The sequence below is a fragment of the Microtus oregoni genome, unplaced genomic scaffold, assembly GCF_018167655.1.
Source record: "Microtus oregoni isolate MIOR12 unplaced genomic scaffold, Mior012 000002F_ref0000024, whole genome shotgun sequence".
Lineage (NCBI taxonomy): Eukaryota > Metazoa > Chordata > Mammalia > Rodentia > Cricetidae > Microtus > Microtus oregoni.
The window spans coordinates 16,450,460-16,522,548 of NW_024543061.1; the positions used below are offsets into that span (position 1 = coordinate 16,450,460).

The 72,089-nt window shown below is 36.4% G+C and overlaps 1 pseudogene; it reads left to right on the forward strand.

Annotated features, from left to right (window-relative positions):
- The first annotated feature begins 16,662 nt into the window (after positions 1–16,662).
- LOC121433718 lies at positions 16,663–42,503 on the forward strand (annotated as a pseudogene).
- The last annotated feature ends 29,586 nt before the right edge of the window (positions 42,504–72,089 follow it).

Below are 72,089 nucleotides of genomic sequence, written 5' to 3' on the forward strand. Positions count from 1 at the left end.
GATGGAGAGGGTCATTTTATACTCATAACCGGAACAATTCATGAGGATGAAGTCTCAATCCTGAATATCTATGCCCCTAATATAAAAGCGCCCACGTATGTAAAAGAAACATTACTAAAACTCAAGGCAGCCATCAAACCACACACACTAATAGTAGGAGACTTCAACACTCCTCTCTCACCAATGAACAGGTCAATCAAACAGAAACCTAACAGAGAAATTAGAGAATTAATGGAGGTAATGAAGCAAATGGACTTAACAGACATCTATAGATTATTCCACCCGAAGAGGAAAGAATATACCTTCTTCTCTGCAGCTCATGGAACCTTCTCGAAAATTGACCACATACTCGGTAGCAAAGCTAACTTACACAGTTACAAAAAAATATTAGTAACGACCTGCGTCTTATCAGATCATCATGGATTAAAGTTAGAATTCAACAACAATGCTACCCCCAGAAAGCCTACAAACTCATGGAAACTGAACAGTCAACTACTGAACCATACCTGGATTAAGGAAGAAATAAAGAAAGAAATTAAAGTCTTCCTTGAATTCAATGAAAATAAAGAAACAACATACTCGAACTTATGGGACACTATGAAAGCAGTGCTAAGAGGAAAGTTCATAGCACTAAGTGCCAACTTAAAGAAAACAGAGAAAGCTCATATTGAAGACTTAACAGCCCACCTGAAAGCTCTAGAAAAAAAAGAAGCAGACTCACCTAGGAGGAGTAGAAGACTGGAAATAATCAAATTGAGGGCTGAAATCAACAAAATAGAAACACAGAAAACAATCCAAAGAATCAATGAAACAAAAAGCTGGTTCCTGGAGAAAATCAACAAGATTGATAAACCCCTATACAAACTAATCAAATGGCAGAGAGAGAATACGCAAATTAATAAGATCAGAAATGAAAAGGGGGACATAAGCACAGACACAGAGGAAATTCAGAGATTCATCAGATCTTATTACAAAAGCCTGTATAACACAAAACTGGAAAATGTAAAAGAAATGGACACTTTCTTAGATAAATACCATATACCAAACTTACACCAGGACCAGGTGAACAATCTAAACAGACCTGTTGGTCGCGAAGAATTAGAAGCTGTTATCAAAAACTTCCCTACCAAAAATAGCCCAGGACCAGATGATTTCAATGCGGAATTCTACCAGAACTTCCAAGAAGAGCTAATACCTATACTCCTTAATGTATTTCACAATATAGAAACAGAAGGGTCATTACCTAATTCCTTTTATGAAGCTACAGTTACTCTGATACCAAAACCACACAAAGACTCAACCAGGAAAGAGAACTACAGGCCAATCTCACTCATGAACATCGACGCAAAAATCCTCAACAAAATACTGGCAAACCGAATCCAAGAACACATTAGGAAAATTATCCAATATGATCAAGTAGGCTTCATCCCAGAGATGCAGGGCTAGTTCAACATACGAAAATCTATCAATGTAATCCAGCATATAAATAAACTGAAAGAAAAAAACCATATGATCATCTCATTAGATGCTGAAAAAGCATTCGACAAAATTCAACATCCATTTATGTTAAAAGTCTTGGAGAGATTAGGGATACAAGGGTCATACCTAAATATAATAAAAGCTATATACAGCAAGCCGACAGCTAACATCAAATTAAACGGAGAGAAACTCAAAGCCATCCCGCTTAACTCAGGAACACGACAAGGATGTCCACTCTCGCCATACCTCTTCAATATAGTACTTGAAGTTCTAGCAATAGCAATAAGACAACATAATGGGATCAAGGGGATTCAAATTGGAAAGGAAGAAGTTAAACTTTCGTTATTCGCAGATGATTTGATAGTGTACTTAAGCGACCCCCAAAACTCCACCAAAGAACTTTTACAGCTGATAAACAGCTTTAGTAATGTGGCAGGATACAAGATCAACTCCAAAACATCAGTCGCCCTCTTATACACAAAGGATAGGAAAGCAGAGAGGGAAATCAGAGAAGCTTCACCATTCACAATAGCCACAAACAGCATAAAATATCTTGGGGTAAATCTAACCAAGGAAGTGAAAGATCTATTTGACAAGAACTTTAAGGCATTGAAGAAAGAAATTGAAGAGGATACCAAAAAATGGATGGATCTACCTTGCTCTTGAATTGGGAGGATCAACATAGTAAAAATGGCAATTCTACCTAAGGCAATTCATAGATTCAATGCAATCCCCATCAAGATCCCATCAAAATTCTTCACAGATCTGGAGAGGACAATAATCAACTTTATATGGAAAAACAAAAAATCCAGGATAGCCAAAACAATCCTATACAATAAAGGATCTTCTGGAGGCATTACCATCCCTGACTTCAAACTCTATTACAGAGCTACAGTAATGAAAACAGTGTGGTGCTGGCATAAAAACAGAGAAGTCGACCAATGGAATCGTATAGAAGACCCGGATTTTTACCCACAAACCTATGAAAACTTCATTTTTGATAAAGGATCTAAAGGTATACAATGGAAGAAAGAAAGCATCTTCAACAAATGGTGCTGGCACAACTGGATGTCAACCTGTAGAAGAATGAAAATAGACCCACATCTTTCACCGTGCACAAAACTCAAGTCCAAATGGATTAAAGACCTCAATATCAGCCCGAACACACTGAACCTGATAGAAGAGAAAGTGGGAAATACACTACAACAGATGGGCACAGGAGATCGCTTCCTATGTATAACCCCAGAAGCACAGACATTAAGGACAACATTGAATAAATGGGACCTCCTGAGACTGAGAAGCTTCTGTAAAGCAAAGGACACTGTCACTAAGACACAAAGGCAACCTACTGACTGGGAGAAGATCTTCACCAACCCCACAAAAGACAATGGTCTGATCTCCAAAATATATAGAGAACTCAAGAAACTAGACTTTAAAATGCTAATTAACCCAATTAAAAATTGGGGCACTGATCTGAACAGAGAATTCTCAGCAGAAGAAGTTCAAATGGCCGAAAGACACTTAAGGTCATGCTCAACTTCCTTAGCAATCAGGGAAATGCAAATCAAAACAACTTTGAGATATCATCTCAAATGATATCTCAGAATGGCTAAAGTCAAAAACACCAACGATAACCTTTGCTGGAGAGGCTGTGGAGGAAGGGGTACCCTCATCCATTGCTGGTGGGAATGTAATCTTGTGCAACCACTATGGAAGTCAGTGTTTCGGTTTCTCAGGAAATTCGGGATCAACCTACCCCTGGACCCAGCAATACCACTCTTGGGAATATACCCAAGAGATGCCCTATCATATGACAAAAGCATTTGTTCAACTATGTTCATAGCAGTATTATTTGTAATAGCCAGAACCTGGAAACAACCTAGATGCCCTTCAATGGAAGAATGGATGAAGAAAGTATGGAATATCTACACATAAGAGTACTACTCAGCGGTAAAAAACAATGACTTCTCGAATTTTGCATGCAAATGGATGGAAATAGAAAACACTATCCTGAGTGAGGTATCCCAGACCCAAAAAGATGAACATGGGATATACTCACTCATAATTGGTTTCTAGCCATAAATAAGGGTCACGGAGTCTACAATAAGTGAATTTAAAGAAGCTAAGTAAGAAGGGGAACCCAAGGAAAAACATATAGTTATCCTCTTGGCTAAGGGAAGTAGACAAAATTGCCAGGGAGAAAATTGGGATCTTGGGGGTGCGGTGGGATGGGGGTAAGTGGAGATGGGGAGAGAAAAGTTAGAAGGGAAGGAGGTCAGGCCTTGGGAAAACAGGAGGATTGGGATAAAGGAAGGTTGGAGAGGGGAGCACGGAACCACAATTCTTAGTTAAGGGAACCACTGTAGGGTTGGCAAGAGACCTGACCCTAGAGGGGCTCCCAGGTGCCCAAGCTGAGGTCCCCAGTTAGATCCTTGGGCAGTTGAGGATAGGGAACCTGAAATGACCCTATCCTAGAGCAATACTGACGAATACCTTGCATATCATCATAGAACCTTCATCTGGTGATGGATGGAGATAGAGACAGAGACCCACACTGGAGCACTGGATTGAGCTCCCAAGGTCCCAATGAGGAGCAGAAGGAGGGAGAACATGAGCAAAGAAGTCGGGACCATGAGGGATGCACCCACCCACTGAGACAGTGGAGCTGCTCTATTGAGAGCTCACCAAGACCAGCTGGACTGTGACTGAAAAAGCATGGGATAAAACTGGACTCTCTGAACATGGCGAACAATGAGGGCTGATGAGACGCAAAGGACAATGGCATGGGGGTTTGATCCTACGTAATGTGATGGCTTTGTGGGAGCCTAGCCAGTTTGGATGTTCACCTTCCTAAATATAGACGGAGGTGGGAGGTCCTAAGTCTTAGCACAGGGCAGAAAACCCTGACTGCTCTTTGGACTGGAGAGGGAGGGGGAAAGGACTAGGGGGAGGGGGAGAAGGGTGGGAGGTAGGGGCGTAGGGTGGGAGGAGGGGGAGGGAAATGGGAGGCTGGGAGGAGGTGGAAACTTGTTTTTTTTTTTTTCTCCTTTTCTCAATAAAAAAAGAAAAAAAAAAAGAAATGGTGCCAGACCCACACTGGAGTACTGGACTGAGCTCCCAAGGTCCAAATGAGGAGCAGAAGGAGGGAGAACGTGAGCAATGAAGTCAGGACCCCGAGAAGTGCAACCACCCACTGAGACAGTGGGGCTGATCTAATGGAAGCTTATCAAGGCCAGCTGAACTGGATCTGATGGAGCATGTGAGCAAACTGGACTCTCTGAATGAGGCTGACAATGAGGGCTGACTGAGAAGCCAAGGACAATGGCACTGGGTTTTGATCCTACTGCATGTACTGGCTTTTAGGAGCCTAGTCTGTTTGGATGCTCACCTTCCTAGACCTGGATGGAGTGTGGGGCGTTGGACTTCCCACAGGGCAGGGAACCCTGACTGCTCTTTGGACTGGAAAGGGAGGGGAAGGGGGTTGGGTGGGGAGGGAAATGGGAGGAGGTGTAAATTTTTAATAATAATAATAATAAAAGAAAAAAGAAATGAAAAAAAAAAAGAAAAGAAGAAGTCAAACTGTCTTTATTTGAAAATTGTATAAGTAAATGATCCTGAAAATTCCACCAGAAAACTCTTATACTTGATAAAGCTTTCAGCAAACTAGCTGGATACAAAATTAGCACACAAAAATTAGTAATTTCCTAAATTGACAGGCTAAAAGAGTGAGAAAGAAATGACAGAAACAATACGTTTAACATATAGCCTCAGGAAAAAAAATGTCTTGGGGTAATTCTAACTGAACAAGAAAAAGAAATATTTATGATAAAAATATTTTTAAGGTTAGTAAGAAAAAAATGTAGGGTGGAAATATCTCTCATGGTCATAAATCATCAGTATGATCAATGTAGGAAAATGGTCATGTCTATCAAAAGCTATCTATAGAGTAAAGAAAAACCCCATGAGCATTCCAGCAAAATGCTTCACAAATCTTGAAAAGACAATCAATGTGTTTAATTAAATAAAATTAACCTGCATGCAAGTAGCTAACAGGAAGTGGTGAGCAGGAACCGTGTGTTGCATGGGTTTTGTAAGTGGAAGCAGAGAGATGGATGTTGGGTTGCTTGCACAATGCAGGCAAAGAGAGAAGAGAGAAGGTTAGCCATTTAGAGAACTTTTCAGCCTCTTTAAGTGAGCAGAATTCCATCTCAAATCTTGACTTCTGAGTTCATTGGATTTGGATAAAAGTTTCCCAACGTAGCTTCGGCAGAGTTGGTGCTTGAGGGAACAGACTCCCCTTAGGCTCTGACTCTTATAGTAAAAGCTGTTGCTTAGGAGGAAGTCAGTGTAGATAATAAAATACTTACAACTACAATTTTGTGACATCTTCCTAAACAAACTCGAATGGCCATGATCAGTAAAACGTATGATAACTCATAATAACAAGGATTTGGTCATGGGGAACACTCATCAGGTATTGCTGATAATACAAATTTGTATAGCCACTATGGAAATCAGTGTGTGGTGGTTCTTTAAGATGTTGAAAATGTATCTACCTCATAAACCAGCTATGCCACTCTTAGGCATATACCCAAAGGACTCTATAGATATCTAAAAGTTCTAAAGAGACACTTGTACATACCTGTTTGTTGCTGCTATAATCATATTAGCCGGACTAGTCTCAACTAGACATCTTACATGACCAGACAAAACCTCAAGTATATGAAATGGGTTAAAACTAATTGAATTGTGTCCAAAAGAGTCCTTTGAAAGCTCCCAAACAACCAAGTTTATTGCCAAAATTATTGGATGTTCTCCACTAACTGATAGCAAAGCTACATTGCTAAAGACATCACCTTCATGACTGTTTAATCATAGAGAAGTTGAGCTGGTACATACTCTACATGCCACTTGAAGAGAAAGGTAACACTAAGCAAGTAATAACCGCTTTGATCTACAATGATAACCTGGCTACAAGATATGTTGGTTCAATACTGGCACAAAACGTGGAGTAACCAACCACCAACTGATTTGATTTAAGGCTGTTAAGGAGACAGAGACCATTAATGACACTGCTTGGGTGAGCAAGAACCCGAGACTCGATAGATCATGGACCTAGGTGAAAACTAAATATCATTGTTCTATAGTACAAAATGACTCCTAGAGGCTTTCTGGTGTAGTCTTAGATCAGTGTCTCTTTTAGCCATAATTAGAGATATTTCCTACATAGTGTCTGGGACCAAATACAAAAATCTGTAATGACAATGTGTAGAGAATGAAAGACCTTAGAACACTCACTGCTAAATGGAATGTCTCTATCAAACCCTCCTCTCAAGGTTAAGAGAACACTGCAGAGAAGAAGGCAGAATGAGTGTAAGAGCCAGTAGGGAAGGAGGACACCAATAAAACAAGAAAATCTAAATCCCCAAATTTTAACATACATATGAACTCATAGAGACTATGGTAGCATGTACAAGACTTATAGAACTCAGGAAGATGTGTCTTCTGTGATAAAAAGAAGTAGACACAAGTTCTCATTCCTAACTCAAGAAGCTATCTTCAACTGATTAGTTTTCATAAAGGGAAATTTTATTTTTTAATGGCATCCCTTTGGCACATAAATAACAATTAAGTAAGGGCATGAACTATGCCCAGCAGTAGATGGTCAACAAGAAAATTATCTCAATTATATTTTTGATGTTTTCTTTATATAATATTTTGTCTGGAAATTTGTGTTTTTTTTTTAATTTTACAGGTCTTATGTCTGTATGTTTCACTTCCAATTGTGCATTTTATGGGATATCTGTTTGTATCTATGTGTCTGTAAATGTTTCTTGTGCTTTGTCTCATTTTTACTGTTTGTTATTTTGCCTATTCTAGTTTGTTTTATCTCATATAATTTTATTTACTTATTTTATATTTCTGTTTGTTTTTAATTAAAGATTTAAGAAAGGCTGTTAATTTGTGTGGGGGGGAACTGAGAGGGATTTGAGGGTAGCTGTATGTAGAAATTCATAATCAGAATATATTGTATAGAAAAAATCTATTTTCAATAAGAAAAACTTTAATAATAAGTCTCAGTGTTTTCCAGTGATTTTAGACAAAACAGTTTTTGTCAATAGTTTTTCTATTACCATATTTTTTGTTTTTTGTTTAGTTATGTTACTTTTTGCCATTGTTATTCTTACCACATTTTTAATGTTTTTGCATATTTTCAAGAACATAGCAATGATACTGTGCATTCCAATTTTATGTCAACAAAGCTACAGTCATTTTGGAAAAGGCAACCCCTACGGATAAAATGTTCCCGCAAATTGGCCTGTAGCAAATCTATGGAGCCATTTTTTAATTTATGATTGATGTAGGAGGAATAAGTCAATTCACATGGATGTCCATCTCTGGGCTGATGGTCATGGGTGTTATAAGAATTCAACTGAGAAAGCCACTCTGAACAGGCCAGTAAACATCATGCATCTATGACCTCTGCATCAACTCCTCATTCTAGATTCTTAACCTATCCAAGTTTCTTCCTTGGCCTCCTTGATGTATTGTGGCCCAGGATATATAAGTCAAATAAATAATATTTTCTCCTAACTTACTCTTAGTCGTGGTATTTCATCATAGCAATAAAACTCAAGCTAATTCAGACACATTTTCCTGTCAGTTTCTGGGAAAATGATCATGTGACTTCTATTGTTACTGAAGATGGCTAAGTTTTAATACTTGAGGATTCTTGTGACAACTTCAACATATACAATAATGATCATTTCACATTTATCAAATAATGGCGTATTACTCCAGAACCTATCATTTGTTAGCATTACAGAGATAGCTTGTCTTTAAAATATTTTCATACATTATGATTTATGAATTTTTAAGTACATTTTAACCTTTAATTGACTAAATATTTTCTATTGTTGAAATGCTGAATACTTTAGTAACAACAAAATATTATATACTTGGAAACAAGAAGGTAGGCAGTGGTAGCAAGTGACTTTAATACCAGAATTTGAGAGGGAGAGAAATGAAGATCTCTGTGAACTGGAGGCCATACTGGTTTTCAGAGCATATAATAGGATGGCCAGGGCTCTACACAGAAACCATATAAAAAGTTTATAAAATCTTTATGAAAAAGAATATTGAAAATACATATTATTTTTGTACCTCTGTCTTATAATAGTTGTATAAAATATATGAAGAAAAGAAAGTTGTAATAAAATAAACAGGCATTTTGAGTTATCTTTTATTTTCTACCTTTTTTTTTTCTTCACTAGCTGTGTTGCAAAGGCCTAATGAGATTTAAAACACTTGAGCCAAATTTTCTTAGAAAACTAACCAGGCACCTTTCATCTTAGCTTGAGTTATCACTGTAAAATTCTTGCAGATTTTGTGTAGTGATCTTTGTCTGTTGGAAAGAGAAGTTTGCTTACTTCACAGGGAGTCAGAAATATACTTATCTATGAGTATAAGCGCATATATTTAAAATGAAGTAATGGATTGTGCTAGTTTAGTAAATTAATAACTCTAGATTCTCTTCCAAGGTCTATGATTTCACTAGTGAGGTGGTTAAGTTTCTCGTACCAGACATGATCTTCCTCTTGTTGACTATGTGTTAAGTCCAATTAAGAGAGCTGTTACTTATTCAGGGACCAATGGCTATCCAAATGATAAGTTCTAAAAACATGCCGACAAGATATATTATATAGACTGAACAAATTGTATTTAGGAATATATATATATATATATATATATCAAAAAACACAAATACATATATGTACATGTGTGTATATACATTTATGTAAGCATTTAACAACAATCAAAGAAGAGGTAATGAATTTGAGAGTAAGCAGAGGCATATAGATTTGGAGACAGGAAAGAGAAGTAAAAAAAAAATGAAGTATATAAAAGAAGTAATTTAAAAATTATTGCAGGATACCACATTGCCCAAGCTAAGTAAAGTGCATTTTCTCACAACTAAACATTTGTTAAAGAGGCAATCTTGTGTTTATGTGTGTCTATCTCAGCAGGTTGTATGTTTCAGTAAAAATAGAGAAAAAGCTATTTACCATGAGTTTCTTCAGGATTCTCTCTAAAGAAATATAATATAGAAGGCTTCATGTGCCAAGTAATAAGAAATATATATACACAAATATACAATAAACATGTCTTAGGGGTAAGAAGTACTTGTTGTTCATGCAAAGGACCAGGACTCAGTTTCCAGCATCCACGTGGTGTTTTACTACCATCTGTAATTCCAATACCAAGGTATCCAAAGCTATCTTCTGACCTCCGTGGTCACCAATGAAGTTCATGCACATACATGCATGCAGATAAAACAGTTGTATATATAAAAAATACTCATGAATAAAATTTTTTACAAATGACTGATAAAAATAGATATTATATGCATCACATGAGTAAAACTGTTGTAGTATAATAAATTATATAATATATTTCCCTTAATAGTGCACGTTTAAAGTGGATCATTAAGATAATAGGTCTTTAACTTAATTATTCTCATTTTTGAAATAGTGAGCACTCTTGCATATATATGAACTTCAGGGAGAACAGGGGTTCGAGGAAGGAAAGGGAAGGATGAATGTGATATAATAATGTAATTGTAAAATTTAAAAATCATTATAAAATTATTTATATGTTAAAGAAAAAAGATAAAATAATGGTTAGGGGTTGGAGAGATGGCACAGTGGTTCAGAGCACTGGCTGCTCTTGCTCAGACTCAAGATTCAGTTTCCAGAACCCACATGGTGTCTGACAATCACCTGTAGCATCATTTTCACAGGATCTGCTCCTCTCTTTTGAGCTCTGTTGGTATCAAATGGGTACCTGTTACACATAAATACATGCAGACAAAATACTCATCTACACACACACACACACACACACACACACACACACACATTACCCAAGATGTTCACTTTCATAAAATAAAAGTTGTTTTAAAATGGATATTAGTGCACTAAAAATTCTGTAATATCTTTTGCACAATATTTTGGCAAATTTTATTAAGTGTAAATCAAAGTTTATTTGAGACATTATTGTAGTTAAGTCATTAGCAGAAGTGTATGATAAGACAAAAATGCCCACTTTGTTCCTGGAAAAGATTGAGCTGTCATATTGAGTTTACCATGATGAGTAGAATGTCATGATTTGACAAAAATGTATCCTTGTAATGCCAACTGAACAAATTTCTACAATTTCCCCTTTCTCTAATATTCAGAGTAAGACATAAGACCAATACTTTTTGTAGCATAACAACTTGGAGATATATTGATATTTTCATTTTCTATATAAGAAACTAAATAAGAGCCAGACAGTGGTGGAACATGCCTTTTATCCCAGCACTCGGGAGGCAGAGTCAGGCAGATCTCTGTGAGTTGGAGGCCATCCTAGTCTACAAGAATTAGTTCTAGGACAGCTAAGACTGTTACACAGATAAACCCTCTATCAAAAAACAAAGTAAAAACTAAAGGTGCAAAAATGGTTAAATTGCCCATGTAAGGTTATTCTTTTATATGTGTGAGACACAGAGCTTATGCAGCAGTCCAGACTTTTATATTCCATTTTTCATACAAATGGTATTAACAATCATTAACAATTTATCATGTGGATTGTAAAATTTAACTGTTTGAATTTACTGAGAGATAGCAAATATATATTCAATGAGCATATAGTGAAAAAGCTTCCATAATTAAGGAGAAAGTAGCTTCTGAATAGTAAAGATGAAATCTAATTGAGTTTGATTATATTGATAAAAGTACAACAAAAATGGGTTCTATATAACTTAGTATTCTATTTTGTTCAACAATAGTATTAAGTAATAAAATTATGATACAATTGTATACAATGAATACAATAGCAAAATGTAAATAATCATAATTAGTATAGTTCAGAGTCTTACCTGGTTTTGGCATCTGATTATAATTTAAATTCACAAATTCAACTACTAGTTTAAATATATTACAGAGATATTAGCTATAAATAACTATTGCTTTGCCATAGTATTTTATATATAAAATTATTGTGGTCATAGATTCGTATACTTATGTCTGAATAAAACAAAAATGCACCATTGCTCAGATACTGCTACTTTGTATAAAATTTTATGTTCTATGAAGTTTTAAACACAGCTTTTCAAACAGAACATGGCAGTCTGAAATATGACATGCACAGAGGATTAAAATGGCAAAAAGCAAGACTGATTAGAATCATGAATCAATGGCAGAACAATGGAGAAGAAGAACAACCTTTACAATATTATGCTAAGCTGACAGGAGATGAAAATTACCTCCCAGTTTAGAGCGGAGGGGTTTACACATTTTAAAAATCATTTCTTACTTATTGGAGATTTCATATATGAGTGTTGAATTTATATCATTTCCTCTCCCCTTATTGCCTTTTAATTCCTCCCATGTCACCCTCTCTCCCTCTAAATCCACTGGCCCTTATTTTGCAGACAGGCACACATTTGCACAGATACACTCTCACTTTTTACTCTCTCTTTCTTTTTCACACACACACACACACACACACACACACACACACACACACACACCAAGACAGGATGGTTGCAACCAAGATGTGGTGCTAGGATCTGAACCTGGGTCATCTGCAGGAGCAGAAAGTCTTCTTCACTGCTGCACTATCTCTCAAGTCACAACTTGTTGGCAGAGGGTGTTAGTTAGCTTCCCAACAGCCATGACTCGAAATAATCACAGAGGAACTATATATTTTGCAATACTGTTTGGCCAATAGCTTAAGCGTATTTCTGTCTAACTCTTATATCTTAAATTAACCCATTTCTATTAATCTGTGTATTGCCAAGTAGCTGTGGCTTACTGGCATGGTTTCAGTGTATCTGTCTCCTGTGAGCAGCTGCATGGCTTCTCACTGACCCCACCTACTCACTCTATATATCATTTCCAGCCTGGCTATATTCTGTTAAGCCATTTGCCAAAAACAGTTTTTTTTTATTAACCAATGACAATAAAACATATTCATAGCATACTGAGGGGAATCCCACATCAACAAATCTGAGAAAATAAATTCTTTTGTGAAAAAAGGAAAATATTGGCTAATAGATTAATACTAAATAACTATTATAATTTGGATATTTGAAAGATAGCCAAAACTCAGCGTGGCTTAAAATGGTGGCAAAATTAATATTCTAAATGGAGAGTGTCTTCCATGAAATTCCACTAGGCACTAGTATTCATGATTTGTGAAACATCGTGCAGGTGTGGGCACATTCAGATTCCTTGAACTGAAATGTTATGCTATGTGCAAAGAAAAGTCTTACTTACAAACTTCTTTCAGATAGGAGAATAATGTTCACTACTTTTCCAAGAGAAAACATCATTTAATATCTTTTCTGTGTTTATTATGTCTTTTAGTGCTTTGTTTTCACATATGTTTATGAAGTACATGGATTTCTGGTTCTCACAGACACCAGATAAGAGATTGGATCCCTTGGAAATTGAATTGTTAATGATTGCGAACCACCATGTATGTGCTGCAAATCAAATCTGAAACCTCCAATATATCAAAATCTGCTCTTAACCAAGGAGTCATCTCTCTAAGCTAAATATCATATCTTTAATCAATCAATCGTGGTAAGAGATAACTAATTTAAATGGGAAAAGTAAAGGGTGATTCAGCAATATTAGAAATGTAAGTGTCTTAATACAATCATTTGTGGAGTTAAAGAGGTGGCTCGCTGGTTAAGAGCACTTGCTATTCTTTTAGGGGAGCTGAGTTAGACTCTGAGCATCCATACTGGGCAGCTCACAAGCATTTGGAACTCCAGACACAAGAAATCTGATACTGTCTCCTGACATTTGTGAGAACCTGCACTTGTATTCACAAAGACACACATAGGCACGCACACATACCCATAATTGAAATTAAAACCATAACTTTTTAATAAGAAGTGCTGGCTTTGAAAGTTTAAAGAACTATTAAACCGTATAGCAATGCAAAATAAAATGAAATGTTAGTATTTACTATTTAGAACACTTTTCCTAATGGATTTTTAAATTTTGTGTTTTTATGTATGATTATCAATGAATGAATCCCATTAGATTTTGTTTTAAATTTTTGTGAATTTCTTTTTCTTTTTTTATTGTTTTTCTTGAGATGTGTTTTTCTCCGCTCCTCTCCCTTCCTCTTCCCTCCCCTTCTACCCTTTCCCATAATCCCCATGTTCCCAATTTACTCAGGTGATCTTGTCTTTGTGAATTTCTTTAAATGCCATTGTTTAAATAATTGCCTTGTCAGTGTTTGGAAAAAAATGTGGAAATAATGACAAAACAAACTTTATATAGGCTCTCCAGGCTCAAGACACATAGAGGGCAACAACAAGATCTTGTTAGGAATATCAATTAGACAACCATATATTATTGCTTTTGAGATGTCTGTCTTTTTAAATTTACTTGGCTTCTTTCTTGCTGGATTTCTTTTACTAAGATTACATAAACTGGATATCTAATACTAAATGGTCAGCCTTGACAGTATACACAAGTAGCATGATACAGTCTGTGTACATTGTACTCACATGTATATTCAGGCATATCTCATACACACAGACACACATAAGAAGGTCAAGAGAACTTGGAAGTTATCTTCATTTATGTGCACATTTGTCATGTGCATATAACCAGAATTGGTGGTTGTCATTTGTATTTCCTGAAACTGGATTTTCTTCTAAAAGTTTCTTTTGTCTTTAGTTCCAAACACAGACAAGTTAGTTAGTTTTACTAATAAAAATTAAACAAATACACAAATAAATTATACATACATACATACATATATATGTGTGTGTGTGTTAAAACTGTTAATGGAAAAGAGGCTATTGGTTTGCAAGAAAAGAGCAGAGAGCAAGGAGGAGTATATGGAAAGTTTGGAGCAAGGTAAAATAATTGGGGATGATATAATTATCTCAAAAAATAAAAGAAATTATTTTTAAAAATAGTCAGCATTTAATGGTCTGGTGGGTGTATTACAAACATTATATTTCTGCATGTGTGTCTTCTCTCTGTAAGCATGAATGAGCTTTGAATATCTTCTTAATCTATTTCGGTGAAAGAAATTTTGCAAATATGTAAACAGTGTTCCCAAAGTAATGTAATAATGAAAAACATATTAGATACAAACTGCTTAAAATTTTTTCAAAATGAAAAACTGCTTACTTATGAAAAATCTTTATTGTAAGAGATTAAATGAACAATGTGCACAAAAAGCATAAAGATGAATAATAAGTTCCCGAGTCTCCATCCAGGATTACAGAATTGTTTACTCCTCTGGGCCATCATTGAATCTTTTCTTTTATAAAGACTTTTATAAGAGAGGGCTTGGGTTGCTCTTCTAGAGGACCAATCTTAGTTCCTGTAACCCACTTCAGGCAGCTCACAACCACATGTAACTCCAGCTCTAGTGGACACTGTCTTCTTTTCTAGCCTTTCCAGATGTGTGTTAACTTCACTGACTAAGATAAACATATGAATAACAATATTTTAAAAGGGTATAATAAGCGGAGAGTATGCTATTTTACTCCTCCACTTCCATAATCCCAGTATTCTGAAGCTTAGATAAGATTTTTTTGAGTACATGACTATTCTAGGTTACATGAAGGGACTCTGTCTGAAAAAAAAAAAAGGAAAGGTATTTGTTCCTTTTGTTTACTGTTTGTTTAAAAACTCTCTTTGTTTGTTAGCTTCTTTAATGCTAGAAAGTACATGATGCCTAAGGAGAAAAGGAATCAGCAGTATTAACCAATGTCAGATATTACTTGCTACAATGTTGGCCTGTTAGGTATGATGCCATCTGGTGCAATAATAGCAAGACTGTTTATTATGATAACCATGATTCTTTTGATCAGATGTGAAACCTGCTCCTAATTAATGGCTCATACTTCATGCCTGGTGAAAATCCATGATTAAAAATCATGGCTTCTAGGAGGAATCTTACTGATTTTGCTTTTCTAAATGGCCAAGTTGTCAAACCATGATCTTAATATTTATTCAGTTTATTTCTATAGATTTGTGTTGCTTTCAACTTGGTAAGTAACTTTTTTTCAATAAGGAGTTGTCAATGTAGAGACAGATTACTGTTCATGACGGTGAAAATCGGCAGTTTCACATGCTCATATGCATATGGAGTATCATATGAATCCCTATAGACTCACCAAAGTCCAGTGAGCATCACAGGTGAAGGGGTGGAAAGGATGCAAGAACTGGAATACAAGAAGAAAAGCAGAGAAATCCTGACTTGTGGGTATGATTAGCCTGTTTCACACAGGACAGACAGCTGTGATTACCTGCCCGCAATGGCAGAAGATCAAAACAATCATAAATTCAGTTATGGAGATGAGAGAAGTTCCTTAGAGCACACTCCTAGCTAAAGCAGTAGAGAAAACTGGTGGCAGTTGAGACAATAAGTCACTGTTTCATGAATATGACAACTGGTAGGCGTTTTCTGTCTATTTAAAGACTTCGTACCCATGTGCTTAAAGGCAGCAGAAACTGGTGAAAGTGGATGAAAGAAATAATGACAAAATCAAAAGTATAGGATGGCTTTGATAAGTCACCACTGTTCAGAACTACTCTAGCAAATTTTAAATTAAATCTATATTATTGTTTTTTTTATTTCTACTTATGTTTTTTTCTCTAACAAAATATGTTTTCTAAAAACTGTGGCTCCATCTTAATCATTGATAATTTGCCATATGGCATTCAGAAAACTAAACTGTAGTAAACACTGTGAGTTTGGGATCTTTGGCTTAATCTGATTGAAACACTACAAGTGCCTGAAATGATTGATTGTACCAATTGAAGTAAAATCATTAACATTATATATGGTGGAGGTTCATGAATGCGAGCCTATTTCCACATTGACCAATGGTCAGAGAGTGGGAACGTACCTCTAGTTATTTCAAGGTTACTGTGCTTCTACTGCCAATAAGGGTTCCACCTACGTGTTTTATTATTTTCATTTGTTTCTACATATTCTTTACTAATATTTTCTATATCCCCATGCCTCTATCCTGGCAAGAAGTACTTTTGTCGAAGCTGGTCCCCAACATTATATTAGTGACTTAAGACTTCAGTAAAGATTTTAGGAATATCATGCTTGATCTCTAGTGTCAAGTTGACTGAATTTAGAATAACCATGGAAGCAGAGCTCCAGGTATGTCTGTGAGACTATTTCTAGAAGGCTTTATGACACAAAGGAAATCAATTAGGAATGTGAGTGACACCAACTCCTGGGGTACAGTCACTGATTAAGTAAAAGGATAAAGCTATCTGAATATCAGTTTTAACTTTCCTCTGTTTCCCAATTTAGGATTAATGTGACAGTTGCCTCAAGTTCTGTGCATTATGAAGGAAGTTTATGCTCAAACTATGAGACATAACTATCCCTATTGATTACTGTGAGGCATACCTATCTCCACATCATTATATTGATTACTATGAGACATACCTATTTTTATAATTTTTTAAAAAATGCTGCAAGATCCCCGGCGGCAGTAGGAAGCAAAAATGCTGTAGGTCCCAAATGGTGGTGGCTGCAGGCCACGTGGTGGCAGACAGCGGGCCCTGGGAGCAGCCAGTCCCAGGCAGAGAAGGCTGCCAGTCCCTGAGCAGTGGCTGGTCCCAGGCAGTGAGGTTGAATATTTATTCAGGAAGTTATGGAGGGGGAAGGGGGAAAGGGAGGCAGAGAGAGAGGGGGGAAGAGACAGAGAAGGGGGAAGCAGAGGAGTGGGGAGAGAGGCAGAAACAAAGCTGCCTCTTTGAGAGGAAGATGGAAAAAGAGAGCTAGCTCAGGCTGGAAGCTGAAGATCAGCCTGCCTCAGCGGATGGGAGAGGCAGTCAGAGAGGTTTGTCCCTTAAAGAGACAGAACATCCATTACACCTATCCCTATCACCTTATTGTGAGTTTTTTTTTTGTTTGTTTGTTTTTTTTTTTTTGTTATTTTTTTGTATCACAGTGCAAGTTAAGAGAATTGTAATAATGAAGCTAAGAGTAAAAGAGTGAGCTGGCTGATGCTTTTTCTTCACAGATATTCTACTAAATATTTTCTTCCTTTTTGCATAGCAGTTGGAGTCCACTCTTATTTCTCCCCATTAACCAGTTCACTGAATTGTGTGTATTCTCTAAAACCATGTTAATATTTAAATGACAGACAGAAACATTTAAATCCACTTGTGGTGTCTCCATAAACAAGACTTATGCCTCCTATCTGTATGTCAAAGATTCGTAGATAGTAAGCTAAAATCTCTAATATTTTGAAATTTTGAAGGGTATATAGATCAGTAATATATATCAATTTTTAATTTTCATATGTGTCTGTGTCCAAGAGAGACCAGAAAAAGTGTTAAAACCATGGAATTGGAGTCACAGGTGGTTGTGAGCTGGATGACATAAGTACTGGGAACTGAACTTGAGTTCTCTGAAAAGCAGCAATTTTTTTTTAAATGATGAGCCATTTCCCCTGTCTCTAATCATGGTTAATATATATATATATATGTTCAAATATATTTAAATATCTTGAAATATTCAGAAATAAAGGTGTTTTGTTTTGTTTTTAATGAAATTCTCATATCAACACATATAATTCAATTGCTACAAATTTTTAACATTATGCATTTAAAAATGGATTTATATTTATCTTTTAATTGTTTTCAATGAGGTATTCATTTTTCTCCTGTCTCCTCCCTTCCTCTACTCTCTGCTTCTGCTCTGACCTGTGAACCCCCTCCCCACATGCTCCCAATTTACTCAGGAGGTCTTTTTCTCCCTTCTGTGTAGATTTATGTATGCCTCTCTTAGGGTCCTCTTTGTTCTCTGAGTTTGCTGGAGTTGTGGACTGTATGCTGTTTTTCCTTAGCTTTAGCTCTGAGTGCCACTTATGAGTTATTACATATTATATTTTTCTTTCTGGGTCTGCATTACCTTACTTATCAGAGTTTTTGCTAGATCAATCCATTTGTCTGCAAATTTCAAGATGCCATTATTTTTTTACGGATATGTAGTACTCCACTGTGTAAATGTACCACTTTTCTTTATCCATTTTCTGTTGTTTCCAGGTTTTACCTATTATGGATAATGCTGTTATGAACATAACAGAGCACAGGTCTGTGTAGTATGATTGAGCTACACACACTAGTGCTTGAACTGGGGTTTTGGAGCCTATTCTATTTGGAAAGATACCTTATCCATCCTAGATATAGGGGGCAGCACCTTGGTCTGCTTCAAAGTGATGTGCTAGACTTTGTTGACAATCCATGGGACATCTTACCATCTCTAAGGAGTGGATAGGTAGTAGGGTGGTTGGTAGGTGGGGGGAAGCAGGAGGAATGGAGTGAGAAGCAACTCAGATTGGTATGTAAAATGAGATGAAATTGTTACAAAAAATAAATAAATAATACCAGAAAAAAGAACTCAGTGATCACATTCCCAAGAAATAAAGTAGGTGGTCAGTTTGATGGGTTTTGATGTTTTGACTGTTTGGTGGGTAAGTTGCAATTTGTTATTGGTCATTGTAAGGGAGAAAACTCAATGAAGAGGTTTAGATTAAAGAATTTCTTTTTCTCATTTCTTTACTCTTTCTTCTAGGCTTCTGTCTCTGCTGTTTAGGGATAAATAAGAATGGAGGGTATAGAAATGATAGAATTAAGCATAGATTTGAATTTATTTTTTGAATCTATTGAATCTATTTTTAAAATAAAATGTAACTACTAGTAACAAATATTTTCCAATGGTATGGATCTTATATAGTGATAAAAATTTAAGGTTATTTTTCCTCATTATAATATTATATATGTAATATTGTATTATATAATAAAACATGTTAATATATTAATTATATATTTTATTGACATATGCAGCACAAATCTTCAAAGAAGTTGATAGACATCAAAAAATCTTCATAAACAATTTATTTCAATGTGACAAAATAAGGCAATGGAAAGAAACTTTGCCTCAAAAGTTGACAGTATGACATCTAGACTACTGAACAAGCATAACAAAAAGGAAGTTAACTTCTGTACTTTTCCAAGAGAAGGTAGGCCAGTCCTTCAAAGTTCCTGCTTCACGGAAAATTCTGTCACAAATTCTAGCACTAAAATACAAAGATGGATGCTCCAACTTTGCAGAGGATCCTCACAGAACTGTCCTGGCTTCCAGATGATTATCTTACCATAGATGTGCCAGTTGCTTGCTCCCTACTTCTTTTGGGTAATATTTCATCCTTCTCAGGTCTCTGAAGGGGTTAAAGAATATAGATACAGTTTTACAGTTTTCTTTGTTATCTAATTCAAAATTGAACCTCACAAAAGAAATACAAAGTTTATAAAGTTTGAAAAACATCAAAGGCTTAAGTTGTTTATCTAAGTATGTATTTTCAGATAAAAAAGATATCTTTCAGGTTGGTAATACAAGTTATAATAAAAAAAAGTCTAGGTATAAAAATTTGCACTCACCAAGATAGGAAAGATAGTAGAATACTTTCTCTGAATTTTTCAAATACAAATGGAGTGAACATTGTGTATGTATTTCTTACCTGAAAATTTTTTTTCTTATTGCATATAATTTTCCTATGTTAGCGATAGAAAGTTTCTTTTTTATTTAGGCAAAAAGGAGGAATGTTTTGGGATATTTGATGAAATGGTATAAAATCATGACTTTATTCTTATTTGCCTACCTAAGGCATCTTCTGACTGGATTAATGATGAGCTGAATTGTCAATAACATGGAAGGAGAAGGTAGGCAAGACCCCATGGCAGAGATAGGAGCTCTGGGAAAGAATCGGGGAGGCAGGAATTCATCAGCAAGAAGCAGAAAATTCAAACCTATTATATGGAGGAGAGCAGAATGTAGATTTATGTAATTTTGTTAATTTTTGTTGTAAGAGATAATTGGGAAATACTAAGCTAAGACCAAGTTTTCATAATCAATAATGAATCTCCATGTCATTATTTGGGAGCGGGCAGTTTAAAAATGTCCTGCTACACAGTTTTCTGTTAATTTGTAACACATTTTAAAAAGATATAATATATTGTAAAACATTATTAAAGATTGACAAATAAAATAACTATAAATTCCCTGTGTTGTATTCATGGGATGAGATAATATATGATTTTCTCCTAAGTAATGTTTAGGTCAATTTGACATAAGTTAGAATTATCTGAGAGGAGGGAACATCAATTTAGTAAACACCTCTATAAGATTAGGCTATAAGTAAACCCGAAAGGGTGATTTCATAATTAGTGATTAATTGGGGAGAGACCAGCTCACTGTGGGTGGTGTCATCCTTGAGCTGGTGATCCTGTGTTCTATAAGAAAGCAGGATGAGCTGGGCAGTCATGGAGCACACCTTTAATCCCAGCACTCAGGTGGCAGAGACAGGAGGATATCTGTGAGTTTGAGGCCAGCCTGGACTATAAACGCTTCTTTTAGGAGAACTAGGACTGCAACACAGAGAAATCCTGTCTCAGAAAGAAGAAAAAAAAATGGATGAGAAAGCCAGAGAGAGCAAGCTATTAAGCAGTATTTCTTCAGAGCCCCTACATCAGTTCCTGCCTCCAGGTTTGAGTTCCTATCCTGATTTCTTTCAGCGATCTCATGTCATTTAATCCAAATAAACTTTTCCATAACCATTCTGCCTCTGGGCATCATGTTTCATCACAGTAGTAGTAACTCTAAGACAATTATCTTTGGTACATTTCTACAAAAGCAAGAAAATGTGTCATCAGTTGTATTATAATGCAAATTTCACACCTGTCATTTCCAGAAAGGAATGAGTTTTTATGACATCACACAAAATAAAATACTATCAAACAAAGGTGTTTAATAGTTTATTTTTATTTTACTTGAAAAGAATAGCATCCTCAATTATGTGGTCTCAGTCAAAGAATATTTCAGGTAAGTTAGCCTTATAATCACTGATTCAGTCAAGGATACATTAACTTACATAAATTTCACAATATTTAAAATAAAGTTTCTAATGGTTTTATTAGCTTGCATTAGTTATATACCATAGTGAGTTATATTATGATACTTTCATACATTTATATAATTTGATCATATTAACCCCCTTCACTATTTACATCTCCCTTTTACTCCTCCTGACCCTTTTCTTCTTCACAATGAACAACGTTTTTCTTTCAGGTCATGGTCATGTTCTCTGTAGATGTTTGACTCAGTATGCATTGGGGAATTGTTCACTAGAAAACAAACACCTAATTAGCTGATTTAAAAAGTCTCTCTTCCTAGAGATCATTAACTGTGTGTAGATCTTGAGGGAGGGTGAAATCTTATGGATTTCCCTAACAAGTTTCAAGGTAGTCTTTCAGTGTGGGCTTTTTAGATGTATGTATAAAAATTGGATTTGATTTGTAGATATGTTGGTTTTGCAAATAAGACAAAGAAATTTGAGAACACTTACACACACACACACACACACACACACACACACACACAAAGCTTTTGAACTAAAGTTTCTCCTCCTAATCATCTTCCCAGAGGAAACATCAGGGCAGAGAGGAAAGTAAATATAATTTACCTACATTCTCAACTTCTTTAGCACTGAATTGTAATCAGATGTTGGCGTCTACTGTTTAGTACCACTTGTAAGATTGCAAACCTTTGAAAAGCATATGCTTATTAGCCCAAATAGCATATTTGGCAGAAGAATGTCATTTAATATTAACTACAGTAATAATTTTAATGAGGATTTAACTGAGATTTTATATGTTATTTCTGAAGTTACTTCACATCTTGTAAGGAGGGGGCTTATTTGTTTCCCTGCTGCACAGACTCCTGAAATAAAAACACAGAAACTATATTATTTAAATCACTGCTTGGCCCATTAGCTCTACCTTCTAGTTGGCTAACTCTTACATATTAATTTAACCGATCTCTAGTAATCTGTGTATTACCATGGGGCTGTGGCTTACCTGGTAAAGTTCCAACTGGCTCCAGCGGAGGCTATGACTTCTCTCTGACTCTGCTTTCTTTTTCCCCAGCATTCAGTCTAGCTTTCCCTGCCTAGCTAAGTTCTTCCCTGCTATAGGTCCAAAGCAGTTTCTTTATTTATTAATAATAATCACAGCATGCAGAGGGAACTCCCACATCATTCAAATACTGAAGACATTATGATATTCACAACATTTAAAGGAGGGTCCTTGAGTAGAAGAATTAATATCTTAACATAGGGGAAAAAAAAGCTCTTCTCTGGTATATTACAATAGCATTTTATTCCTATATGAGTGCTTTCCTCAGTCCTGATGTCCTGATACTTGATATTCATGCTTTTGTTTAGTTTTGCCTCTTTTTCTTATACATAAGCCCAAAGACTCTATAAATCTTAAAATGGCTATTTGCAAATGTAATTTTCAATAAATCATCTTCCCTGAACTAAAGTTAAATGGACCAACTCTTTTGATATTGAAAACTATACCTGATAGGCTACACTCTATGATGCAGGGATAAGGACCCAAATAAGAATGGGAATAGTTTAGACTTAATGACACATGGCAACAAAGTTCCTACAATAAAGCTGGCTTTTCCGTTAAATACCTGTGATTTCAGTTCTGGGATTGACTTTCGTTGACCAGAGCTTAGTGAGGTATTGCCACTCTTAGATATTTTTCATGTTCTTTGGTCACCAAGCAAGTTGCTTCATATTTGCTGTCATAAAAATGGCTTTAGGTTTCAAATGCCTGATGAATCAAAGAATATATGTACCCTACTCTCGGGCTTTACAAAGAGACTTTAGATAATCTGCATAGATATAGATATTTAAGAATCTCAAAAAGTAGAAAATATCAGAAATGCTAGCATTCTACCTCTTCTCTCTCTCTCTCTCTCTCTCTCTCTCACTTTCTCTCTCTCTCTCTTTCTCTCGTGTGTGTATATGCACGCTTATAGTGTGTGTGTGTATGTTTGTGTGTGTGCAAGTGCACACCACACATGTGCCTATGAATCTCTAGAGGCCAGAAGTCAATGTTGAGTGTCTTACTTCACTTTCAATTTTATTTTTTTGACACAGGATATCTCCTTGAAACTTGATCTCATTAATTCAGGTAGACTGGCTAGCCTCAGGGACCTGCCTATCCATCTCTATCTCCCCAACACTAGGATTATGCTTATGTTCTCTATGCCGTGAATTTCTTTTTACATCTGAGGGTTTACCAGCTCCACAGCCACTAAATATTCTAATTTGTTTTCTTGAAATCACTAAGTTTTCTGTCATGATAAACCTATTTTAAAGCCTGAACTTAACGATTACTGAAAATGTTCAGTCTATTGACACAACAGAGGAGCTAAGGAGTATTCTTTTGATCTAATGGTACACTTTTAAAAAGAAAAAAAAACAGATATGATTATCAAATTGATGTGATTCACACAGATGCCAACGGATCCTCTGGTAAGGAGAATCACTAAGATCAGGCTCTAAAAAAGCTTTTAGGACATTTTCTTAATTGGAGTTTGACGTGGCAGAGACCAGTTGATTGTGGGTTGCACTATCTCTGGGCTGAATGTCCTGGGTTCAATAAGAAAGCAAGGCTTAGCAAATCAGTAAGAAGCAGTCGTCCATGGTCTATAAGTCAGCTCCTGCATCCAGATTCCTACCCTATTTGAGTTTCTGGATTTGTTTTAGACTTAACACGTTAAAGGTGAATTAAAAATTAAAGCACTATAGGGAATATCAACCTAGCGAAGAACCGTGGAGTAGACAAGATCTTTTCCCACTCTCTTCACTCTGGTCCTGTAATACAGGAAAGTAGAGACCCGAGAAGCACAAGTTTCCTCAGATTTCCAGGAAATGGAGCACCACACCATTTCATTTAAAAATGTAATGTATAATTAAGAAATATAGGTTAATAAAGAATCATCTATAATAGTCAGGTTTGTAGTCAAGTTAATTAGGTTTTCTATAAATAGAGAGAAATATTACAGTTAGATAAACATTCTTTAAATCTTTCAAAGACCTTCAAAATATGGCATTTAAAATGTTTTAATAACTTAGGACTTTTCATGACAATGAGACATATCTGCTCCTGGCAGCACCAATTACTTCAAGAGAAATATGGGCATTGAAGAGGCTCCTTATGGAGTTGGTTAGCCATTTGGACAAACACTGCTCTTGCCTGGACTGACTGCTTGATGAAATATATATATATATATATATATATATATATATATATATATACAGGACCCACAGAGAAATGACTGCTGAATTTGCCTAAAGATGAGATGATCCTTTGGGATTCCTGCTTCATGAAAGTGTCTACTAGACATTCTGTAGGACACAGAAGAAAGTGTGGCAAACTGCCAATATAGGTGGAACTGTCTTTGAAATTTCTTGCTTCATAGAAAAGCTTTTATTCCAATATGTTGGATATTCAGAAAGACTGAGTTTGCAAAATTGTATAAAATAAAGGCTCTTTGCTTTTAGAATAGAACTAGGTGGGGAAAACTAAGCTGAAAACTAAGGAGTCAGAATCAGGGAGAAGCCATGAAGCTGCAGCAGCAGACAGGCACACCAGAACTTTGCCGCTAGGCCACGAGCTTGTGGTAAAATATTAAATAATGGAAATGAGTTAAATTAAGGTGTAAAAGATAGCCAATAATACGTTCGAACTAATAGACCAAGCAGTGATTTAATTAATACAGTTTCTGTGTGACAATTTTGGGAGTCTGGGTGGCTGGGAAACAAAGAAGCGGATTCTACTACAAAATTCGTTGTGATTCTTAAAGTCATTGCTGTCTTCATTCCAGACAGGCTTCCATTTCCTTCCTTTTCTGTATGATACTTGGTTCTGTCTTTTATTGTCCAGACAACATTCTGTCTTGTCACCATGCTTCAGAGTATTTGAAGATTGTTTTCTATAAATTCTTGTTGTTTTACTGAATAATTGGTTCATTTAAGAAGATTTTTGAGTAAGTGGTATTTCATTAAGTAAAACTCCATTTAAAGCAAAAGTTTACCCAAGAAGAATAGCATAATTTTGTATTCCATTTACTAGAGAGAGTCTGCAGTGGTGCCCTTTAGATGTTTATCTAGCTCACTATTCCACTGCATAAAAGGAAGCTTCAAGTTCTTAATTACTGTTCATCTTATGGTAAAGAGGGAACTAGCACACTACCATACAAGTTGACTTTTAGGCCTTTGATATCTCTTAGCTGCTTCCAAACAGATAAAGTGAATTATTTCCACTAAAATTTAGACAAATAAGTATTATTCTCTGCAAAGATATTTTCATATAGTCACAATATTAACTTTGATACTACTTGACATTACTCCCCACCTATAGTTATGGATGAATTCTTATGAATCATCCCAGCCTATTTGGGTCTATCCTTCAATCTGACACAAGGTGTGGAATCTATAGGCAGTTACTTGACCTTTCCACTGTAGGGTCCTTCACTGAAGAGTGTTAAAGACATAATACCAAAAATAGAGGAATAAATTCCTTTCAACAGGAACTTGCTAAATATTTGGTCCATTATTTTTCATTACAGGACAGGGAAATATGCCCTCCACAGATCATTACCCCTTAATATTGTTTCTTTCTCCCTTATTCCGAGCACCATCAAAAATCTTTATTTATTCATATATACTAACGATTAGTTTGCATGTGAGCCTTTTTACCACAGTGTCATTCCACTATCATAGACATGAAAGAAATTTCAAGAATTCTGAATATTCTTTGTACCAGGCCAAAAGGATGTTCATCTCCATCTCTCTCTTGCTTCTTCACTAGTCTCTCTCTATATGCTATAGCAATGCATTCAAACTTTAACATATGGCACCTTGTAAAATATCCATAGAGTATTTCAAAAACTAACCACAGATTAAGCAGAACTTCTTGAAACTAAAATTCTGTCAGAACTGTAAGGATTTCCCAAGGATTTCAAATTCTTTTTACAGAAAATCATTTTCAAAGAAATACCTTCACAGACAGCTCTTTCACTGACCAGTTGTTACCTTCTTACCATGACGGGTATTGCTAGAATAGGATACATATTCTTCATAGTATCTAAACTTTAATAAACAGTGTAATCAGTTCTTTTCTCTCAAAACTAAGAGTGACTGTAGAGTTCTTTCATATACTTTAAGCTTTATTTACTACTGAGTTCTATATCTTTAGTAAAAACATCAGAAAAGTATCAGAATATATGTAAAGAAGTACCATTAGTTCATACTCTCATATAATTCTCAGGTATAAGATTGCATTGATTTTGTTGAACTCACGTAGGACCGCCCAAAGAAGTTCTTTATTGCCAACCATTATCTCCTGCTAGAACAGGACTAATTCATCAATAACTTTATTGGAGAACTGAGTCTCACTAGTTTACCTTGTAGCAATATCTGGTTTCAGGAAGAGCCACAAACTGAGCTTACCTGAGCACCATCAAGATCAGACCACCCAAGGGGAATGCTTAACATCCCAACTGTTGTAGATAAGATCACCTGCCAGCACACTCAGCAGGACACCTACCCCTAGACAAATGTCAGCCAATATAGGGTTCTGAGCCTTAGAAATCCCTCCCTCCCACCTTTACTACTATAAAAACCCAATTCTAAATAAGCTTCGGGCTATCTGAGTATTCCAACACGGTTATTCAGAGACAGAGTTTGCAAACTTGTATAAAATAAAGGTTCCTTGCTCCCATATCCACCCTTCCTTTATCCCAAGGGAGCCATTTTAGGCTTGGCAAGAGTCTTGACTCTAGAGGGGTTCCCAGGGGTCTAGAGAGATGTCCCCAGCTAGGTCCTGGAGCAGCTGAGAGAGAACCTAAAATGGCCTGATCCTAAAGCCATACTAATGAATATTTTGCATATCACCATAGAACCTTCATGGCGATCAATGGAGATAGAGACAGAGACCTACTTTGTAGCAATAGACTGAGCTCCCAAGGTCCAAATGAGGAGCAGAAGGAGGGAGAACAAGAACAAGGAAGTCAGGACCACAAGGGGTGCGCCCACCCACTGAGATGGTGGGGCTGATCTAATGGGAGATCACCAAGGCCAACTGGACAGGGACTGAAAAAGCATGGGATAAAACTGGACTCTCTGAACCTGGTGGACAATGAGGGCTGCTGAGAAGCCAAGGACAATGGCACTGGGTTTTGATCCTACTGCATGTACTGGCTTTGTTGGAGCCTAGTCTGTTTGAATGCTCACCTTCCTAGACCTGGATGGAGCTGGGAGGACCTTGGACTGCCTGCAGGGCAGGGAACCCTGACTGTTCTTTGGACTGGAGATGGAAGGGGAGGGGAGTGGGGTGTGGGGAGTGGAGAGAGGGAAAAAATAAATAAAGGTTCCTTGCTTTTACATATGGGATTTGGACTCCTGTTTTGTAGGGATAGGAGCAGTGGGGTTGCGTCCCCAGCACCCGGCTGCCCCCACCGGCTAGCTTATGCCTGAAATAACAATACACAAACTGTATTCTTTTAAACACTGCTTGGCCCATTTCTATCTAGCCTCTTCTAGGCTAATTGTCGCACCTGGACTAGCCCATATCTAATATCATTTGTAGCACCCCAAGGTGCGCTTACTGGGAAGATTCTAGCCTACGTCCATCCTGGGTTGGAGCTTCATCACATGTGTCTGCCCAGGAGCAGGGAGCATGGCGTCTCTGTCTGAGGCATCTTACCTCACTTCCTCTTCCTCCCAGCATTCTGTTCTCTTTACTCCACCCACCTATGTTCTAAGCTATGAGCCCAAGCAGTTTGTTTATTACTTAACCAATGAAATCAACAGATTGATATATGACACTCCCACATCACTCTTTGGTTTTAGGGGACTTCATGGATCTGGGCATAACAAGGACCACATAACTTATTTTAGTTATTTTGTGACACATATTGAGTTATACAACTGTGGAATATACCCAATCATTAGTAGTGGAAACACCACAGGGCTTTCTATTTGTCTCCATGGCTTTATCCATGGCGCTGTTCTCACCATCTGCTCTATTGGTATGCAATAATAACAGACATGGTTGATTTGCAAACCTACAATAGGCAAGAAAAATAAATTCTTTGTTTTACAGGTATTTGAGACACTTGACTATACTTCCTTGAAGCAATCTTATCCTGTCCCACCTGATACAATCTGGACTTTTCCTTTTCATTTGAACCAATCTTGGCAAGCTGTATTAAGACAGTCAAGACATCAGACTTCCACTTGACTTATTATCTGACAGCATCATCTCCATGCAGCATGTTTTATTTAACCTTTTCAGCATCTTAAAACAATCTCTTTATTTTGGAGGTAAACTTTGATTTTCTTTTAAAGATTCATATCAACTAAATTGTCTGCAGACTGTCATGGAACTTTGTAATATTACTTCTCCAAGACACTGAAGAAATCTATATTATTTTACTAAGCAATATAAAATATATTCTCCAACTTGTTGAAACGTGCACAGACTTTTATGTGCCTCTAAAATAATTTTACACAAACTATGATGTTTGTGACCATTGACATTTTAAAGCATTTACAAAATACTTAAGCACTGGCTTTCATGCATTTCACTTTGTTTTCCCTACACTTGTTGGATCATGTTTCAAATTAGTCTTGTCAAAGAAGTAACAATATATCATGTATAATGGTCAATGACTTTGCAATGATGATTCTGATATTAAGACCTGAAATTTGGTTATATTAAAGATTCTGAGACATTTGATTCAAATCCTGATCAATCCAAAGGTTGTGATAATTTTGGAGTCATAAACTAAGGGACATAGATATAACCCAAATCACATTGAGTTGAAAAATTAAAAATAAGCTATTTTTTTTCTTAAATTTTTTTTAATAAAAAATTTTCTGCCCCCTCCCCGCCTCCCTTTTCCCTCCCTCCACTCCCCACACCCCACTCCCCTCCCCTTCCATCTCCAGTCCAAAGAACAGTCAGGGTTCCCTGCCCTGCAGGCAGTCCAAGGTCCTCCCCACTCCATACAGGTCTAGGAAGGTAAGCATCCAGACAGTCTAGTCTTCCACAAAGCCAGTACATGCAGTAGGGTCAAAACTCAGTGCTATTGTCCTTGGCTTCTCAGCAGCCCTTATTGTCCACAATATTCAGAGAGTCCGGTTTTATCCCATGCATTTTCAGTCCCAGTCCAGCTGGCCTTGGTGATGTCCCAATAGATCAGCCCCACCATCTCAGTGGGTAGGTGCTCCCCTCGCGGTCTTGACTTTTTTGCTCATGTTCTCCCTCCTTTTGTTCCTCATTGAGACCTTGGGAGCTCATTCCATTGCTCCAATGTAGGTCTCTGTCTCTATCTCCATTGTTCGCCAGATGAAGGTTATATGGTGATATGCAAAATATTCATTAGTATGGCTATAGGATTGGGCCATTTCAGGTTCTCTCTCCTTGGCTGCCCAAGGACCTAGTTGGGTACATCTCTCTGGACCCCTGGGAACCCCTCTAGAGTCAAGATTCTTGCCAACCCTAAAATGGCTCCCTTAATTAAGATGTATACTTCCCTGCTCCCATATCCATCCTTCCATTATCCCAACCATCCCATTCCCCCAAGCTCTCCCTATCCTCCCCTTCTCACTTGTCTCTCCCCACCTCCCCTTTCCCCCATCCCACCCCCCCCCACAGTTCCCAATTTTTGCCCAGCATTCTTGTCTACTTCCAATATCCAGGAGGATAACTGTAGGTTTTTCTTTGGGTTTACCTTCAAAAATAAGCTATTTTTAGAGGCTGATTGGTGTTAAGAGTGTGAAGAAGTGACCAATTGCACTGGAAAGGGTACATCAAATTGCTTGACTAGAGGTGAGTCCGACAAAGGTAACTGTGAGATAACCCACTGCATCCCGTTTCCCCTCATTACCCTTCATATTTCAAGGAATTATTTCTTTAAGACAAGGTTTTACTGTCTAGCCCTGGCTGACCATGAACTTCCTACTAGAGAAGGCTGACCTCAAACTCTCAGAAATCCTTCTGCCTTTTATATTCTGAGTTTAAAGGCCTATGTCATCATGCCCAAAATATACAAAGTTCTACATTATATTAAATATAGAATGCAGTCATCTTACAATAAAAGGAATTTGTGTGAGAGAGAGTAAATGTGTGCATGTTGTTAAGAGAGAGCTTGTTTTTATATATGATTAGGCATTATCAATATGAGGAATATAGACAGAATAATAAAAATATTAGGTAGAATTATGGAAAGTGTCACATTAATATGAAAATTCATGTGATAATAAAGAGAATAAGGATGATTATTCTTTGTATCTATAGGTCTAGAATATAAAACTATGACATTACAAATAAATTTGTGATTTATTTTCAACCCAGTTTTAGAAAAAGCCTTTTTTATGGTATCTCAAACATGCCAAAATAGTCTACCTGTACCTCTCTTCAAATAGGTCAGCTACTTTAGTCTTAAAAGTTCAATGTCATCTGGGCAATGGCAGCACATGCCTTTAAACCCAGCACTTGGGTGGCAGAGGAAGGTGTATCTCAGTCAATTTGAGGCTAGCCTTGTCTAGTTCCAGGATATCCAGGACTGTTACACAGAGAAACCCTGTTTCAAGTAAAAAAGAAAGAAAGAAAGAAAGAAAGAGAAGTAAAAGAAAAAAAGTTAAATGTCAGTAATTCGTTGCACTTCCTGTTCTTCATTTCGGGAATTTGTTTATTCATTTTGAAACCATGAAATGTATACCAAATGACTCTGTGTGTGTGTGTGTGTGTGTGTGTGTGTGTGTAACATATATTACACACACACACACACACACACACACACATATATATATATATATATATATATATATATATGGAGAGAGAGACAAAGAGAGAGAGAGAGAGAGCTTTCCTTCTGTTGACTTGATCATGATACTCTATGACCCAGTGTTTAGGATCAAGGGTTGATCTTCCATCACTTAGAGTTTTCATGTTTTGGAAAAGACTAAATTATTAATTTATGATCTGAAAATTCAGGTGAATAAAGTGTTATAATTTATATTTCACACAAGCAAAAACAACATCAAAATTCAAATAACTATACATGCTATATTTCTGTTGACTTCCTTAGGTTTCCTTTGTTATAATTGTTATGCCCAGTTGGCGGAGACCCCAAAAGATCACCAGGGACCGACTCACCAAAATACAAAAGCAAGGTTTATTATCATGCACATAATTACAAACAGGCAGGGACCTTGTCAGCACAGCATTGAGAGGAGGTACCCTACCTTCTAGAGGTCATCATTTAAAGGCAAAAATCAGGAAAATTATATTAGTAGGGCTTGGGGTGATGGGTTCAATCCTCATTGCCTTATGTCTGGGGACTTTTCACAAAGTTTTATTTTCGAACCCTTTGCTTTTCAAGTTTTCTTATCAGTTGATTTCTGGGTGGAGATATTCTATGGTTATCTGTACTTTGCAAATGGGTACCATGCTACTTTTGCTCCCAGCCATTTCTGAGGACTAGAATGTTTTATGGGAAATAGCTTACACAAGATATAAGATGGAGGCAGAGCGCAAAGTGGAGGAACATTGGTTCTTCAGTAATTAAACATCATGACCAAGGCAATTTAGGGAGAAAAGGATTTATTTCTATCTAGATTTCCAAATAACAGTCCATCACAAAGGGAACTCAAGGCAAGAATTTAAGCAGGGCACAAACCTGGAGAAGAGAAATGAAGCACCAGCTACGGAAGGGTACTAATTAATTGCTTGTTCCCCGTGACTTTCTCAGCCTCTTGTATTATAGAACCCATGACTGCCAGCTAAGTAATGGCATCACCCATATTGGACTGGTCTCTTTCCTATCAGTTGCTAATTATGACAATGCCCTACAGATTTGCATAGAGCCCATTCTTATAGAGGCATTTGCTTAGTTTAGGTTTCTTCCCCCCAGATGGCCTCAACCTGTGTCAAGTTGTTGTAAAACTCTTCAGCAATCTGTCATAACCCAAACCATTATACAATAATCACAAACTCTGAATAATTAAAGTTTCTTTTTCCCCTCTTATTAAAAATGTTTTTTATTTTCTCATTTTGTATGTCTTTGTGTTCTTGTGTGATGATTGTGCAAATGAGTATAGGTTCCTTTGGGCTTCAGAAGAGGGAGTAGGATTTCTTACAGGTAAGTCAAAGATAATTGGCAGCTGTATGTCATGTGTGCTTAAAATTAGACTCCGGTCCTTTGCAAGAGCAGTTAGTGATCCTGAGTATTGAGGTGCCTTATGTACACTGATTATTTGCTAAAACAAACAAACTAAAAGTGCTATGTCTAATACACATAACTTGGAACATCTTTCTGTGTATTCCCAATTGCATTGTTCAATCAGGGAATGCTGTGGGACAATGGTCTTGTACCCTGTCACTTATATGGTTTTAATAAAACAGTGATTGGCCAGTATCCCAGGCAAGTATTTGTGAGGTGATCAGGCAAGAAGTAGAGGCCAGGTGACAAGAACAGGGGAATTCTGAAAAGTGGAAAGACTCAGTCTGCAGTCATCACCCAGACACAGAGGAAGCAAGATAAGACTGTCCTGCTGATAAAAGGTACCAAACCATGTGGCTAACATAGAAAAGAATTATGTTTTAAGATGTAAGAATTAATTAATAAAAAGGCTACACTAATAGCCCAACCATTTTACAATTAATGTAGGCCTCTGTGTGTTTCTTTGGGGCTGAAGAACTGTAAGACCAGGCAGGACAGAAATCTCAGTCAACAAGGAAGTGAAACTCTTCCTTGCTACAAAGGTTTCTCATGGAAACATCACAGATTTTTCTAGTGTTTTATGTGTTTCCAAAGCCAAAGGAAATATTAATTTATGATTTTTCTCCTGCCATATCTATAAGCAGATTCATTAGCTTCATTGCCAAGTTAAAATCAGTAAGACACTGCAGATATGTAAAATGTAGTTGTGGCTAGTGCTTGACTATATGTTAATAATTCTCATATTACAAACTTATAGATTTATTAGCCATTCTCTAAAAATTTTGACATTAGTTAAAATATCATGTTAGCGATTAAGTCATGAGTGTCAGTTTACGTCTATACTGTGTTTGATACACAGTGATTAAAGATCATATTGTCTAAGGAGTTGAGTATAGATCGCTCTGTCTCATTTTACTTGGTCCTCAGTCTTTTTTCAGACATGTCACAGTAGATGGGTGTGTGTGTGTGGGTGTGTGTGTGTGTGTGTGTGTGTGTGTGCTGTGTATGTTCCCAGTCACATACCTGTACTTGGATTGTCTTCATCTTCTGGGTGCTGCTGTCTTCCTTTCGAGAATACAGGAAAGAAATTCATGCACTAACTCAGGCTTTGAAGCTGAACTTATCTCTTTTTTTCTTATCACTTGATATGGGGAGTTAATTAATTGAGAAGAGGCATCTTAGCATGTTTCTTTTATAGTATCTCCTTGGCAGCTTACCAGTGATGAATGGCAGTATCGGTGAGCCTATGTTAGTGTCTTCAGTTTTCCTTTCTCCCTTTCCTTCTCTCCATTTTCTCCCTTCACAAAATTGATACTCACTACACAAAATAAAATAAAAAAGCATGTTGATGAATCAAAAGTGGGCTTATCTTTAATAATTTACTATGTAATTTCATGGCAAGCCTTTTAACGATGCTTAATTTTCCTAATGCTTTTAATCCTCTATAAGAAAAATGTTGATAATGCTACACATTATTGTGTTTGAGGGAGGGATATGCTCTTGCAAGTAATTGCTTAATTACTTTAGTGGATTGTGCACTGCTGGCCTGATGCACTGCTCCATCTGTTTCCTTTAATTTATTGAATCAATGCCATTTGACAAAAGAGCAAATGGAAGTCACAGGAGAGAGAGAGGATGACAGGTCATAGGCCTGAGGCTCTAGAGACAAAGATAGGTCACAGGCCTGAGGCATTTGGGGAAACCTAAGTCAGAAGCCTGATGTGTAAATTTCTAATCTTCAATGCTGTGTTCTGATGTTTTAATTCTTCCTCAGTTATTCTCAAGAGTGTTTAGAAAGCCATAGCCTTCTCAATTATAAAGTGAAACTTACATAGACTGGACATTTGCAGTTACAACATAGTATTCATTAGGTAGGGAATTGGAAATGAAAGAGATCGTGAATTAAAATAATTAATTAAACATGATTTTAAAGGTTGATTATTAGTGTTTATATGTGTTCATCTGTGCATGTCACATGTGTGGGGGTGCACTTAGAGCCAGAAGATCTTGTTAAATGTCTGGGAGCTGTGGTTAGAAGGGTTGTGGCACGCTCAAAGTGGGTATTGAAAACTAACCTTAGGTTCCTTGAATGAACATTAAAAACTCTTAACATCTTATTAGTTACTGAAAAAGTCTTTGACAAAATCCAGCACCACTTCATCATAAAAGTTCTGGAGAGAATAGAGATACAAGGAACAAACCTAATCATAATAAAAGCAATATACAGCAAGCTAATAGCCAACATCACATTAAATGAGTAGAAACTCAAAGTGATTCCACTAATATCAGGGAGAAGGCAAGGCTGTCCACTTTTTACATATCTATTCAATATGGTGCTTGAAGTTCTAGCTAGAGCAATATAAAGCAACAAAAGGAAAGCAAGGTGATACAAATTGGAAAGAAAGGAATAAAACCTTCACTATTTGCAGATGATATGATTGTATATCATATTCTACCAAGGAACTACTACAACTGATAAACACCTTCATTAACTTGACTAGATACAAAATTAACTAAAAAAAAGTAGCCAACCTATATGCAAATGACAAATGGGCTGAGAAAAAAAAAAAGCAGAGAAACAATACCCTTTACAGTAGCCACAAATAATATAAGCTATCTTGAAATAATTCTAACCACACAAGTGAAAATCTCATATAATAAGGATTTTAAGACTTTGCAGAAAGAAATTGGGGGAAGATATCAGAAAATGGAAAGATCTCCTGTTCATGAATCAGTATGACTAACATTAAAAATGGCCATCTTATCAAAAGCAATCTACAGATTCAATGCAATCTCCATACAATTCATAAAACATTCTTCACAGACCTTGAAAGAACAACAATCAACTTCATATGGAAAAACAAAAAACCCAGGATAGCTAAAAAAAAAAACTGTACAATAAAAGAACTTCTGGAGGAATTACCACGCCTGATTTCAAGCACAACTATAGATCTATAGTAATAAATAAAGTTTATTGGCATAAAAACAAACACATCAATGAAATCAAATTGAAGACCCTGACATAAATCCATACACCTACGAAAACCTGATATTTGACAAAGAAAGCAAGATTATACAATTGAAAAAGAGAAAGCATCATCAACAAATGCAGTTGGCATAACTAGATGACATCATGTAGAAGAATGCAAACAGATCCATATCCATCCCCACACATAAAACTTAAGGCCAAGTGGATCATAGACCTCAACATAAATCCAGTTACATTGAAGCTGACAGAAGAGAAAGTGGGAAGTATACTTGAATGTACATTCACAGGCGCCTATTTCTTGAATATAACACCAATAACACAGACTCTGATATCGGCAATTAATAAATGGGACCTCCTGAAACTGAAAATCTTCTGTAAGGGAAAGGACACTGTCAGTATGACAAAATGTCTGCCTTCAAAGATCTTCACCAGTCCCACATCTGACAGAGGACTGATATCCAAAAAATAAGAAATCAAGAAATAAAGAAAATCAAAAAATAAAGAAATCAAGAAAATAAACATCTAAATACCAAATAATCACAATAAAAATGGGGTACATATTTAAACAAAGAATTTTAATAGAATAATCTCAAATGGTCAAGATACATATAAAGAAATGTTCAACATTATTAACCATCAGGGAAATGAAAATAAAAATGATTCTGAAATTTCATCTTAGATCTATCAGAATGGCCAAAATCAAAAGTGTTGTTCACAGCTTATGTTGGGGAAGATATGGAGTAAGGGGAACACTCCTCCAGTGCTAGTGGGAATGCAAACTTGCATGACCACTTTGAAAATCAGTTTGGCAGTTTCTTAGAAAGTTGGGAATCCATCTTCCTTAAGACCCATTGATACCATTCTTGTGCATATACCCAAAGGATTCTCAATCACACTCCAAGGGCACTTGCTCAATTATGTTCATAGCACCATTATTTGTAAAGAATCTTGAAATAACCTAGATGCCCCTGAACCACAGAATGGATCAATAAAGTGTGGTATATATACATAATGGAGTATTACACAGTAAGACAAAAGAGTGATATGAAATTTGTAGGCAAGTAGAGGGAACTAGAAATTAATTATTCTGAGTGAGGTAATCAAAATCCAGAAAGACCAGTATATACACACTGATAAGTGAATATTAGATGTAAAGCATTGGATTGCCTGACTATAATTTTCAGTCCTAGAGAAACTAGGTAACAAGGAGGACCTTAAGAGAGAAGCATAGATCTCCCTGGAAAGAAGAAATAGATGCAATAGATTCAGGGTAAACTGAGGACAGGAGGGGCAGTAGAGGGGAGAAGATAGGGGAGATGGAGGATCAGTACATGAGGTATCAGGGGGGTTGATTAGGGGGTAGAACAGAGCAGAAGAGAAGAGAGAGAGAGAGAGAGAGAGAGAGAGAGAGAGAGAGAGAGATCTTGATAGAGTGATCCACTATGGGGTTAGGGGAAAACCTGGTACCAGGGAAACTCTTAGAAACCCACAAAAATAATCTCAGCTAAGACTCCTAGAAATAGTGGAGAAGATCTCTAAACTAGCCTTCCCCTAAAATCAGATTGGTGACTACCCTAATTGTCATCATAGAGCCTTCATGCAGAATCTGATGGAAACATATGCAGAGACTCACAGCCAGGCACTGGGCCGAGCTTTGGAAGTCCAGTTTCGGAGATATTGTAGGGATTATCTGAGCAGGGGAGAGGATACATGGGGTCAAGTTCATGACAGAAAAACCCAATTAATGAAAGTTCATGGACTCTGACTCTGGACAGACAACCAGGAAGCCAGCATGGGACTGACTCATACCCTCTGCTTCTGGATGACAGTTGTGTAGCTTGGTCTTTTGGAGGGTACCTAGCAATGAGACCAGAACCTGTCCTGATACATAAGGTGCCTTTTAGGAATGAACCTATTTCCTATTGAGGAAGGCCTTGTTCAGCCTCGATGCAGGGAAGAGGAGCTTGGTCCTGCCTCAACTTGATTATCTTTTCATTATTGATTCCTAAAGGAGGCCTTACTACATTTGAATGGAGAAGAGAGGGGAATTCATGGGGGATGCACACGGGAGATGTGAGGAGGTAACGGGAGGATAGGAGGGAGGGGATTGGTATGTAAAATAAAATAAAGAAAAACTAAAGACTTCCAGTACCATGAAAATGCTAGCCAGTATTCACGGAGAGTCTAATTGGGAACCAGCTTAATTTCTCCATGTCCAATACTCAAGTAGACAGTATCTTCAACAATAAGGATTTGCCTTCAAGTTGTTGAGGGTAACCAATGGTCTTAATAATAGCTTCTGAAATCTGGTGAGTAGGAGGTTACAAAACCATTTATCTAACAATCTAACTGGATGTGAATCTTTCTTTGCATTGGAGGTTTTATTTGGTTCCATAAAATGTCTCATTGATGAATTTTTACCATTGTAAAGTGCTTCCATTTATGGTCCTTTCATGAATACATACATTTAGGAAGCTTCTAAATCAAAAGACATTCATCAGTATTAAATGTGCCTTTCCATATTCTCTTCTTCACCCTGCTTTTACATCCCTCTATTAATAAAAGTACTTCTAATGACATGTTGTTATACCCATAGATTAATGCAACATGTGAAATTTATCTGGGAAGTTTCTTATTGTAGTGGATGGCAATTAACATAGGACACCACAACTGAGAAAGTTTGTAGAGAATGAAAGACTTTATAGCACTAAGCCCTAAATGTGAATTCTTCTTCAAGCCCCTTTCCCCAAAGTTCAGGTGTCTGTTTGAAAGAGGAGACAGAATGATTGTAAGAGCCAGAGGGGATGAATGACAACAAGAGAACAGCGTCATTCAGAAGCAATAGTACCAATGCACTGAACTCAAAAATACTGTGGCAAAAAACAAAGGGCCTGCACGGGTTCAAAGCAATCAACATCCTAGCATGGAGATTGTGAAGTAGACACAAAATCCTACCACTGACAATGAAACTATATCTAACCAATATTTTCTGAGAAAGGGAAGATCATTTTACTCCAATGGAATGTCACTGAGTTTATCAACCACACTCCAGGGCAGGGCCCAGGCCCAGGTAAAGATGGTCAACATAATACACTCTAAATTTTTGTGGGGGTGCACTTGTTATTTTTGGTATTTGTGTCATATTGTATTTTGTTGTTGCTGTTACTGTTTGCTTTGATTTCTGTGTTTGGTAGATAGGAAGTAAAGTAGGATATGGGAGAATTTGGAAAATAAAATAATGGAAATATATTGTATGTAAAATTATTCTTATTTACAAATATTTTTACAAGTTTTAGTTTTGTCTCATAAATACCACATAAAAGGAATTTTTATCAAGCTGTGTGTGGCACATGCTAAAGTTTCACCTCTTGGTAGTTGAGGCAATAAGAAAGAGGTCCTTTCCCACAAAGGAAGGTGATACAGAAAGATATAAAGGAAGATGAGGACAGAGAGAACGATTTTGGGGATGTAGTCCAGTGGTACAGAAATTCTCTAGCATTCAAATCTAAGAAGGTCAGTTCTAGTCACTTCAAAGAGTGGCATTCATCATGAAAATCAAGTTCCTACTAAGTACTGAGGAAGCAAATGACATTTGATATAGCAAAATATTTTATAGGAATAATATCAATATAAATTATAAACATTTTATATCAGCTTTAAAATGACACAAAGTAGAGAATGTGAGCAAGCGATGTGAACAAATTATTTCATAGGAAGACACCTAAATATTTCAATGCATTCCACCCATACTTGATCAATAATGATTTGAATGATGACTTTTAAAAATATCTTCATTAAACAATTAACGTATTACAAAATTATCTATAAGAACAGATAGTATGGAAAGCTAGTCTTATTTCCCACTTATTATAAAATAACAATTATAATAAGAAAAACAAAATAAAAATTAAATTTTTTTCGGCGCTGTCGGGCGGGGGCGACGTTCGGGCCGGTTGTGCGCTTGCCAGACTGCGACTAGGTGTCGCTTCGGCGGGTCCAGGTGTTGAAAGGCAACCCTCTCTTCCAAGAAGGCAAAAACAAACAAATCGAAGTCTGGGTCTCGCTTTTCTCGCTCAAGATCTGCATCCAGATCTTGGTCTCGATCTTTTTCCAAGTCTCGGTCCAGAAGCCGATCTCCCGTTCACGGAAACACAGGCTGAGTTCTAGGTCTCGTTCCAGATCGTATTCTCCAGCTCATAAGAGAGAAAGGAATCACCCCCGAGTGTATCAGAATCGAGATTTCAGAGGCCACAACAGAGGCTATCGGAAGCCCTATTATTTCTGTGGGCGAAACCGAGGTTTTTATCCGTGAGACCAGTATAACCGAGGTGGCTATGGAAACTACCGGTCCAATTGGCAGAACTACCGGCAAGCATACAGTCCTCGTCAAGGGTGGTCCCAGTCCTGGTCCCCAAAGATAAGGTCCCCTTCACCACGGTCCAGGAGCCATTCTAGGAACTCTGGTAAATCATCCTCTGACAGGTCAAGGCGCTCCTCATCCACCTGATCATCCTCCAACCACAGCAGTGTTGAATTGTCTAAGCGCAAGTCTACAAAAGAGAAGAAGTCGTCTTCTAAGGAGAGCAGGCCATCTTAGGCAGCTGGTGATAACCAGGGAGATGAGGCCAAGGAGCAGACATTTTCTGGAGGTGCATCTCAAGATATAAAAGGGTCTGAGAGCTCAAAGTCATGGCCTTTGCCACTACCTATAGCACTGGTTATGCGTCACGGGCCTCGGCTTCTGATCTGAGCCCCCAGAGAGAAGCCCAGCTCTCAAAAGCCCCCTCCAGTGTGTAGTGGTTAGGCGAAGGTCACCGCGCCCTAGCCCTGTGCCCAAACCTAGTCCTCCACTTTCTAATACATCTCAGATGGGCTCATCTATGTCAGGTGGTGCTGGATATCAGTCTGAAACACACCAAGGTCTCGACCATGGCTCTGGATCTTTGAGTCCATCTAAAAGGAGCCCTGTGGGTAAGAGTGATTCATCTCAGAAAGACGAGAGTGCTGCTTCAGGAGGAGCAGTATACACAAAAAGGTACCTGGAAGACCAGAAAACAGAGAATGGGAAAGACAAAGATCAGAAACAAACAAATACTGATAAAAAGAAGCTGAAAGAGAAAGGGAGCTTCTCTGATGCTGATGTAAAAATGAAATCTGATCCATTTGCTTCCAAGACTGACACTGAGAAGCCCTTCCGAGGCAGCCAGTCACCCAAAAAGTATAAGCTTCGTGATGACTTTGAGAAAAAGATGGCTGACTTCCACAAGGAAGAGATTGATGAACAAGATAAGGACAAAAGTAAGGGGAGGAAGGAACCTGAGTTTGATGATGAGCCCAAATTTATGTCTGAAGTTATAGCCCGGTGCAAGCAAAAACCAGGAGGAAGAGAAGTCAGGCAAGTGGGAGAGCCTGGTGCATACAGGAAAGGAAAAGCTGAGGAAGGCAGAGGAGCCGGAGGAGGAGCCTTTCACAGAGAGATCCAGAAAGGAGGAGCGTGGAGGGGCCAAGAGGAGCGAAAGTGGACACAGGGGTTTTGTGCCAGAAAAGAATTTCCGAGTGACTGCATACAAGGCGGTCCAGGAGAAAAATTCGTCACCTCCCCCACGGAAGACCTCTGAGAGCAGAGACAAGCTGGGAAACAAAGGAGGCTTTTCCTCAGGGAAGTCTTCCTTTTCCATTACTCGGGAGGCCCAGGCCAATGTCCGGATGGACTCCTTTGATGAGGACCTTGCACGACCCAGTGGCTTATTGGCTCAGGAAAGAAAGCTTTGTCGGGATTTAGTCCATAGCAACAAAAAGGAACAGGAATTTCGTTCCATCTTCCAGCACATACAGTCAGCTCAGTCTCAGCGTAGCCCCTCAGAATTGTTTGCTCAGCACATAGTGACAATTGTTCATCATGTTAAAGAACATCACTTTGGAACCTCTGGGATGACATTACATGAACGCTTTACTAAATACCTAAAGAGAGGAAGTGAACAAGAAGCAGCTAAAAATAAGAAAAGCCCAGAGATACACAGGAGGATAGACATTTCCCCCAGTACATTCAGAAAACATGGTTTGACTCACGAGGACATGAAAAGTCCCCGGGAACCCGGCTATAAGGCTGAAGGCAAATACAAAGATGATCCTGTTGATCTTCGCCTTGATATTGAGCGTCATAAAAAAACATAAGGATATTAAGCAAGGTAAATCAAGAGAGTCGGTGGATTCCCGAGACTCTAGCCACTCAAGGGAAAGATTAGCTGAGAAAACTCACAAAGGATCGAAGAAGCACGGCAGAGGAAGAGACCAGTCTAGGTCCTCCTCTTCCTCTTCCCAGTGGTCTCACGCCTACAAAGAAGAGGAGTAGCCCGAGGAAGCAGAGGAAAGGGAGGAGAGCACCACAGGTTTTGACAAATCCAGACTGGGGACCAAAGACTTAGTGGGTCCAAATGAAAGAGGCGGCAGAGCACGGGGAACCTTTCAATTTCGAGCAAGAGGGAGAGGTTGGGGCAGAGGAAACAATTCCGGTAACAATAACAACAACAGCAACAGTGATTTTCAAAAGAGACACCGGGAAGAGGAATGGGATCCAGAGTACACACCCAAAAGCAAGAAGTATTACTTGCATGATGAGCGGGAATGTGAAGGCAGTGACAAGTAGATGAGCCGTGGCCGTGGCCGAGGAGCCTTCCCCAGGGGTCGGGGCCGGTTCATGTTCTGGAAATCCAGTACCAGCTGCAAATGGGCCCACGATAAGTTCAGTGGCGAGGAAGGAGAGATTGAAGACGATGAGAGTGGGGCAGAGAACCGGGAAGACAAGGATGGTCTGCAGCCCACAGGCTGAGTAGGGCCGCTCTTAATGGAGCCCGGGCCCAGGGAGAGAGGCTGTCGGAGAGGCTGGTGTAGCTAAACAGGGAACCTCAAGAAGATCCTGCAAATCCCACCCCACAACCCACCAGCCACACAGAACCTACAACAGCAGAGTACACATCCCTGGTGCTGTCCCACTGGACAGAGGACACTGGCCCCAGAGCCTGGGATCAGGCCCATGTTTTGAGCAGCCCACAACACACTGGGCTCCCGCTGTTTCTTGTTCATTGTTGGTGTGTGGGGTGGGGGCAGGGTCGGGAGAATGATGCTGATGCTTGGGTTTTTTGTTTGTTTGGTTTTGTTTTCCTTTCCCTATTAGAAACCCAAGTTTCCTTAATTTCCTTTGGAACTCAGAGGATGAACTTGCTTTTCAGTCTTTTCCTGTCCTGATTTTTAAAAGGCCCTTATAGTTCTCTTTTTTTCTTTCTTTTCTTTTTACAGGATATGTAGTATATTAGCAGAAAGATTTAATTTGGGCAACTTTGATTCTTAAAGCATGTGAATAAACATTGATGTGTTCGCCTCAGTTTGGGACCAAACTGCTTGGATCTTTGTAAAAACCGGTTTTGTATGTCACGGAGGAGTTTAAGGCCTTTCTGTCCGCCTTGTGTTCCCCTTTCTGCACAGCCATGTGTCACGTGGAGTTGCTCCCAGCCTCCCCATGCATCCTGCTCTCGTCTGATTTCTCCTGGGCTGGGCTTCCCATTTTCCCCCAGCAGCTCCAGTATCCTAAACTTTGCAGTCCTGCTGGTCCTCAGCAAAAGGAGTGGAAACTGAAGGGCAGTTTCTGGGCTGTTTTCTAAGAAACATCTGAATTCTATTATCTTTACAAATATAAGATGAGAAAATACTTTTTCAATATATTTTATTGATCTTTTTATGAAATGAAAAGAAACTCCTATGATCGATTAAAGATGGTGGTTATGGCTGGGTGGTTTGTGGGGTTTGTGTGTTTTGGTTTTGTTCTTTTTTTTTCTTTTTAACCTTAAGTTTTGGGTTGAAACATTTTCCAATGTTGGGGGGAGCATCCTCATAAAAGGGTCCTTGTGTTTGCCTTCCGGGGAGGTGGTCCCGAGCAGATAAACCACAGCAGTGCATATGTTCTATGCAGACTGCACCCTCCTCTTCCCCCAGCCTTTGCTCTTGGGTTATTGCTACTTCCCCTTACTTTGCTAATGTCTATAGTTAAGTTGGTTTTACTTGAATGATTCATGTTTAGGGGAGAAAGAAAAACACCTGTAAGTTTTTGTTTCAACTCCTCCTGCAAATAAAAACAATAAATGAAGTGAAAAAAATGAATTTTTCAGTAATTTGAACTCTTGAACAAATCCCTTTGAGCTAAACCAGCAATACAGAGAAAGATAACTAACTAAAAACTATAGTGCTTCACAAAGGACAAATATCATAATCAGGCAGTAAAGAACTAAAGTGTAAAATCCACATATGTAAAGGTAAAATCTTTTGTTTTACTTAGATTATAAAATAATTGCATCTTTTTCCTCAGTCACTTTTCTCGGTGCAAACTATTCCACATAATTCTCCTTGCTCTTTTGCAAATTCATGGCCTTTTTATTCCAGTAATTTTTGTAGCACATATATGTGTATTTATATCTGTATATGTGCATTCCTAAATAGATAAATAAAACCCCTAATCAGTCTGTATTAGAGGATTTGTATGTTTGTATTCAGGGGGGAGCATTGCTCTTGGATTGCTGGTTGGTGTAATCCTTCCTGTGAATGACTGTTTCTCCCACTCTCAGCACTCCTTAGATTGTCTGCACCTCTTTTTGTAGAGTAGAAGTTTTAGCAGATTTGCTCCTTTCACTGTGGATGTGTATTGCAATATTTCTGTTCATATGTAGACAGTCATGTTGGTGAAATATGAATGCAACTTCTGGCATTCATGGGATAAACAATCTCACTGGAATATGTTATTCTTAACTACCCAAAGAAACTGCTTTTTGCGACAGACACCATTACAGAAAACCACAATCAGTTAAAATGCAAAGAATCGGAGCCCAGCTCTGAGGGGTACATCTTCAATATAACCTTTGAATCTAAGACTCGGAGATCGTTGAAGAAGAGGAGAAAAGCCGAAAGATGAGAGATTGCTGTGAGATTGAACAAACAGGTTTTTTTCAAACTTAAAATTACTAAATTATATAATAAAGAAGAAGGAATTGAACACACTGTATTTGAATATTGAAAACACTTTAGTAACAAATGAAAGCCTAAATAACCAAAATGGTAGTAGAGAAACTATTATTGATGAATTCATTGTCAACTGATACCTAGAAAGGGTTGTCTAAAGACAAGCTGAGCCAACACAATATTGTACTTTCCAGAGTCCTACCGTGAATTGTTGGGAAGACTCAAAGTAGCCACTACAAACAGCTTGACACAATCATATCTGCTATGGGACATGAGGATTAGGAGAATACACACACACATACACAACAAAACAAAGCAACCTAGTTATATTTGGTCAAGTTGTTCATAATCCAAAACACTCAACTTTTCTTCCAAAATAAGTCATGTTCCTGTTTGAACTTTCTCTTATATATTTGAAATCATATTTAAATTATATAAACAATCTACCTCTAATCATTATGCTTTTCAATATAAATACAGAGTAAGAGAGATTTCTCAGCAGTTCACAGTGCTTATAGCTTTCATAAGGGACAGAGTTCTATTCTCAACACCCATATCAGGTACAAGATCAAACTGTCACTCTATTCTAGGAAAGTCAGACTCTCTTAAGGTCTCTGTGGGCACATAAATGTACATGATACACATATACTCACAGACAGAAAAATAGTAAAAGAAACAAAAACAAGGAAAGAAATGTATGTAACTACGTGTAAAGTTGCTTGACTTAGGTTCACTCTTCCTCTCTCCACAGCCATTTTCAGTGTTAGGGATTGAAACCAGGCTTTTATATATGCAAGAAAGTGTCCTATCAATGAGGCATATCCTTGCCCTTTTAATTGTATTTTCATTCAAGAAATTATGAAAATACTGGAAAATGTTTCGATGAATCACCAATGAAGAGATAATATTCATCAATGACAGAATGCCGAACCTGTAGAAAAGATAAACACAACCATAGTCAATGGATATTTTTGAAAAAGTAAACACCTTAAAACAATAAATACAATAAAGCTTTTTACTTGGTACTTAAGAAAACCTAAAGAAAAGTAGACATATTTGAAATTTTGCAGTCAAGTTTGGCAACGATGTTAAAATTTACTCTAGGCTTCAAGCAGAAATATGTGATTGTCACAATGAAGTGAATACTTTTCTAGAAAAGCAATGTGTTCTGAACACTCACACAACTTATTGACCATGGAGAGGTTGAGCTGGAACCTTCACCCTGTATTCTAGTCTCATGAATACTCAGGCCATGAGAAAAGAAAGTAAAAGATGAAACCAAGGTAAGAATAGAACTCTAGTTGGAAAGTGGAAAACCCATTGAGAGAAGGGGAGAAGATCAAGTTCAGTCACCAATTGGTGATTATGGAAACCGTGAAGCCAAAGAATTAAGATTCTGAAAAATAATTTACTATTAGCCTACCACTTTATAAAATGTATTTATATCAAACCTAAAGATATAAATGGGCTAATGAATTTATGTTGTTTACTACTAAAGTTTTGAAAAGCTGTTATGATATAAATATAAAATTAATATAATTTCTAGGTTTATTTTACAATGATTGCAATTTTTTTAATAATGCTCTCAATGTTTGCTTCTCAAACATTGACTTGCTATATTGCCCTCATTTCCTACTATAACCAACTTACACTAAATCTGTGGGAGCCTGTTTAGTATTTTTATTTTGTTTTTTGGTTTTGTTTTTTTGTAGTTTGAAAATAAATCGATAAATGCAAAAGAGCTTATAAAAATAAAGTACAATTTGCATAACTCTTCTGTTGGCACTGGCAGCTTCTTTGCTGGAAGCAAACACTTAAGCGTTAAGAGATTGCCTGGTGTTTATCCCATAAATGGAAATAGCACACTCATGCTAAGACTCTTAATCATCACTTTATCATTAACCTTCCCTTGCTGAAAGATGGTATTTCAGTCTATCCCTCACCTTTCCTGAAAGTTGCTCATGTTTTAGTATTTGGACATTTTACAGCTTTTAGCTTTAATTTATATAAACTTCTATTCTTAGCCCCCTTCATTTGAGACACTACTCACGAGTCCTAAAATATAATTAGAAATTATGGCACCCTATTCTTTCTTCAGGTTTTAATCGTTTATAAAACATGCATATCTTTATACCTATATAAGTGTTTTAATTGTTCATTGCTGCACATTTTGTTTAATTTGTCCACTTGTTCCAACTTTTCAAACCTTTTTAAAATTGTATTGTTTTGAGCCAGGGTTTGACAGTATAGTTGAGGCTGGCCTTGGACACACTATCTTGATACTGTAGAGCTACCCTTCACACTGAACCCTCAGGCTGGAATTAAGTTGCACCCAATTTTGTTTGTACATTGTGCTGGGGGCCTGATAGCAAGATTTCCTTCTACACAGCATGTTCTCTTTCCCACTGCGTCATCTACCTGGACCAGGATTACCACTTTTGTTCCCCAGCATTTCTCTTTTGAATTTGAGTAATTCTTTCAGCCATCGTGACTATCATTTCTTCTTAGATTTACTGTGTATTGATCTGCAATATTTTCAGTTAGATTATGCAATCCTTAATTTTCTGTGTTCTTTTGCTGTGATGAATATTTCTGTCTGTATCATATCCTCACTGATTTGCATCTGCTCATGTTTTGTGTTTTAACACTTTTATTGTCATTTAGAGTAAAAGTACTTCTCTTTCTTGTGATTTCCATTATTACCACGAGGTATGGGGAAGTTCTGTGTTATTATTATGATTATGTCTCTTATGCCTTGAATATTAATATTTGCATATTGCTTAATCATATTTACCAGTGGGTTTGCTCTATATCTCTCAATCCATACCCATAGATATCTAGGTATCTAAATTTATATAATTATTCACATATTTCTGTATAAACACATAACACATCTGTTTGTTCATATATATATATCTTTTGTTTAATATTGAGAAAACACTATTTATTAGACACTGTAGATTAGTGTTACAGAGAAAAAATGTTTACAGTGCCTAGAATGACAGCTATTTGACTAGCTATTTCAAAAATAAGTTCCAAAAGAATTATAGTTTATTATAGATTCTGTAAATTCATTTAACTTAATAATTTATCATTGTAATTCTTCACTCCATATTAAGCATGATATTTGTATCAACTTTTGTCTATATTTCGCGAATGGAGATTAGCAATTTTAAATGCGGTAAATCTTGAGTTACTTCAATTAATGCTTTCTCATCCACTAATTAAGTTACATGCTATCTAAAACTGTGAATAGATCTTGCATATAAAAGATTTTAATGTTTGGTGTAAATTTTCATAACTTTGATTTTAGGGTTTATAGGCATTTTACATAAACGACTAGGTAATCAATTATTCGGGCTTGGAAAATAATTGATTACCTAGTTGTTTATGTTTTGCTAGTAAATATATTAATTTCATTTCACAACTGAAACAATATATAAAGTAAAGTTAAAAAAAAAACCTGAACATCAGCATTCTGGCCTTTCTCTGTATAAGAATCTCAATGGTGCCATCTAAGATCTGTAAAAGCTAAAATTGTTCTATTTATGGACCATCACACAGCTGGATTTGATCTCAAAAATGTTTGTTTATATTATTGGTTAATTTTCTGTTTTATCTGTACTTTAGATATTTTTAATATTTTAACTCCTTATTTTTTTATTGGTTTTTATTGAGATCTACATTTTTCTCTATTCTCCTCTCTGCTTCTCTCCTCTTACCTTCAATCCTCCCCCAAGGGCCCCATGCTCCCTATTTACTCAGGAGATCTTTTATTTTCTACTCCCCATGTAGATTAGATCCATGTGAGTATCTCTTAGTGGCCTCATTGTTGTCTAAGTTTTCTGGGATTGTTGTTTGAAGGCTGGTTTTCTTTGCTTTATGTTTAAAATTCACCTATGAGAAAGTACATGTGATTCTTGCCTTTCTGTGTCTGCGATACCTCACTCAAAATGTTTCCTAGCTCCACCTAGCAAAATTCAAGATGTCATTTTTTTTTTTCTGTTGTGGAGCACTCCATTTTGCAAATATATCACATTTTCCTTATCCATTCTTCAGCTGAGGGGCAATTAAGTTGTTTCCAGGTATTGGCTATGACAAACAAAGCTGCTATGAACATAGGTGAGCATATGTTCTTGTGGCACAATTGAACATCCTTTGAATATATATCCAAAAGTGGTATTACTGAGTCTTGTGGAAGGTTGTTTCCTAATTTTCTGAGAAATTGCCACACTGACACGCAAAGGGGCTGTACCAGCTTGCATTCCCACCAACAATGCAGAAGTGTTCCCTTTTCCCCACAACCTCTCCAGCATAAGTTGTCATCACTGTTTTTGATCTTGGCCATTTTTACAGGTGTAAGATGGAATCTCAGAGTTGTTTTGATTTGCATTTCTCTGATGACGAAGGATGTTGAACATTTCCTTAAGTGTGTTTCAGCCATTTTAGATTCCTCTGTTAAAAATTCTTTGTTTAGGTCTGTATTCCTTTTTTTTTTTTATTGGATTATGTGCTCTTTTGATTACCAATTTCTTGAGTTCTTTGTATATTTTGGATATCAGACCTCTATCTAATGTAAGGTTAGCGAAGATCTTTTCCCATTCTGTAGGCTGCTGTTTTGTCTTGTTGACAGTGTCTTTTGCCTTACAGAAGCTTTTCAGTTTCAGGAGGTCCCATTTATTAATTGTTTCTCTCAGTGTCTGTGCTACTGGAGTTATATTTAGGAAGTGCTTCCCTGTGTCAATGTGTTCAAGAGTACTTTCCACTTTCTCTTTTATAAGGTTTAGTGTGGCTGGCTTTATTGATGTCTTTGATCCAATTGGACTAGAGTTTTATGCATGGTGATAGATATGGTTCTATTTTCATTCTTCTGCATGTTGATATCCAGTTATGCCAGCACCATTTGTTAAATATGCTTTCCTTTTTCTATTTGATAGTTTTTGTTTCTTTGTCAAAAATCAGGTATTTAAAAGAGTGTGAATTAATCTTGGGTTCTCAGTAGTAGTAGTAATGGGGTTTTTTTTTTGTGTGTGTACTTATAATTTTTTATTCTTTGACAATTTTATATACATTTACAATGAAATATGCTTGTTTTTGATCCTACTGCACATACTGGCTTTGTGGGAGCCTAGGCAGTTTGGATGCTCACCTTACTAGACCTGGACGGAGGTGGGTGGTCCTTGGACTTCCCACAGGGCAGGGAACCCTGATTGCTCTTTGGGCTGACAAGGGAGGGGGAATTGATTGGGGGAGGGGGAGCGAAATGGGAAGTGGTGGTGGGGAAGAGACATAAATCTTTAATAAATAAATAAATTAAATAAAATAAGAAAATAAAAAAAAGACTGTGAATTAATATCCAGGTCTTCTATTCAGTTCCATTGGTCCTCCTATCTGTTCTTATGCCAATACCAGGCTGTTTTCAGTACTGTAGCTCTGTAGTAGATTAACTTTTTATTTTTATGCATTGGCATACTTATCTGTTTCTGAGAGGATATTTTAAATTTGTTAATTTATTCTTTTGTCTGTGTAAACTTCACTAACATAAGCATTATGTCTCCTTTTAATTGCATTCTTTTGTATGTGATATCTATGTGCACATGTATGGCGTGGTTGCCTTTGTTGTTATTGTTTTTCTATTAGTTATAAATATTTGCATTTTGTATATAACTTTATAAATCATTGGGTTAAATTTTTACATGAAATAAAATATGATGCTGTATCCACTGTTCTTAAGTAAATATGTCATCAATAATTAGCAAATTAAATATCTCTTCTGCCATTGTGTATTCATACTTTTCACCTTAAAGATCAGTTAATCAGGTATGTATAAATTTATTCCTGAATTTTCTATTCTGTTCTTCTGTTTGGATGACAATACTGGGTGTCTTCAATTACTTTATTTTCTCCCTAATTTTGAAGTCAGAGAATGTGATGCTATACTCTGACATTATTCTTCTTGCTCAAGATTACTTTGGTTTATTAACTATTTTGTAACTTTTATATGAATGAACTTTTGTTTTTGTTTCTGTAGGTAATTTTGAGTTTTCATAAGAAAATCTCAAACTTTATTCAATCTCCAGGAAATTTTGATTACTGTGATCATTTCAACAGTGTTGATATACCCAATCCTGACAGCACTGTGAGCATTTTAACAGTGTTGATTTCCCAATCCTGACCACACTGCGAGCATTTTAACAGTGTTGATTTTACCAATTCTGATCACATTGTGGATATTTTAATAGTGTTGATTTTTCCAATCCTGATAACACTGTGAACATTTTAGCACAATCACAGGATACATTTTCATTTTCCTGAGTCTTCTTAAATTTCATCAGCAGTGTGACCTTTTAATACAACTTTCTGCCTTATGACAAAGTTTATTTTGGAAAATTTATTACTAATACTATTATGATTGCTGTAACTGCTATTTCCTGGATAAATACATTGCTGATCACTAGTGTGAGAACAGAATATTCTGATTATTACCTTCTCTAATTGTTTTCTCTTTAAATTTTTAAGAAATTACTTTGCATCATGATGTAATTGTTTTGTTGATCTATGCAACATTGATAATGTGCACTCTATTATTGAATAATTTATAACAAATATGAATCTGATCCTTTTGATAATGGTAGAATTCATTTCAGTTTTTTGTTACATGAATTTTGCATACTAGATTTACATGTTATTAAAGAACATATGTAGAATTCTCTAGCAATAAAGTTGTTGTCTGCTTCTCCTTGCTATTCTATGAGGCTTCTCTGCATATTGCTTGATACTCAGGCATTTGGAGTATACAAGCTGAACACATTTTATGTCTTACTGGAGAAATAAGCATTATGCCTATATTCTGATGACTTACATTGCTATCACATATATTCCATATGCAAGTAAAACATTATGTCTTGGTTTGGGCTGACTCTTACTTTTCTGTTGAAAAATGCAAGATATGTCTGTATAGTTATATATGTCTTCTATTTTTTATATTGAGAGTTAAACATTAGGTGAAATCCTCATTTTGTTCCTTCATTTTTGATTGGTTTCTCATTCTCTCTAGAGCTATTGGTATTTCACTGGATGTGAATTTTTGTGCACGTCTCCTGTGCATCTCCCCTCATCATAAAGTGATGAGAATTCTGTGGGAGCAGAGTATGCTGATGTGCTGTGCAATCTATCATTTGGTGAGCCTGCATTAGCTGAATCTGATCTTCACAACTCACTTTTAGAAAATTTTATCTAGTTTCATGGTGTTGTCTGACTGAAGAGGAATGGAATTGTTCAATTGTCGATTTGTAGTGGGAAGAATGTTTTAATTTGGGCTACTTTGGCTTCATTTTAGAATGAAATTTGAATTCATTTTTTTCAACTTTTGTTACTTAAAACAATGGGAGATTTCCTTGGCTCCATAGGGTGAGAACACACTGGCCTTCTGAAAATAAATTCATGAACTGATGGTCCTTATGTATGCGACTCATGAAAGTCTCTTGAGATCAAGCTAGACTACAGCCAGTCACAGCTTTGCATCTTCACAGCAAGATCCCAACAGAACAAGGTGTCTTCTGTCCCAGCTCAATAAGCAGCAATATCTCAGTAGGGCAGGCTGTCTGCTGTTCCAGTTTCATATAGAACAATATCCAAAAGAAGCATGTAGTCCACAGTTCCTGCTTCATATAAACATTTTAGATACTTTAAGAATTTTCTGAATATTCACATTTTCCTTTGTTTTTGACAATAGATTCTTTTATTTATTTATTCATTTATTTACTAATTTTCTGCTTTTTAAAGACATGGTTTCTCTGTAGCTTTTGGAGTCTGCCCTGGAACTAGCTCTTCTAGACCAGGTTGGCCTCAAACTCACAGAGATCCACCACCTGCCTCTGCCTCCCGAGTGCTGGGATTAAAGGTGTGCACCACCACAACCCGGTTTAGAATTTTTTATAATATAATATATCCTAATTACATTTTCCTCTCCCTTTAACAATTTTCTTGAATAAAGCAGCATTGAACATGGTTGAGCAAGTGTCTTTGTGTTAGCATTAGGTGTCTTTTGTGTATATAGATCTTGAGTTAATTTGATTCCTTTCTTCCTGAGGAACTGCCACACTGATTTCCAAAATGTCTGTACGTGAACCACCAATGGATGCACATGCTTGCCAGCATGAGCTGTAATATGTTTTATTGATCTTAGATATTCTGAGAGGTATAAGATTAAATCTTTAAGTAATTTAGATTCACATTTTCCTAATGATTAAAATTGTTGAGTTTATTTAATTGTTTTCAGCCATTTAATTTTCTATTTTGAGAATTCTATGCTTATATATGTACCCTGCTTTAAAATTGGGTTATTTGTTTTCTTGATAACTAAGTTTTTGAGTTCTTCACATATTTTGAATATTAGCCCTGTGCCATGTGTGTAGCTGATAAAAATCTTTCCCCATTTTGTAAAATTGTAACTTTGTACAAATGACAGCGTCCTTTGCTGTGTAGAAGCTTCTCAGTTTATTTGAATATATTGGACCATCCTGCAAATCTGGGATGAAGTTGATTTGATCATAGTGGACAATCTTTGTTGATGTGTTATTAGATTTTGTTTGCAAACATTTTATTGTATGTTTTTGCATTTATCTTCATAAGGGATATTGGTCTGTTTATCTCTTTCTTTGTTAGATTTTTATGTGGTTTGGGTATCAGGGTAGCTTTGACCTCATAAAATGAAGTGGACACTGTTCACCCTGTTTCTATTATGTGGAATAATTTGAGGAGTATTGTCTTTAACTCTTTGAACATCTGGTAGAATTCTGCACTGAAACTATTTGGTCCTCAGCCTTGTTGGTTGGAACATATTTAATAACTGGTTCTATTTCTCTAAAGATTATAGGTCTTTTAAAATTTCTATATGAACTTGAGTTAACTATACTAAGTGGCATGTATTGTGAAAATTATTCATTTTTTTAAGATTTGTCCTTTTATGAAACTATAGGTTTTTAAATCTTTTAATGATTCTCTGGATTTCCTTGTTCTATGTCCTCCTTTTCATTTCTAATTTTGTTTATTTGGGTTTCTCCTTTCTGTTTACTCTATCTGGACATGAGCCCTTCAATCTTACTGATTTTTGCAAAGAATCATCTTATTTTTCACTGAACTTTTTGTGTATTTATTTTTATTTCATTATTTTCAACTGTGATTTTGAGTATTTGTTGAGATATACTTGTTGTGTGTGATTTCTTCTTTTTGTTCTTATGTGTGTGTATGCTGTGTGCTTTCTGATATTCTGTTAAATTACTCATATGAGATATCTTCAATATATTTTGGAGACAAGTTGTGTTATAAAGTTGTCTGTTTGAAACTACATTTTTTATGTCTCATAGGCTAGTGATGTTTTATATCCATTTTAATTCATTTTCAGAAAGTCTTTATTTCTTAATTTCTTTCTCAACCATTATGAGAGTGTGATCATGATCTTTGCCTCTTGTAACAAATGCTTTGGTTTTTCTTTTTCCTATTTTTTTTCCTTTCATAAAATAGTAATGTCTGCCATTATGTTCTGTCTATGTCATAGCTAAAGTTAAGATTGTCAATTTCCCCATTATTTTGCTTTTTAAAGTATTTGTTTTCTTAATTTTAAAATTATTGTATGTTTATGCTTGTGTATGGTTATGTACACATGAGTTCAGCTCTAAAGGAGTAGAAAAAAAAAACAAAAATAAAAGCTTTGGATACCCCTGAACTTGGAGTTACAGTTGGCATGGGCTGCAAGAAGTGAGTACCATGTTAAAATAATAATGAAAGAAGAATTACAGCATTAAATATAAGTCAAACAATAGAGTTTTCATGGTATTCAGAAATCATTGTGGTTTTCCTTCAAGAGAATAGGAACAAAATGAAAATTTTACTTTCTGTTGTTTAATTTTCATAGCTCCAATTCAATTTATTCATCATATGAAGAAATTTTAGATTTCTCCTTCATGATCTTATTCTTACTTGCTCATGAGTTTCAATCACAGGCCTAAGAAAGTTTCTTTATTAACCAATGGTATTCCCAGGATACACAGGGGAATCCCACATCAGAACTTCCCATACACTTCACAGACATTTTGAGATTGCTGAGAACAACAAATTAATATATATGGAGGTAAGGAAAATTATATTCAAGAACTTTAATTAGAAAAATAAGGTAAGATAATGTGTAAGTGCAAGATCTAAAATCTGACACAACAATCCTGTCATAAGACTAAGAAAAGAGGTCCAAATTTCCCTTTAGAGGAACTTGCTAAATGTTTGCTAAACACGTTGCTAAACATTTGTTCAAAACAATTATATTAAGACTAACTTCATTTACAGAATATGTACTAAGTGGGCTCCTGGTTGCTATTCAATAAATAAAGTATGACATGGGCAAAAATGATAGAGAACACTGATAATACCATCCGGGATTAGGGTGTGGCTCAGTAAGCAAAGTCTGACTATGAGGACCTGTGTTTAATTCACAGACCTAATATTTAAAAATTTTCAGTGTCATACATGTGCACTGACAGCAATGGAAGAGAAATAACAGTTGATTTGCTGGGACTCACTTGCCAGCCAACCTTCTCTTAGGAGTATCTTATCTCAAAATCAACGTGACAATGAATGCAGAATACTCACAGTGTTGATCTCTGCTCTCCACACACATGTGCCTGCCCATGGACACACAAACAAATATGACATGCACATATATGGACATCACACACACACACACACACACACACACACACACACACACAAATTCACTCAAATTAAGGTTGGAATGTCAGTGTAAGACTTAAAGGGAGCATCCATGTGAAGGTCCATGTGCAGAAAGCAGTCTGGAGAGAAAGTCTGTTAATGGACTCTATGGTGGCTATTGCATGTTCAGAGTACAATCAGTTATGTACAGCAAAATCATAAATTATTACCCAAATTTTCTGAAAATAATTTAATGAAAGAACCCTTCCCAAATTAAACATTTCCAGACAGCCTAGTAGAAAACATACCAGATGGGATTTTCATTAATCTGAATGTCAAAACTAGATGGTATTCTAAATTCCATGATTATATTGGCATAGTTAACTTAACTTGTAGGGAAAAATGGCATTCATTAGATAAAGTATCACAAAACATTCTCATATTTGGATAATGTACATAGACTCCAATAGCATGCAAATATTGCCATTGCTTTCTCTTTACTAATATCTTTCATCTTTATCTCGCATTGTTATTCTACATTTTAAAATGCATATGTACATTCAAATACACCAGAAGTAAACTTCAAATCTTTATATTTCTTATGATATAAATCATACATGCAAACAATAGTAGTACACAGATTAATGTAGTAACATAATATAGCATAATAAGATAAAATGAGAAGAGAACAATAAAGAAATTAAGGCAGGAGAGCTGGCTCTGCCCTTTGATGTCCACATTATGACAACAGCTACAGTGGTATATGGGTTTGGCAGAGGCCTGGGATGACAGACTCAGCTACCACCAGGCCCAGATCAGGATTTGAGTTGGCCCACCCCAACAACTACTCCATTTTTGAGTCTTAGAGCACATGAAGGGGCTGGTCCTGAGAAACATAGCCACAATATCTCTATGACTCTGGGAAACAGCAGGATATCTGAGAGAAGTCTCTTTCAAGCTCTGGTATTGATGCTGTAGCACTGTCTAGAGGCCTTGAAACAGACCAATGAGTCACTGTAATAAACATTTACATCTAAATTGTTAGGGTGAAAGGGTACACTGTGTAACACACTGTAGCTTCCAACAGCACTACAAAGTGGGAGGAATGGAGGAGCAGAGTGGTGCATGCCACACAGGAGACATGATATGACAGTTGCGAAAGAATGTCATAGTTGATAGACATGTTATCAACTGTGCTTGGCTGTGTGGTGTGCAACAACCTGGAGCTTGTACAGACTCAGTTACCCAATGAGCTGCCAAGCAGCAAGATAGACTTGACTCATGCACAGCAACAAGATGTTTGAGATGAGCAATGGTACATTTGTCAGATTATATCTCTTTGAATGATCTACTTGGTCCATGCTTCCCCCTAGGCAGAGGCCATATTGGTCAATGATGAGTGTTTCTATAGAGGACCATGTCAATATCTGTGGACAGTACTACCAGGGGTCAGATGGAAATCCTTCACACTAACTGATGATGGACACCAGTGACTGTTTGGGACCTCTGCTACTATCAGAAACTATGTGGAAGCCTAGGACCAATGTTACTGCTGAGTGTGAAGGCAAAGAAGGTACACTTGCAGTGATGTCAATGACTACAGATTTACAGCTGAGAAAGAAGAACATAAAAGGTCTCTTTGACAACACAAACCTCCCTTCCAAACTTCGCCCACTCCCAAAATGGGACAGCCCACATATGAAGCCTTCAAGCAGAGCTAAAAATAGTTGTGATGGGAATGATGAGGTATAGCTCTCTGAAGGCAAAGGCGTAAGTCAAAAACAATCCCACACCAGTTTAGAATTATGATTAATAGAATGGTTATTTATTTAAAGGGGAAAAAAACTTACAGAAAACCCTTCCAGACAACAGCCCTCTGCGCAATCAGGAATGGAGTCTAGCCTATGGAATCGGAGCAGGAAGTAAGAGAGAGCGAGAAGGGAAGTGGCCTCAGGGAAAAGTGAACCTTTACTGAAGAATAGTCTCCCTCATCACAGTCTGTTGGCATGTCTGTGGTATATTTTCTTGGTTTACGTTTGAGATAGAATAGGCCAAAAAATATTAATTGATAAGAATGTTATAATCATCTTATTTGTCTTACTATTATTAGAAAAATCTCACTCTACCTCAAACTCCTTTTCTCCCCAAAGTTCTGCATGTATCCTTGTTTTCTTCTTGTAGAAATGCCTTCTGATGCCTCTTTCATGTATCTGCATTTGGTTAGTAAGCAACGACATATTCGACACTTTTCATTGATAAAGAGCTAAATTCAAGAAAGATACTCAGAGATGTATGTTTGTTAATGCCTTTGTTCTCTCAAAGGATGTGATTTTAGCACATCAGAAATCTTGAGCAAATAGCTAAAATGTAACAATATAGGACAAATTACTTATGAATATGTAATATGAGATATGGGCTCTATTAACCACAGAAAAGCTAGATACTGCCTAGAGTAACTGAGAGAATTTCTGCCAGGTGCCTTGAGCTCTGGAAGTTATTGCCAGTGTTCTACCTGAATGTTGTTTTCTATGCATTATATTAAAATATCAACACATAATATTTGTGATGGATATTTTATGGGTAGACAAAAATGGTTTTTCTCGTCCCCTTTTCTATATGGAGTTCTTCTTTCTCATGACACCAGAAAACAACCATGCTAGCAGAACATACCAATAATTATCTTTTGTCACCTGAAATACAGCATCTGCAATCTAACTTTATTCCTTTTCTATGAATAATAACAATTTTCAAACAAAAAAAAACATAATTTTCTTTTTTTTAAACTGGAGTCCATGTTTTACTACACAAAGACCTAAGTCCTGAATTTTTACCTTTTCCCTCCATCGTCATTAATTTTGTAAAGGTCTTTTAGCTGATTTCCAATTCTTTTAATTTATTTGTTAAGAATATGTCACATTCAACTCATTGTATTATTTTATAATCAATATAAATAATATATAGATATATAGATAAGTGCTCAAACTACAAAAAGTGTGTGGTATGTGTGTCTGTTTCTGTGTGCAATCACAGGTGCAAAAGTACAGTAGCCCATGGAGACCAGAAGAAAGCAGAAAAGCCCCTGAATCTGAAGTTTCAATGATTCTGAATTTACTGATATGGGAAATATACACTAAACTCACGTTCTCTGCAAGATCTTCAAGTATTCTTAGAACTGAGCCATCTCTTTAGCACTTTTGCTATGCATTTGGTCATCATGATCACAGGACATTATAGCCATACCATCTATCATGTTGACTATCCTAAATTCCTTTTCTGTCTGTTGTCTTTCTCTACCAGATTATGAACTTCACAAAGACAAAGCTTTGGTTTATTGATGATTATATATTTTATATTAGGAAAATGCAGTAGGAAACTGCATTAAGATCATCACTTAATAAATGGAGTCACATGAAACTGGAAAGCTTCTATAAGGCAAAGTATGCCATCATTCAGACTAAGCAGAGAACAGAATGGGAAAACATTTTCGTCAGCTCCACTTCTGATAGATGACTAATATCTAAATTATATAAAGAACTCAAGAAACAATATATCAGGAAAACAAAAAAAAATTGGTAGAGATCTAAATAAAGAATTCTCAAAAGAAGAAATTCAAATTGCTGAGAAATATTAAAAGAACTGGAAGCTTATAACTGTCTGAAGGTCCATTTCCAGGAGATCAAATGCTCTTTTCAAGCATTTATAATCACTGAAAACATGTAGTATATAAACAAATCAGGGGAACAGAAACAAAAATGACCCTGAGATTCCACCTTACATCTGTCAGAATGGTTAAGATTAAAAACACAAGGGACAGCTCAGCATAGTGAGCAATTGGAGCAACAGGACCAATCCTCCATTGTTTGTGAGAGTGCCAAGTTGTACAGCTGCTATGTAAATCAATATAAAGGTTTCTTAGAGAGCTGGTAATTGAGTTATTTCTAGATGCAACTCTACCACTCTTGGCATATTCCAAAGGATGCTTCATCCTAACTGAGGACAGTTGATCAAATATGGTCATTGCAGCTCAATTCGTAATAGCCAAAATTTGGAAACAACCTAGATATTCCTTAGCAAAAGAATAGATATAGAGAATATGGTATATTTATACAATGCAGCATTAAACAGCTGTTAAAAATGACATAATAAAAATTAAAGGCAAATAAATGGAAGTAGAAAAATCATGAAGAAGATAACCCAGAATCAGAAAGATAAATATGGTATGTATGTATTCATTTATATATGGTAATTAGCCATTAACTAAATTATTATTAAGCAAGAATTCATAGACCTAGAGAATGGGATTGGAACGTGGGGGGAAATATGAATAAATAAAAGGATTAAAAAATAGAATAGATAAAATCATACAAAAATGTCAAGGGATGCTGTATTCCCCAAAACATAAAAAAATTACACTTTTACACCAGCTTTGATTTTAATATAAAGATTTGATCCAGCCTCTGAAGAGATAATTTTACAGATAAGAAAGATCACTGTTATTTCAAAGGACCTCTGTTCAGTTCCCACAGCCTCATCTAGATGTTCACAATTAATTGGAGATCCAGCTCTAGATCTGATGCCCTAGACTTCAATGGGAATAGTCAGATATGTGCATATACCCCACCTCCTCAAATCCACACAAGCAAATAAGAAGAATTTGCTTTATTTTGGGGTATCATATGCTCTACTTCTAGGATCCTGTCATTCTGAGCATGGTTTACCTCTAATTTTCAGAGGAGTCTTTTTTTTTTTTCATTTTCTGTAGTATTGGTAGCAAATGACAAGTAAAAGGTAAGAGACTGGAAAATAGATCTTTGTTCCAATTTCTGGATCAAGCCTTTGGGTTTATAACTAAACCACAGAAGTCTAAACAGCATTTACCTAAAATTAGTTGATACTTCATTAACTAGAAAAGGTGATATGATATGATGCAAAGTGTGTATGTGTGTGTGTGTTGTTTTCCTATAAATGTTATTAGCTGTATTTTTCTGTCTCTTGATCTAACATATTATACAGACACATCAGAGAGAGAGAGAGAGAGAGAGAGAGAGAGAGAGAGAGAGAGAGAGAATGAGAGAAATGTTACATGTTACATGCTGAAAATAAATGGCTAGGTAAAACTTTATTCTTTTCTCCAAATGGTAAAAGTTTTAAATCACAATCACATTCATTTGCAACTTTCTTGACAGTGTTATATATTGACTATTCAGTCAACTAATGCAAAAATATTTATGAGCTAAACAGAAGGCAGGAACTTACATCCAAACTGAGAAATAAATAGTTTTCTGAAAAGAAAGATTAACTGATTTTCTTCCTTCCCCGGAGTTTTGGAAGAAGTAAATAACTTAAAATGCTTTTCTTTTTCTTCCTTGCCTAAAGATTTACCACTGAGCAGAATGGATTATGGAAGTGGCTATTTAGCTTAACATTGACAATTTCAAAATTGCTATTGCCACATTCTTTTCCTCCCTTTTATTGGAAATTATTTTTGTCACATAATATATCCTTATTATGGCTTGTCTTCCCTCTAAAACTCTCAAGTCCTCCCTTTCTCCACTCCCATCCAAAGATACTCTCTTTTGCTAGAAAACAGACTAGTAAAGAATAATAATAAAATGTAATATGACATGCTATATGATATGATTATTATGATATATTAAAACCAAAATGAACATATCAGAATATGATGTGTTAAGGAACAGAGCCCAAGAAAAGGCACAAGAATCAAAAACCTACTCATTCACACACTCAGGAATCCCATAAAAACGTAAAACTGGAAATCATATCAGTGCAGAGGACCTGATACAGACCCGTGTCAGTATTGTGCTTGATGCTTGAGTCTTTGTGAGTTCTATGGAGTTTACTTAATTGATGTATAGGATCTTCTTTCCTTCATGTCCCATTTCCTCCAGCTTTTTTGGACTTCTGTTCAGAAAGGGTTGCCTGAGCCCTGATGAGAGAAATTTGATGGAGACAGACCACCATTCAGGGATGAATGGTCCTAGGTCTCTTACTCTCAACATAATGCCTGATTGTTGGTATGTGTATTTGTTCCCACTTACGTACCACAGTTAAGGAGGTCCAGGAGAACCCACAATAAAAGGCAACAAGTGTTTTGGGGGAACACTCACAATAAGGAAACAGCTGCATTCTTCTGCACTGTGGATGCTGGGAGCTGTGAACCATTCTTTGACCACCAACCAAACAAAAGGGAAAAAATAGGGATGAGCACACTTCCTGTCTGGGCTTATAGTACCACAGACTGCACACTAATGGAATGGTATCTAAAATGGCTATTGGCTGAATGAAATCCCACAACACACCTTCTGTTCTATCAGGAAGCATCTCTGATGATGGCTGAGCATACCACTTACCAGTCCTGAAAGTTATCTCTTCCTCTCTCAAATACACAACAAATATACACTAATAACGTTAAACATTCAATATCAATTATTTTTAATCAAGATCTATGAATATATATTTTCAATCTTAAAGCATTTAAAAATATACTTAATATGTGTATGCCTGTGTGTGGGTTTGTGCATGAGTGAAGTGCTGTGGAGGCCAGAAGAGGATATTAGATACCCACCACTTGAGTTATTGAAGTTCTTTTTTTAAAATTTATTTATTTATTTATTTATTTTTAGTTGTTGCAACAAAAAAAAAAATTCCGCCTCCTCCCCGTTTCCCATTTCCCTCCTCCTCCTTGCACACATCGCCCCCTCCTCCCACTCCCCTACCCCTTTCCCTCTCCCCCCACTCCATTCCCCCTCCCTCTATAGAATGAAGAGCAGTCCAGATTCCCTGCCCTGCGGGAAGTCCAAGGTCCTCCCACTTCTATCCAGGACCAGGAAGGTGAGCATCCAAACAGGCTAGGCTCCCACAAAGCCAGTTCATGTATTAGGATCGAAACCTGGCGCCATTATCCTTGGCTTCTCATCAGCCTTCATTGTCCACCACGTTCAGAAAGTCCAGTTTCATCCCATGCTTATTTGAGCAACTTAATGTGGGTGCTGAAACTGAAGTTGGGCCTCCCGGAGAGAGAGTACACACTCTGAACAGCTGAGCCCTCTTTACAACCTATATATTTTTTCACATTGTAAAATAAAAATAGGTACACAAATAATTTTAATTACATGTGAGAATGCAATAATGGAAACATGTCATGGATTAGAAACAAGCAAGTTGTAAACTCTAAGATTATTTATAATGTGGGAATGTGCACTTAAACTCATGTCTTCATGCTGTGTACTTTCCAAATTGTGGTATTTCTACACACTTGACTTTCTGAAATAATTTTCTGTCTTTAAAGAACTACTAACTTTAAATTCTCTTATTTTTAATTATATTAGTGGTTGAGATTACTATAAACTTGAGAATATAATAAATACTTATAATTTGATATATAAATGCCAGATGATAAATATGTATATATAACATGACAATTTCAATATTATCAATATATATAAAACAAAATCAACACTTGATTAATTTATACATGGTCAAGTATATATGCACAAATATATGTGTGTGTATACAAATTAACAAAACAATGTTTTTATATGTGTATATATGTTAAAAACATTGATTTTGATATTTTCTCAATTACCTATACCTCTTATTTAACATTGATATAAAGTTTTGGAAATTTGAATTTTCTTTTTTTTTTTTTTTTTTTTTTTTTAAGAAGCAAACTTTTATTGTAGCCCACACTTTCAAGTTACAACCTATCACAAGTAGGGAAATCCCAGAAACAGTAGTGTGAAATATCTGGTCATATTACATCCAGTCAGAAGAGGAGATCAATAAAATTATGCTTGCCCTCATCTCATATGCTCTATTCTTTTTTTTTTAAAATTGTTTTTATTGTGCTACACATTTTTCTCCACTCCAATCCATTTCTCCTCTCTTCCCTTCTACACACTCCTGTGACCCCCATGATTCCAATTTACTCAGGAGATCTTGGATTTTTCTCCTTCTTATTTAGATCCATGTATGTCTTTCTTCAGGTTCTCTTTGTTGTCTAGGTTCTCTGGGGTTGGTGATAATAGGTTGATTTTTTTATTTGCTTTTTGCATAAAAGTCAATTATGACTGACTACATACTGTATTCGACTTTCTGGGTCTGGGTTACCTCACTCAATTTTTTTTTTCTAGACCTACCAATTTACTTGCAAATTCCAAGATGCCATTTTTTTTAACACTGAATATTACTTCATTGTGTAAATATCCCACTTTTTCTTTATCCATTCTTTGGTTGAGGAGCATCTAGGTAGTTTCTAGGTTCTTTTTTTTTAATGAATAATGCTGCTATGAACATAATTGAGCACTTGTCCTTGTGGTATGATTAAGCTACCTTTGGGTATATACTCAAAAGTAGTATTACTGGGTCTTGAGTTAGGTTGTCTCCTAATTTTCTGAGAAATCATCATACTAATTTCCAAAGTGACTATACCAGTTTGCACTCCCACCAGCAATGAGGGAGTGCTTTCTTTACCCCACATTTTCTCCAGCATAAGCTGTCATCAGTGTTTTAGACCTTGGCCATTCTGACAGGTGTTTAAGAATTTTATTTGAATTTCCAACTTAAGAAATTAAGATGGGAAAGTTTCTAAGTAATGACTATAGATCTAGTACTAATGTATTCCCTTTAAATATATGCTCTGTATTATCATTATGTAAATTAATTTAATTCACATTTAATATAGTGAATATTCTGACACTATTCATAAATAAAAATACATTTGTGGTATGAGAGGTCCTTCTGTCTATATGTTACTTTTACTAATGAATAAAGAAACTACCTTGGCCTGTTGATAGGGAAGAACTTAGGTAGGTGGGGGAAGACAGAACTGAATTCTGGTAGAAAGAAGGAAGAGTCAGAGAGATGCCAAGGAGCCACCAGAGATAGATGCTGGGAATTTTACCCAGTAAGCCACTGCCACATGACGATATACAGATTAATGGAAATGGGTTAAAATAATTTAAGAGTTAGTCAATAAGAGTTTAGAGCTAGTGGACCAAGCATTGTTTTAATGAATACAATTTCCTTGTGGTCATTTCAGGGCTAAGTTAGCTGGGCACCTGGGATGAAGAAGCAATTTCTTTCTCCTACATATTTGTGTGTATATCTGTTAAATGTTTATTTTAAAGAAAAAATGCATATATTGTAATAATATTTGTGTTAAAAAAGTAAATGAGATGATCATAAAAAATGTTTAATTTGGTTTACAATTTCTTAATTTTCTTTTGCCTTCATTATTTGTGTTTGTGCTTGTGTGTTTGTCTTTGTGTGCACATGACATGACTTGCTTGTGGAAGCCAAGGAAACACTTATGAAAGTCAGTTTTCTACTTTTTACCATGTGAGACCCAAGAATTCTATACAGATAACTAGGCTTGGAGAAAGAGCTGTAAACAGTCTTAATTGTGGAACCTAGGAAAGACCATTGTAACCACATAACCTCCTCACAACTGCGAGTAACTCCAGCTTCAAGGGATCCTATAGCTATTTCTCTTCTAACTATGAATATCATTTACATACAGGCACACACAATTACCCATAAGTAACAAATTAAAGAAATTGTTAATGTAAAGAAAACAAGAATTGTCTTTTCCATTATCTTGTTTACAGAAGCTCTTCCTTTCACTGGACCTTCAATATCTAAGGTTTGGAGTTCTGTGTTTCCCTCTCTGTTCTCTCCTTGATACTACTTCTCACTTATGATTTCACTTAATCTCATTGTTTAAATTTATCTCCACTTTAATGTGTGAAAGATTAATAAAATATTACTCACAATGAAAAGCTTCTGTAGTTCCTATTTCCATCATTCTAGAATATCTCTCCATCACTATCTGTTGGTACCAAATCCATCTTTCCAAAAATTTAGGCTGAAGGCCATGACTATCTTTTGTAAATTCCGATGCCATCAGAATATGTATTTGTGATCAGTTCTTATTTATTTCATTTGCTTTGCTGAATGGAGTAACCTATACACCCAATCAAGTTTTTGGTATATAAAATTGACTAATATTGTGTAGACAAAAAAAATAGGTAGACAAAGAGCAGAAATCAGTTATTAAAATGAACTGTGAAATACATAAGATTAAGAGATGAATTTTAATAACCATTGTAGGTACTGGATGAGGTTTCACAGTGAGGAAACAAAAGGTAAATCGAAATGGAAGAGAAATGCAAACCCATACTGCAAATTCCTAACTCTAATGGGGAATTTCAGTATTATTCTGTAAAAATTATTTCAAAAATCCCTTTGGATTTGCAAGAAATACTATAAAGTAAATGGAATTAAACTACAACAAAATGTCTAGCTAAAATATTGACTTACTATAAAATAAACTTGCTTATCAAAAGGGAGACTTTAAACCTTAGTAAATTTGAAAAATCATGCTTATTATAATTCTTCTTTAAAATATTTTTTATTAATTTTTTTAATTAAAAATTTCCTCCTCCTCCCCACCTCCCTTTTCCCTCTCCCTCCCCCCACTCCCCACGCCCCACCCTTCTCCCCCTCCCCCTACTCCTCTCCCCCTCCCTCTCCAGTCCAAAGAGCAGTCACAGTTCCCCGCCCTTTGGGCAGTCCAAGGTCCTCACCCCTCCATCCAGATCTAGGAAGGTGAGCATCCAAACCGGCTAGGCTCCCACAAGGCCAGTACATGCAGTAGGGTCAAAACTCAGTGCCATTGTCTTCGGCTTCTCAGCAGCCCTCATTGTCCACCATATTCCGTGAGTCCGGTTTTATGCCATGCATTTTCAGTCCCAGTCCAGCTGGCCTTGGTGATCTCCTAATAGATCAGCCCCACCGTCTCAGTGGGTGGGTGCCCCCCTCGCGGTCTTGACTTCCTTGCTCATGTTCTCCCTTCGTCTGTTCCTCATTTGGACCTTGGGAGCTCAGTCCATTGCTCCAATGTGGGTCTCTGTCTCTATCTCCATCCATCGCCAGATGAAGGTTCCCAGTGCCATTGTCTTTGGCTTTTCATCAGTCCTCATTGTTCAGAGAGTCCGGTTTATCCCATGCTTTTTCATTTCCAGTCCACCTGCACCAAGGCCAGCTGGACTTTTTATAATTTTAAGCTTTCAGATAGCTCTTAAATTATTTCAATTAGAGACAATGACAATTACTTAAATATGCTTCATAGTCATTCAAATTAAAACATGTCCAATATTATGTTAAAAGAAAGTCTCTCTTGGCTTGTGAAAGAGATTTCAATGGAGGAAAATGCTATAGATTTGTGTATTTAGAAATTAAAACATTAAAGAAGCTCCTTAGGATCCTGTATAAATACACAAAAATACAAACACACAAGTTCAGGTACTGTGCCTTTATACATTTCTTCATTATCCGCAATACATCTCTAACAATATATTATTTCTACAATGTGAATTATAAACAAGCCTTTTGTTTGCACGTTTTTATCACTTATTGAATAAAAAGTTGTTATAGGATGCTCATATCTTAAAAAAAAGTCCATCACAAGATAGTGCATGACTTCTTGAGTGTATAGGAAAAATTCAAAATATGTAATATACTTTGGAAAATATGTAGCAATTTAAAAATAAATAATAACAACAATCTCCAATAATTTTTATAATTCTACTGCAGAAGGACATTGTTTTTATTTAAGGAATAAACAATATATTTGTGAACTTATCAAATTCACACAACAGACCACTGAAAATCAGACCTCTGTTCCTTTTCATATAAATGTATATTTATGTATATATATATGATATTTAAAATTAAAATTATAGTTTCAAATACACAGGTTCTATCCTTCCATGACATAGTGTTTTGTTGACAGAGGTTGCTGCAGCCATTCATTCCCAAAGAAACACACAGAAGCTTACATTAATTATAAACTAGTTGACCTATTCGCTCAAGCTTCTTATTAACCAATTCTTCTTATAGTAGCCCATAATTCTTATCTGTGTTAGCCACATGGCTTGGTACCTTTATCAGTGAGGCAGTCTTATCTTTCTTCCTCTGTATCTGGGTGAGGATTGCAGACTGAGCCTTTTTCTTTCCTAGAATTCTACTGTTCTTGTTGCCCTGCCTATACTTCCTGACTGGCTACTGGCAATCAGCATTTTATTAAACCGATACAACTGACACATCTTTACAGAGTACAAGACCATTGACCCACAGCAGTGTTCAATCATCCTGGTCAAGCAGCATCTGAGAAATATCTAAATCCAATTGGTAAATAAGTTATTACGTCATGTATCTTTTACTGTTCAATTTGAGTAATATTTAGACATTACTGTATTATATGTAAAGTACAAGTCACAACCTTTTGAATAAATTAATTTCTAATCTTTTGCATTTTCAAGATCCAAACACACTAACATTAGGAAACACTGTAAATAAGAACTATGCTGTATATTCTGAATAATTATTTCTGTTGCTCACATCTTGATAGGAACACATATTGAAAAAGAATACTTTGAAATTTAAATAAATTGCTTCATTTCTTTCTTAGTTTGATAATTGATAGAGGACACTGAACAGGTAATATCCCCTGCTAAGTATTAAGTAAAGACTAGAAAAGATGAAATTTTGATTCTAAATATTCTTAACAAGTCTTTGCTTGACCACAAGTTTTTGATGATTGTTTCATTTTTATCTGCTGCTTTTCCATCTGCCTACATTTCATTTAGATTTGCTTGTTAAGTTATTCAGTCTACAAGTACATATGCTTATAAAGTATTCATATATAAAATATGATTTATGCACAATTGTATGCAAGTGTATGTTAACCTGATATTCTTGGATAAATTTCAAAGCTTGTGTTTGTGTGTGTGTGTGTGTGTGTGTGTGTGTGTGTGTGTGTGTGTGTGAGAGAGAGAGAGAGAGAGAGAGAGAGAGAGAGAGAGAGAGAGATTATTGCTACACAATGACTCTAAAAGCTCTGACTCACTGCCCTTTTTCCTTGGAAGCCTTTGATAAACATAGCCGTTCTCGTATCTCCTTTCATTCTGTAGTAAGTATATGTCCTATTAATTAAGGAAGTCTTTGTATGGCTATCATGAATGAGCTGTGTTACTCTTCTTTACGCTCAACTCAGTGTTACCCCTGTATCTTGAATACCAGCAAGAGGGATTTTAAAGCAAGCAAAACTTTAATCATTGCCAGGATACTCTGTTAATTCACCTGTGAATTCAGAAGAAGGGTTTGATCTTCATTTTAGCTGGGTAGTAATCAGACCTCTTTTATCTTCCCATGGGTCTTTGACACTTTCTGAATGGTGATCTTTAAATTATAGCTTCATCTAGGCTGTTGCGAGTGCAGTACATGCCCTAAAATTACAAGTTTATTTGTGCTCGTTGGCAAGTACATTTATTGCCATTAATGTATCAATTATTTTTAATTAGTTCTTGGAACTTCCCTTTCACAGATAGCAAAGTCATTAGCTGCAATTTGCAAATGAAAACGATCACACTGCTTCCTATGTCCCCATATACTCGTTCCTTTCAGTATCTACCCTAGAAAACCACTTATTATGTCCTGCTATGTCTGTACTTCTTGACTCTTTACTTGCTTGTCATACAACCTGTAAAAATCTTACCAATGTGGGAAAGATTATGTTAATTATGATCAGTAATTTCCCACTGACCTCAGGATGAATCTGAATTGCTCCACTCTTTTTCTGTGCTCATGAACATGCAAACAGAGCAAATACACACACTACATTACATAAACACAACCCTACATTTAAAGTAACTTTTTAATGCACAACAGTTTAAATAGTGAGACCAGAGAAGAACAATTTTAAACTCCAACCCCAAAGCATTTCAACTTAGGTATGATTATAATTTTTCCATTTAAGTATATCTGAATGTGTGTGATTAGTTAAAATTCCCTTTAATATTCTAAAAAGACAGCAATAAATCCTATAAACCATCTTAAGAAGATAAACACTTACTTTTGAAGCAGAAGATAACATCACTGGTGCTTGAAGAAAATGCTAAACTTATAAATAAAGTAATTGCTTATTCTCTTTTCAGGTCTCAGATGAATTTGTGATTCAAGTTGATTTGAAAATGGGTATCCTTCTCTGTGAGTTCGAGACCAGCCTGGTCTACAAGAGCTAGTTCCAGGACAGGCTCCAAAACCACAGAGAAACCTTGTCTCGAAAAACAAAAACAAAAACAAAAAAAAAAAAAAGAAAAAAAGAAAATGGGTATCCTAAACCCAATTTCAAACCATACAAAGACTTGCTTTTTAATGTTTATTTATTACTTCATGCAAATGATAAATTTTACTGTTTATGTCCATGTATGTATGTATGTATATTATAGGCGTGTCAGATGTACACAGAGTCCAGAATACATTGTATACACTGAAATTGGAACTATATATAGTTGTAAGCTGACATGTGAGTTCAAACTCAGCTCTTCTTCTTCAAAAAAAGCAAGAGCTTTTAATCAGTGAATCATGTCCCCATTCCCAGAACGTATTTTTAAACTTTTATTAAGAGCTGTTTAAATTAAGCCACACAAGATAAGGCTTTGTTGAGTTCTTAAACTCAAGTGTTGGTTGAGTTATACTTCTTCACTGAAGTCCAGAAACATCAGAAAGTTATGTGAGGCAGTATAGATTTCTTTTTTAATAATGAAATAATATATATAAATCAAAATAAAATAAGACAAAATAAAAACTAACAGAATTTTATAGGACAAAACAACAGAAAGTAGAGAGCCCAAGAGAAGGCTCAAGATCTACATGGAAAGTAGAATAAAACAAGATCTCTTGAAGCAAGAGGCAGGGAGGGGAGCAGAGAAAACTGTAGAGCTCAATAAAATCAATTTAAAAACATTAAAAAGAAAGAAACAGAGAGATAAGCATTCAAACCTTCAGGAATCCCTTAGAAATGTAAAACTGTAGTCATAATGTATACAAGGGACCCATTATTGACTTCTACAAGTCCTGCGCATGCCACCTCACTCACTGAGGTTTCATATTAGCTTTGATCATGCTGAGTTAGTTGATTTTGTTTTCTTGGCTACCTCACCTCTGGCTCTTACACTGCTTTGCTTCCAATTCCCTGAAGTACTCTGAGGCCTGAGGGTAGGGACTGTATGGATACATCTTCTTTAGGACTGAATGTTCCAAGGTTTCTCACTCAAGGCAGAATGCTTTGCTGTGGTTCTCTATATATTTATCTCTCTATTGAACAAGGAAGATTCTCTCATAATCTATGGGTATAGAAGAAGGTCATTAGGGGTCATTTTATTGCTGCTTCTTTTAGATCAGTAGTATTTGGTTTTACCCTAGATCTTTGGGCTATCGAGTCTTTGGTTCTTGGACACCCAGGCAGTGTTGGGTATAGGTTCTATCTCAAGATATAGGCCTTAAATCAAAAAAGATATTGATTGGTTACTTGCATGAAATTTGTGCTACCTTTGCACTAGCATATCTTGAAACCAGGACTCCTTTGTTTATCAAAGGCTTTTGGGGTGGGTTGAAGTTTGCATTGTTCTACTGGTAACATGCACAGTAATTTCCTGTACCGACGATGCTAGAATGTCTGGGTAAAAGCTGTTTGTTGGCAGCAGCTCAACCTTGTTTTAATGAGGGAGCGGCAGGCTGTGTCTCAGCTGCCCAGCTATCTTAACCCTCAAAATAATCACAGAGAGATCATTATTAACTAAACGGCTGCCTGGCCCATTAGCTCTAGCCTCTTATTGGCTAACTCTCACATCTTGATTCAACCCATTTCTAATAATCTGTATGTCACCATGAGGCTGTGGCTTACCGGGGAAGATTCAGCATGTCTGACCTGGCAGCTTCATGGTGGGTGGCTCTCTGCCTCTGCCTCCTTTCTCCCATCAATCTGTTCTGTCTACTCTGCCTATCTAAGCTGCTCTCCTATCAAAAAGCCAAGGCAGTCTCTTTATTTAACCAATGAAAGCAACACATAGAAAGGAGACCCTTTTACACCTTAACCTCTCCATGAAAATGAATTGTGTACTTGTCTTCAGCGTTGGGCTTTTCTATCAGTTTGTAAACAGTAACCTATCTACTTAGCAATGGCCTGGATTTTTGTCCAAAAACTCAATTAGATGTCACCAAGTCCAATTCTGGAATTTTCATTTGGTGACAAGATATGATCTGCCAAGTCTTTTTCAAATGGTTTCCATGCTACTTGTGTCACACTTTGGTAGTAAATATAGGTTATAACTAGTCTCTCAGAAAGAGGTGGACATAAATGTTATGAATAAACCAGGTTTGTCATAGGTAAGAAAAGGTATATATGTAAATACTTTATCCCTCCTCTCTATATATGCTCTTTCATAAAAAAAAAAAGATTTTAAATATGTACACCCACACACACATATGGGAGGCAGAGAAGAGTTTCATCATTTTTAGTATGTTATGACAGTGTGCATTTAAAATACAGTTCATTAAATATTTAAGAGGCTTACTTGAGGTCAAGAGTTAGTTAATTGAAAATATATGACCAGAATCAAATTCTTCTGATTCTGATTTATTTTAGAAGTAAAATGGTTTTATTTCCATTTTAATGTTGTGATTAAAATAGGATGTCAGCTCAATCAAATGAGATGTCACCACTAATTTAATGATTACACATATGAAATGACCTCTTTGAAAACTAACTTGAAGTATATGGCAGTGAGAAAACTTTGCCATTGGTTGAAAACAGCAAGCTGCAACAATTGTGAAAAAGTAG